The sequence below is a fragment of the Leptosomus discolor genome, chromosome 7 (assembly GCF_034619465.1).
Source record: "Leptosomus discolor isolate bLepDis1 chromosome 7, bLepDis1.hap2, whole genome shotgun sequence".
NCBI lineage: Eukaryota > Metazoa > Chordata > Aves > Leptosomiformes > Leptosomidae > Leptosomus > Leptosomus discolor.
In genome coordinates, this window is record NC_141397.1 from 64,840,533 (window position 1) to 64,892,672 (window position 52,140).

General features: G+C 47.6%; 3 protein-coding genes across 5 annotated transcripts; 2 read left to right on the forward strand and 1 right to left on the reverse strand.

Annotated features, from left to right (window-relative positions):
• Window positions 1-958: 958 nt before the first annotated feature.
• On the reverse strand, window positions 959-28,556 carry GMPS (guanosine monophosphate synthase). Its single transcript, XM_086468723.1, has 16 exons — window positions 28,530-28,556; window positions 22,547-22,728; window positions 18,895-19,009; window positions 17,129-17,226; window positions 16,023-16,126; window positions 14,198-14,391; window positions 13,715-13,880; window positions 12,055-12,206; window positions 11,230-11,403; window positions 9,546-9,651; window positions 8,399-8,514; window positions 7,287-7,412; window positions 6,717-6,832; window positions 4,885-5,015; window positions 3,135-3,307; window positions 959-1,513 (listed from the first exon to the last, which is right to left on the reverse strand). Exons 1-16 carry the CDS (start codon window positions 28,554-28,556, stop codon window positions 1,412-1,414), a joined length of 2,082 nt encoding a protein of 693 aa, XP_086324849.1. The 3' UTR covers window positions 959-1,411.
• Window positions 28,557-30,111: 1,555 nt separating this feature from the next.
• SLC33A1 (solute carrier family 33 member 1) lies at window positions 30,112-41,736 on the forward strand. 2 transcript variants are annotated; one of them, XM_009958618.2, is made up of 6 exons: window positions 30,112-30,871; window positions 34,864-35,054; window positions 35,705-35,889; window positions 36,846-36,963; window positions 38,424-38,639; window positions 40,323-41,736. In XM_009958618.2, the coding sequence occupies exons 1-6, from the start codon at window positions 30,112-30,114 to the stop codon at window positions 40,488-40,490; spliced, it is 1,638 nt and encodes a 545-aa protein (XP_009956920.2). In that variant the 3' UTR covers window positions 40,491-41,736. The 2 variants fall into 2 exon arrangements, with proteins under 2 accessions (XP_009956920.2, XP_086324127.1); XM_086468001.1 differs by lacking the exons at window positions 34,864-35,054; window positions 36,846-36,963.
• Window positions 41,737-44,825: 3,089 nt separating this feature from the next.
• MISO1 (mitochondrial inner membrane subdomain organizer 1) lies at window positions 44,826-49,453 on the forward strand. Of its 2 annotated transcripts, none has more exons than XM_086468045.1 (5): window positions 44,826-44,929; window positions 45,028-45,079; window positions 46,745-46,898; window positions 47,670-47,830; window positions 48,279-49,453. In XM_086468045.1, the coding sequence occupies exons 1-5, from the start codon at window positions 44,826-44,828 to the stop codon at window positions 48,549-48,551; spliced, it is 744 nt and encodes a 247-aa protein (XP_086324171.1). In that variant the 3' UTR covers window positions 48,552-49,453. The 2 variants fall into 2 exon arrangements, with proteins under 2 accessions (XP_086324171.1, XP_086324170.1); XM_086468044.1 differs by having other exon boundaries at window positions 44,826-44,906; window positions 45,020-45,079.
• Window positions 49,454-52,140: the final 2,687 nt, after the last annotated feature.

The following is a 52,140-nucleotide window of genomic DNA, read 5'->3' on the forward strand; positions in this document are numbered from 1 at the left end:
TGCTACCAACAGAATGCAGAACGAACACTTTCAACCATTATTCCAGTTCACAAATCTATGCAAGTGGAAATAAAAGTAGCTACAGCCACAAAATACTCCATGTTATTGAACAGTTTAAAACAAGTATTTTACCCCATAATACCACGGTAATCCTGCAGCTGAATGAAAAGCAACTGCTTAAATTAAAAAAAAAAAAAAAAAAGGGTAAGAAGGACAAGCCTGGACACACGGTTACGGTTCCACCAGGGGAGTTACCCAGCAGGCTGCTCAGGTCACAATTTAACGGCTACTTCCACAGACAGGACACGCTCAAAACTCTCGGGTGGATGGAAATAGCTTTGCCTCAACACATCAGAAAAGCAGAGGTGTCCAAAGGAACCAGCTCTCAAATTATTGCTTAACTACACAAACAGCAGAATACAAGTGACAGAAGGGGTCTATGCGGATTGGGTAAGTCACCTCCGATACCATGACTCCACGCTAACGACTATAATGACCTTAGAGATCCAGCTAAGTACAACACGTACAAAAAAATTCCTGTAAAAGCAAACGCATAGAAACCAAACTCATCAAGTACAAGGAAAGCACAGCAGCAGCAGGCTGCGAAGGGACCGTTGTGGGAGCCGGGGGAGGACAGAACCAGGGTTTGCAGATCCAGCAGCTCTGGTGCAACAGCTTTCCAAAGGGCACTCCCGTTCTTACGCTTCTCCCGGAGCCCCCCGAAGCACAGCAAGGTACTTCACCGCCCGGAACGCGCCCTCCGTGCGCAGGCTGTTACCGAGCGGTGCGAGAGGGAGCGAGGACAGAAAGACAGACAGAGGTCATCTCATCATATTTTAGCATAGCTCTTGTGGAGCTCCACGTTATTGCCATGGGCTAATACGTCAAACAATATAGAACAGGCTAAACGGTACACAACGGATACACAGGAATTCCACAACTCAACAGTACCCACTACTCCATTTGGCAAAATATTTATTTATAATAAATCCGTTCAAAAGCAGTTGGTCACAAAGAATTCATTTTACATTTTCAGGCTGTAACAATGCTTTCGGTAGAAGTAAATAAACTGTCTCTTTTTACACAGTGTACAAAAACAAAGAGACGCTGAAATGACAGGTAACAGTTACACACATGAGAACGGGAAGAATCGGTAAGACGAAGGCAAAAGCAATAGGAATCTGTCTGCGCACCGGCAGCGCCGCCGTGGTTATTTACCCGTACAAATCCTCAGCCCCACTTCGTTATTATTCCCAGCACAGCTCTTAACTGCAGGTTTATGCTCCAGGAGAGGAATCTGATGCGATGTAGCAGCTCCAGTCACTCTTTCACAGTACTGCATGTCAACACTGGGAATGGTTTCTGATATGATTTAGACTGCACACAGTACTTCAATAGAAAAAAAAGTTAATTACTCCCACTCTGTAGTTCCTGGTGGCTTTGACGTCAAGTCATACATCACCCGAGAAATGCCAGGAATCTTCTTAATCTCCGACACCATTTTTAACACAACCTATTGTGGAGGGAAAAAAATAAAAAATAAAAAAAAAATCAGATGCAAGCATGTAAAACAGACCTGATGAAAACTATCCGAGAAGAGCTCGGAAAAGGAAAACTTGGTTCACACTAATTCTGTTATACACGAGACAAAGAGCCTATAGCTATTAGCATATTGCCACCAATTAAGAAATAAAATCAACTCGAAACCTCTGCTTTCGTGATGTCTGCAGTTACGTTTGGAACTCGCCGAGTTTTGGCACTGATAATAAACCGGGTGTCAATCACAATACACTTCCCTCACAGCAGCACTCTTCAGCTTCAAAACTATTTCTTGAAAGTTCAGCAGGAACATATGCTGTTATGTGTTACTATCAATCGTTCTCAGACTTTTCTCAGGCCACCATCTCCAGCTGAACCACCACCAAACACAAAGCAACAGCCTGAGCAAAACCCTTCAAAACAAAAAAGTGAGCTCTAAAAGATAAAAAAAAAACCCAAACCCCAAACAGAAAGAGGCATCCAAAGGGAAGAGTTTCCATCAAGTTATTCTCCAGAGTTCACAATCAATTCACACTAGCAAAAGTACTCTAGGTGAGAATTTGCTGATCCTCAGAAGTTCAGCCTCCTTAAAAACCCCACCGTTCACAGCAACGCCACTGACACGGCACGCTGTTTCATCGTGCAAGCATAAATCAAACAATGCATTGCTGTCCATGGGAAAAAAAAAAAAAAACAGAAAATTTTTAATCAAATATGATTATTTTCCCCATAAACACAGGCATTTTCCACAACCTCTACTGTTCTGTTACCACAGTATCACCAGCCTTGAAGGGACCACTTTACATTTTGCAGTATGTGGGGTGTTTTGTGTGGTTGGAGTTTTTGGGGTGTTTGGTTGTTTTGTTTAGGGGGGTGTGTGTTTGTTTGGTTTTTTTTAAAACACAAACTTCAAGGTCAAATGAATCCTCATTTTATATAAGGAATAGTTCACACAGTAACTTAACCCCGAATCATTTCTTTCCAAAATAACAGGTTGCCTTGAAGTACAAGGCTTCAGTTACATACCATTACTACACAATGCCTATATGCTTTTACAGTATTTCTTTAAGAAAGTCAACCCTGTTCTTCATCTACACTGCACTCCCAGAGACACAAAGTACTCAAAACCAGACATGGATAAAGTTTCCCAGAAAAATACGCCTGAACTTGACTCCTAAATCCTTTCGGTGACCTAAACAGGGAACAGCTCGCTAAGACGTTAAACAGCAGGTTCCAGTAAATCAGAAGTGACAATCAAGGGCAACCCTGTAAGGCAGGACATTTCTAATTACTAATGCTAAAATTAATTTCAAAATCCCAGGAATGGTTGGGGTGTTTTCTTTTTTAATTGATGGTATTTTGGCTCAACTCGGCTGGAAACCTTTAAGTTTGTCATACCCATCTGCCAGCTTCTCATTTTGTCAGTTTTTTTCCCCAAACACCACCATATTCTTCCTAATGAATACTACGAAAGAGACAAAAAATGGCAATAAAATCCAAGTCCAGGCAAGCAACCAAGAGAGAGGGAAGAAAGTCAACGCGAGTCATCTACAACGCTAGTTCACGTGGAAAAGAAACTTGAAAACCCGCATTACCTCTTCTGGAACCTCATTACCAGGAGTTGCTGCGATACCAGTCATAAAATCACTTGTAATAAAAGTTCGAATAACCACCGATCTTTGACAGGAAGGTTGCTTCTGTAGGGGGTCCCGATCGAAATGCAGCGGTGTCAGTATTATTGGCATCTGGCTAATTTTTCCGGCATAGCCTTCAGAAAACAGTAGTGCAAAGTGCATTAATTTGGTTGGAAGACACAAGCACGACAGAAGTGGGGCAGATTTTCCCACACGTACTTCAAACCACATACTAGGAGCTACATTTACCTCTTCGGGGAATCTTTCTGCGACTGCTACCACACCCCAGAAGATCACACTCAGTGGTGCACCCACCAAACCTACTCAAACCGCCCCTTGAAATGACCTTCAGCGTGTGCAGGCATGCAGAACAAAACCAGATAATCTCTGTTATCCCTCCGACTCACGGGGAATGCAATTTAAGATCTACTTTGCTTCCCACGTAACAGAACTGTGGGGTTTTATCTATCCCCATATCAAGCCCAATAAAAAGCCACTCACAACTATCCCTGTGTCTTTGACGTATTTAAGAGGAAGCTCTTAAGCACCCCCGTGGCTTGTGGTTGATAGGGAACTCCAGACAATCACCTCTCACTTTTGTTTTAAATATCTCCTTCCGAAAGCCAATACACAGCCCCGCTAATTACACTGTTTAATGACCCAGAAGTTGAAGATCCAGGCCCGTGGCAGCCCGCAGAGCCAGTCTGACACCGACACAGGCTCTCGCCCTCCGCTAGCACCGGTCCGAGCTGCTGGTACAATGAGTCTCCCTCACTAAACGATAACTCCAGTCTTATTTTTGGGAGCGATTCATTCACGCAAAGCCAAGCGTCACCCAAAGTTTGCGAGACACATCTACACTTTCACAAACACAACTGACAGCGTTATCCTCAGCATTTTGAGGTTAATTTTGTACAAATTATGGTTAAGACAGCCTTGCAAAATGAGGATGTATTTTCAAAGAGAGCTGTCCTTTGTGACGTGATTCCTACAAAATACGGGCAAGCCTGACGAACTGCTTCCCACACCTATCGCATCTTCAAATGTAATTAAGTAAAACCAAACCAAAACAGACTGAACCTCGGAACTACTGGATTCCCACACGCTGCCTGCCGTAGCACAGGGTACTGAATGCTCCCTGGATGTCAAGGGTTTGAAGCATCACCGTCTGCTAGCCCGAGGTGGCTGGGTTTACAAACACAGCTTTCACTTAAAGTCAAGAAACACAAAATCACCGCGTGTAGTGAGCCTCATCACCACTAGACACTTCGTATTCAGGCCCCTTTTCAACAAAACCCCCATGATTTAGACACTACAAGTTTCATTACAGGTTTATTTCCTTCAGGTAAATACTGATGACCAAGATAATTGGAAAGAGAAGTTCATTTGGCTGATTTTCCGCTGACTAACAGCGCTTTTTGCAGAAGTTTCCACCACACCTCTGAGCTTACGGGTCAGAGGCGAGCCTCAATCCCCCAAATCCCCTAAAATTAATTCTGCTGGCAGAAAGCCTAGCAATGCCTGCCCTTCAGCTACCAGCTTCTACAGCTTCCAGAAAAGGCTCCTGCCTGTCATCTCATTAATCTACCACTTTTTTGGAGATATTCGAGAAGCCTTTGCATTTCCCCAGTACCACTGTAACTACAGCCAGGTAGGTTTGCAGGGATCTTGAAACAAAAGTCTAACTCGTGGGATAAGGCGAAGCACCTACCAGACTCCCTGAGAATATTGTGAGCCTCAAAATCAGCTTGACGTAAAGTGCTGAGGACCCCTGTGGTCAGGAAAGTGGGGGTGACATCTGTAGGAGGTTCTTTGACCGGTGGACCGAACACGTACACAACTCTGGAAAACAAACAGGATGGCAGAAACCCGCATTTTGCGCACCTGGGATGGAGCAGATTCCCTAAAGGCTGCATCTTCAGCATCGCAGTGAGAAAATAAACCCAGGAAAAAGCGCGTACTACTTCATTTTGCTCCTTAGCTACTAACTAGAGCTCACCATAACCTCATGCATATATTCTATAAACATGACATGCATACAGCTTTGGAAGTCAGAAGTACTAATTTATTTTGGTTTGCTAGAGACAAGCAATAGCCCCAATATTACTTATTCAGGACAATAATCCTTTAAAAAAAAAAAACCAACAGAAATACTAACTCAGTGATTTCATAAAGGGTGTTTTTTCAATTTTTCTTTGATGTCAGTAAAAGTTAAGATTACTCTAAGAAAGCTACGTAGGAAGTGCTTACAATTTCTATCTTCTCTCCTAATACGAAACCAGCACCCAAACATACTATTAAACAGTAAACCTGATTGTTAACGGGTAGCTGTGTTTTCTGCACAGGGCACTAACACTGCAGTTTCTAAATCTACCTAAGTGCATCTGCAATAAAATATCTTCTGAATTCAAAGCAGTCACATCAGCTTCATCTTTTTAATCTCCTTCATTGTCTTTCATACATTGCAGAGCAAAAAAGCAAAGTATAACATTGTCTGACTGGCCTCATCCATGGATTTACGACAACGTATTCATGCAAGGTATTTTGAGTTTGTAGAGACAAACCAAGAATACTTGTCTAAAATCCAAAGCAGAAAAACATGCAAGTTTTGCATTCTGTATTTTTGTTTGTAATATGAAGTCTGCAGGCATAGCTGGGCAGAAGACCAACTATTTCAGTGGACTCCTCAAACTGCCAGCTTCAGTGTCCCCACAAACAGCGACGAAAGATTCTGAAACCATACCCTGCCACAGCAGAACTCCCAGAGGTGTGGTATGTTCAGGAGGGCAGTACTAAACCCAAAAGAGCTTAAGGAAGACAGCAACGCTGTGAATCCAGCACACGCAATCCTGATTTGATGCCTTCTTTTGTTCCCTCTGCATTTAGTTTAAAGGAGTATCTTGCAATTCAAGATCTTGCCTTTAAGAACAATACCGCTTTCAGTAGGTGTCACTTACCTGACAAAGTCAAGTTTTGCTACAAGCAATTATAAGCAGTTTCATCAGAAAGTCTACAGCCAGGCAAGGAGGATACGTGTTCCCCAGAGCTGATTTAATATCTAAGCAACTTCAGCTGCTAGAACAGTTATGGAATCAAGCAGCTGGAAAATGCATATTCACAAGAGAGCTCAATTAAGATTGAACTGCCCAGCTCTGGAGCTCTCCTACGTGCCATTAGAACCGTCAGTCCCATGTGAATTCCCTTATTGACACAAAGCAAAAAAAGCCACAACTGTGAGACACCACAACTCATCAGCAGGCTTGGAATCTTTCAAAAAGGATTTTGCCCAAGTTCCACTGGATGTTGTCTAATCAAGCGCTCAAAAAAAAAAAGAGGGGATAGGCTATCAACTTCTTTTTCAGGCGAGCAATCCCAGAACTAACCCTCTGCTTTGATTTACTGAGTATCTGTCACCTCTGTATGACACACCTGTCCAACACATTAGAAAATTCTACCAAAGATGAAACAGGAGAATGCTTGTGCATGCTAAACTTCCATATATCGAGTAGATCATTAGAAATAAAGACAATTCAAAACACTGACCTGTTTATGTTGTGGCACATGCGTGGTATGAGCCTGGCAAGAAACATAAGAGACTCCCAGTGTGGGGCATCTTTACTAGAGATCCCACAAACGTAGCTATACGAACGACAGTCACCCTACAAATTAAAAAGAATAAAAACTGAATGTGAACTTTGCTGCCAAAACAGCTCACAACGCTTTCCCCTTCGTCCTGCAGGTCACAGGAGCGTATTTTGTGCCAACATTCAGCAGACACTGAGCTGGTGAGATCAGTACGCTGAGAGGCACCACGTGCATGAGAACACAGAGAGGAAGACGACAGAGCTCCCACGAGCTGACGAGGGTGTATAAACGGAGAGATTCAGAGAAGGCGCCCAGAGCACAGGGACCGATTGTGCGCTGGTATTTTCTGTGCAAAGAAAGGTACTTCACAGCTACGACTGCCCAGTGAAGAAGCCTTCCAAGGGACTGGAAGTTCTTGAGTCAAGCCCTTTCTTTTCAATCTTAAAGCAGCAATTATCGCGCTTCACTGCGGCCTGCTGCACCGCTAGGCATGGGCTTTCAGGACATCCCTCAAATCAACCCGTTTACCTGCACTCCCACAGTTTTGATTGGTAACAAGAAGGCATTCAGTGAATGTAGGCTTGTAATCTGCATCAGCTTCTCCTGGTCTTCTTCAGTTGTACACGCTTTGACCCTCTGCAGCAAAGTATGGGGCTGTGCAATGACACAGAAAAATAAATTCTAGTTAAATAAAGCCCCCAAACACTCAGACCTACACAGTGCCAATCAAATCATTATTTAAGGAGCTGTTTGCTTAAATGTAGTCTACATTTACCGCTTGGAACTATTTAAGAAATATCCTTCATTTAATAACTAAGGGTTAGCAAAAGCAATTTTATGTGATTAGAGTGCGTGTATTGTAAAGCTGAAGCTCTCCAAAGCTGCAAGTGAAGCTCTTTTCCTAAGCTCATTCTCTCTTTCACAAAGCTGTAACTTTTAATTTTTGTTGTTTATTTCAGATCCAGAACAAAGCAATATCCTGTAACCCTACTCTACAATTCAATATGTTTTAAAGGAAAAGCAGATGTAAATGTGTGCCCTTTAGTATTTACCAAAAATGTTTTGGAAGCTGTTTTGAATTTACACCCTAGAGCAAGCCCCTGCTAACGACTTCTCACCTCCCTGCAGTTCAGTTCAAGTGAGCTTACAATAATCACAAAGGTCATAACAGTTATGAAATTGAGAACTTAACCATCACTGACTAAAAACTTGAGGCTTCTGTCCAGGACACCCGGCAAGCACTAGCTTCTCGCTCTTGCACTGTCATTTAGACATTCAGCGCTGTCAGGGCACGCAAACCTACAAAGTTGTAATTATTTCAGGGAGGGAAAAGGTCTTTTCCTGATACTACGTGGTTTGAAGTACATCCAGAAGCCTCAGCTGCACAAAGTTTAACTAAAACAAAATTCATTTCCTATTTGAAAGGTATATAAACTTCCATTTTCCAGAAATTGTTCAACACTTGCACCAGTCACGGCGCTAAAAGTTCTACTATACCATCCTCAACACTTTCAGGTGAGTTGTACTGGAGTGTATTATAAGAGCACAAATGAGTAGTTTCAAACTTTGAGCAACTTAAACCTCTGGCAGGCCACTACAGAACGATCATACTACTTTTATGCATATTAGAATGTTGTTACCTTCTTAACACTCGCAGAAAAATCCGCAACTATTTTCAAAATGTTGTTTGTTTCAGGAAAGTCTTTGCACACGTAAGGCTCCTCAGCACATATCACTCTGATTGCTAGACCAGGACCTGCAAGGCAAAGTTGAAAAACCATTATACTAATTAACGGGAAAGCTGACTTTCCCCTAAAACTGTGACAGCCCCTGGAACTGCAGGTCAGTCATGGGGTACAGCATGCTCTGCTACTGCACCTGTACTGCAAGTGTCTTAGCACCCTACAAGACAAAAAATATACATGCAGTTTATTCTGGAAAGTTATTTCTGTTGGGTACATTGAAGCATTCTCTACCTACACCTTAAAGGGGCTGGCTGTGCACAGCAGCGGTTCGCGGGGGGGAAGCGTGGTGGCTGGCCAGCCAAAGCCACCAGGAACCTCCTCCTCCCCTTCGCGAGGCAACTGGGACGGAAGAGTCGGTTATAACTTACAGTGGAGTCTCCACTGCTTTGAAAGACCCCTCGGGGCTATCTGGCCTTTTAGCTGCTTCATCCCAAAGCACACGGAACGTGCTCCAAGTGTCTGAGGGCAGATTCCTGCCTGTCACGCGATGCCGGGGCGTGAGCAGAGCAGCCCACGCGCTCTGCCAGGGACTACTGCACACCCTGCAGGACAATTTCGAAACACACGGACAGAAAAACATAGCCCCTTTAAAAGGACGTGGGCTTTGCTAGGTTCTACACTTGGGGTGTCTTCTGGTGGAGCACTGTTGTTATTTTCCATGCAATCACTTTCAGAACAGCAAAGGCAGGCAGGTACAGGCCATTATTTCAAGCAAGATGCATTTGAGAGCTCGGGCAGCATTCAGCTGCGCTTCACTGACAGTTCTCGCTTTGGCTTATACAACTAAAAGAAACAAATACAACTAAAAGCAAACTCAATTATAAAACTTCTCCTTTGATCAGTATACACAACAAAGCTGCTCTCAAATGTTCTTTTCCTGAAAAAAGATCCTGCTCAAGTAAAAACTAACAAATCCATCAATTTTTTCCTGTTTAGAATTTGTAGGTTCCAACATAAATTTATTCTACAAGTTAAGTATGTTCTAAACAATACCAACGTGGTCCACAGCCCCTCACTAAGTAGCACAGACCAACTCTCATACCTGGGAAGGGATGCCTCGAAACCAGCTCCTCAGGAAGACCAAGTTCTCTCCCAAGCACTCGCACTTCATCTTTGTGAAAGTCTTTCAGTGGTTCTATTACTTTACCCTTAAAAAAAAAAAAAAAGAAAAAGCACTTTATGCTCCAGCTTACGTATTCAAACAAAAAGCTTCAAATGTTTCGGTTATGGCAGTCAAATCAGCCTGCTGTTCACAGGCTGCCCACACTGGCATAACCACTGGAAAGGAAAGTACATGTGAATGTGTAAAAAGAGTTGCAGGGCAGAGGCTAAGACAAGGAAGGTTAAGTATCAACGGCTCAATCACTGCAGACACAGCTCTAGGTAAAGCCTGCTCTGACTGTCTGCAGAAATTCAGACCTTTCTTCTCTTCCCTAGACGTTCAAACCAACCTAAAAGCCTTGAAAATACTCTGTGCAGTACTACAAGTGTGAGCCCGTAACAGTTACTTTCTCTCCTATGGTTGGGCCTTGCCAATAACGGAGCACCTTCCAACGGGGTTATTAAGTGTCGTCTCCTGTGTTGATTCTTTCTTATTTTATAATACAGTTGGAGAACTCACCATCCTGATGTTGGAAAAGGCAAAACAGGGCAACCTCCTACATTTGCTTCATACGCTAACGGTTAAGAGCTCTGCACCAGAAAGGCATTCAGAAAGCTTTTCTGGGCTTTGGCCTAAACAGACTGATTGGGAGTGCAATCAAAGGGACAGGACTCGGGCTGCTTATCTTCAGACAGTTCAACCTCCCGCATCCGTATCATCTTCAGCCTCATCACCATCATCCATAGGTGTCTGTGCTGGGCCATTTCAGAAAGATTCGTGGTCTCTTAAGCTGACAGATTGTGTGCCACCAGCGTCCCGCTGGCAGGCAGCCGATCAGGTTCCTAGTAACATGATGCAGAAGCTGCATAACAGCAAGAACTCATCGCTGCAGGCACCCGAAGGAACCGTCCCTAGACTTCAGCACATTTAAATGCATTATGCTCATGCCCTCCCAAAAGAGAGGAGAATGCTACACTTGCAGTGCTGAGCGTTACTAGAGGTTCAAAAGAAGGAGAGTTTTGGTCCTCTCTCTCAACAGGGGCTTGCCACTACAGCACTGTCACCACTCTTGCCTGAATCCCTAACGTGCCAGACCTGGACCATCAGTACCTAAAGGTCACCCACTGACTAGCGTTCAGAACAAGATACCACAGAAGGAATAACTGACCTGTTGCATCATGAATTCCAGCTGAACCAGAATAAAGTTGTCTGAGAAGTCTGAAACTTGTCTCCTGCTAAAGGCATTTGGTATTGCTCTGCTTCCTTACTAGGATGCAGGTTTGGTTTGAGGGTTAAAGGGCAAGGAAACAGCTTTCAGCTTGCAGTTGAGAACACCATTGCTCACACTGAATGAATCCATGTCCAATCTGTTGACATCTTCCTCAGTATCCAATGCTGGAAATACCCTAAACAACTTTGACTACTTTGGGAATGCAGCAGCTAGAAGGAAGTGTAATAAATTGCAACATATTACAACAGAATCTAAAGGGCCTCGTCAGAAGAGGGTCCCATCAACATAGGACAGTTGTACCAGCAAAACATAGAAGAAGTTGTTCATTTTTGATACGCAGTGTCACCTCTGTGAGAACCAGAAGGATACACCAGTGTCCTCATTTCCATTTACCTCTTCTCTTAACTTTCGAATCAGCTCTGTGTCATTATGATGAGTTTTGATGACTTCAGCTTTGCCGCTTGCAACAAGGGAAGCGCTTTCAATGAGATCAGGTCTGAGGGTACCCTGAGCAAGGAAAACCTCTTCGGGTTTCAGGTTCATTTCTCCAATAACCTCATTAGCAATCTATAAGACGGAGAGAAGAAAGAAAAAGTGTTCCAGTCTACTTTGTGGTTGTCAAAGGTCCACAAGAAGATAACGGATTGCCCAACAAATGCTACCGAGCTGCAAAAGCACAAACAAACAGGACGACTAGCTATGACACCGGCCCACTGCTGAAATAGTCCTGTAATCCCATATTTTGTTGAACATAAAATGGAAAAAGCATCTTCAGACTACAGGAACATCACTGCCTGACAATGTTATACCCTCCCTGCATCACCAACACTGACTGCTGACAGATGGACAACGGTTCATCTCCAGCAAAGCAACAGGAGCATGCCCCAATCCATGCTACCCACCAGTTTGGTGAAAAAACAACATTACATGGAAGTTTATGCAACCGAAATGAATGGCCAACCAATATAGCGTATCCAAACGCGACGGTGGATCTAGTGCAATGCCTGTGAACCCTGTTGTGACTATTGATTGATTGCCAGAAATTTTGGGCTTAGGGTAACGCATCAACAGCTTCTTTCGGTCACCCGTAACTTATAAAACCACTGATGCCACCGAGTGCACAGTGCTCTAGAATGGAACAGTCTGACAGCAGAAGATTCATCTAGAAAACATACCATTAAAAACCAAACCCAACTAACGAATAATCACAAACATTACCTTAACAAAGGTGTCACCGATAATTTTTCTTTTCTCTTCAGGACTTGTAGTCATATTTAAGGTCTTGCTAATTCTTTTACGCGGAGTTCTGTCCTCATCCGAGATGGGCAGAGTTGTTGTGCCATTATAGAAGGAATGAGCTGCATTCACCACTGCACGAAATTACAGGAAGTTTTTGGCAAAGCCAGTAAAGATTTTTATGCAAGGTTCCAAAAAAGTAAGTTTCACTCTATTGCTTTAAAAAAGGAAAACAAAAATGATTCCAGTCCTTTGACTATTAACTGCATTAAACAGGGCTGCTTAAGAATTAATTGTAACAAATGCATTTTATTTCTCTTATTAACTTACACTAGAGGGCAATTTTTTTCATATCATGAGGCTAGGCAACCGTGTGAAAGTTCAGTTCTTGCCTCCCCTCTTAGATTGTAATTCACTTGCTTTATTTAAATAGTTTACAGGGTGGCATTTCCCCAAGGCCTTTCTGCAACTAAAATTAAATGATGCACTAGTTACTCATAGCACATTATGCCTCATAATTTAGAGAGAGATCAGCTAGGAGGCTCTTTGGCATCTTTTACCAGCACTGAACTCTGTGACCTACAGAAGGAGCATTTGCAGCGAAGGGATTCCCTCAATTTGTTACTCCAGCAGCCTGCCAGAGCCCAGGTTTATCGGTCTGCAGAGCGCAAGAACGAGGCACAGATTTTTCCACCAAAAGGACAAAGTAAAACCAAAAAGAGATGTGCGTACAACAGAGCTTGGCCTCTGCCGCATCAGGGTATCGCAGCCCAATCTGCAAGACGCCAACAGGCAGCTCCCTGCGCTGCTTCACGCTGCCAGGCCGGCGGAAAGCATCGCTCCCCTAGCGCCACGCTGCCCACCAGAGCACGAGAGAACCACTTGACAGCGGTACTTCGGCACAGCCCCAGGAACTCACAGCGATTACTCAGAAAATAAGTCAGCTGGGCAGCATCAAGCAGCTCTCATTGCTCGCACAACTCAAACATACATCATTTGTCTTCTCCGACCTGCTCGTACTTCAGGCACCAATAAACTCTAAACCTCCTCGGCAGGCTTCACAAGGTACCTTCCACTCTCTCATCATGTATTGCTTCTCAATAAGCTGCTCCCAAAACAACTAAAATGCACCTAGTTAGAAGCCAGGAGAGCAAAACCAAAATGCCTCGAAAAAGTCACTTCGGCTCTAACAGCATTCAATCACCCAAATGAGCTCTGCTTAAAAAGAGAGATCCAGGACAAGAAATAAAGCCCCAGCGGAGCACTGTTTACCAAGCTACTGAAGAAAACTGCCATCAAATGAGTTGTGCTGAAAAGGATTCCTCAGCCATCAGCAGAAAAGCGACTGAGGCACATATCCCCTGCTTTGCCGTGCCCCAACAGCAGATGCCGCATCCCAACAACTGAAGAGATGGGTCAGTTCACTGTATGCTCCCATCAAATAGCAGTAAGGCTTAATATTTTAGGTTTGGAATTCTGCGAACAGGCCAAGGCGGTGCCAAATTAGCAACCAGGCTTTGGCATGTGAAGTCCGAGAACGGTGAAGATCCATTCAAATGAATGAAACAAAACACTAAACGTACATTTTAGGAGACTGGCCACGTCATTAATGGTACGGGGCATATTTAACACAATTATGTACCTTTAACTTGAATCCCAAGTTTTTTGAGTGCCTCCTCCACAGACTGACTCTCTCTTTTGCGCATAAATCCATTATCTATGTGTACAGCTATGACCTGATCTCGGTTTAAAGCTCGGTTCAGGAGAGCAGTACACACTGTTGAGTCCACGCCACCACTGAGTAAAACCTAAGCAGGAGGAAAAAAAAAAAAACCCAAACAACAACAACATTTGGTCAGCTGTCTGCAGGGAAAGCATTAACAAGTAATTCAGATACAACTATGAGGATCAGAAGAGACTACTGACTTACAGTCAGTGATTTGGAAGAAAACAAGAAGTCAAACAACTTATCGACCCAATTGTGCAAACTTTCTAAAATCTGTTTAATGTATTACCCAAACGATGACAACTCTGCATTTTTCAAATTCACCTCAGTAACCGTAAGCGGCAGTGTTTCTGTCAGGCTTTTGCAAATAATTTTTCAGCTTTAATTCCACTTACTTACCAGGACTTTTGATGAGCCCACTTTCTCCTTGATATCTTGAATGCACTGAAGTTCTCTGTTTTCCACTGTAAAGGTACCACTGCACCCCGCAATATCGTAAAGAAAATTCTTCAGGATCATTTTTCCATTCACTGTGAGGCTAACTTCAGGGTGGAACTGCGCTCCATACAGTTTTTTAGATTCATTTGCTATGCCTTCATTGGTGCAAAGAAAGAGCATGAGAAAAAAAAAAAAACAACTGGAAGTGAAACACATACCCAGGGAAGCCAAGCACGCACTTTTTGAGGGATTTATTCTGCCACGTTTTGGCACAAATCGCCAATCAGAACTGAAGACCCCGGTTAAGATGAGAAACAAGGGTACTGTTACCTATCTAGAACGCACGATCCCTCCGAAACGAAGGAAAACACTCAGACATCCTAGGAAAACCACCGTGGCACAGAAAATCAATTACATTTTTCCTCGCCACGTGGTACCTTACTCGACGCTGCACCCCCGGCACGCTGACACAGCCGCACCTGCGTTCCAAGGGCTGCGCTGGTCAAGCGGTGCAAGTGTCCCTCCCGGGGTACGTCCGCGAGCACCACCGCGCTCTAACAGCCTCCGCAGGGTCACTTGGAGGAAGATCGCAATACGGCACCTTGCACCCACTAAGCGTTGGTCAGACTGGGATTAAAAAACCAGTAGGGATACTGCCTAATCCCGCTGATCCGCGCCAAGCCCACGGGTTCGCTGTATCACCGTCCTTCCTTTCACGGCTGGAAGCCTGGCCACCACCTCACCAGCATTTCTTCGCTTGCCCAGGCACAAGGAGCCAGAGGCTTTTGTAAGAGCCCACGGGAAGCGGCACAGGGAAGGCCCAGCTCTGTTCCCAACGCCTCCACGAAGCGCAGGGAAGGACCCCGGAGCTGCGGTGCAGCCTGCACGCTGGGTGCAGCAAACTTCACACAGCAAAACCATCTACAGAGCGAGCTGGGCAGGCCTGAGCTCTAGATCGCTTGCTGCGAAGGCAAGCCAGAATATAACGGATGCTCTGTCTATTTTGGAAAGAATCTTTCTGTAACAAGCCATCTTTAATCTTGTAGAAGGTCAGTTTTTCTCAAAGTAGTTACCTGTCTGATTTCAGAGCAGTATCTTAAGCTTTTTTTTTTTTTTAAATGAAAGGTTTAAAATAAACCAGTTGAGTATTTTGAGATCTTACTCAGTGGCTCAGCAAACTTAAGACCTCTCCAGGTCTCCCACCTCCTAGGAAAGAGACTCAACGAGGCTGTTTGGCGTTCAATAACTCAAGTACCTTTCAAAAACCAAATTCTAAGGTCCTACATTTTTCTGTCTGTAGTGTCTGAAACACTGCTTTCAGTACCATTACTTTTGCTCAGTTTAACATTCATGTAATAATATTAAATATGTAACAAGTTAATCAAGCCTTAATAATTAAGCAGTGTTTGACTTGTACGATTACAGTGCAAAACCCAAACACCACTTCTGCTGCACACTACAGGACACGTCCTCCTCTCCCCCGCCTTGTGGGCACACGATATTCTATTTCAAAGAGAAACAACACAGGCATACTGTAAAACAACGAGAGCCATAAAAATAAAGTTAAACTTTCCTTAAACCACCCATTTAAAAACAGGACCATGCATTTTCGTGTCTGTTTGTTTCTTTATTATCAGGACAGCACAACATGCAAGCAAACACGTACCAGAAAGTGCTAAAAACAATTCACTTATTTGGCAATTAAATTTGGTTCTAACTACTGTCTGCCACACTCCTGCCTTTAATGAATACTCTCAAAAAGACAGTTTCAGTATAAAATAGATACCTGCTATAATGTTCCCGGACTGCGCAACCACTTTGAATCCATCAGCTACTTTATCCACACTATCTCCGTGAGTGAGGAGCACAAGCTCTTCCTTCTGAAGGCCCCTAAACAAACATTAAAAACTAGAATCAATTGAAAAAAAAGAACAAAGATCTAACTACCTGCATTTCCAGGAGAACCCCTTAGGGATCCCGATAAAGAACATCTCGATTGACCAGGTCCATTGGTCAAGATTTCCTTCCCAGAAACTGTCATCTACAGCCCCGAGATGCCTCTGTTGGAAGCTGCAGAAGTTGTACATCCTTCATGCAAGAGGGAATTATTTAAAGTCAGAAGGGTTTGTGGGCTTTTTATAAACAGGTCAAGATCGAAGTATCCCCTCTTTGACATGTAGACCTATCTAGAGTCAATCAGGATACTTGGAGTCCTGCTTTTTATTTCAATAAAGTGAAGTCTTCTCGCTCAAAGCTAAGTGTTTTGAGGACAGTTTGGGCACCTCAGACTTTATGCAGGGTGTAAAGTTCTGCAGTAGCCCTACAAGGGAAAGTTAATAAAATTGGAACACTGGGTATAAGTAAACTGTTAGAATTATTACAAGGGACTCGAGGGGCATTGACAAACTACCAAGAAATCTAATTCTGGTTTTATAAAACATCACAAAGCAATTTTAAAGGAAAGCAGAAAATGAATGGTTTCAGATTTTTCTATTACCTTTCGAAAATTGGATGGGTGACAACCAATACAAGAGTAATGCATTGCACAGCAGAAGGATATAAGAGCTTAACAGAGATTCTCATGGTGTGGTACATTTTATGGTGTCTCGGATGAAACATTCTACTTCAAAATAACAGGTTTACACAATATTCCAAGCAAATATATGTGCATTCCTAGAGTCAGTTGAGAAGTCACGCTTTTAAGTTAAGTATTTGTTTAAATGAGTAACTTGTTTACTCATGAACACAGCTGTACAAGTGTTAGTAGAAATTATCAGATGAACACGGGTGCAATCTCACTCTTTTATTTAAAATAAGCTTCCTCTCATCCAGACAGCAATTTCCAGACCGCTGTTTCCAATATTGTTCTGATAACTTAAAATGTCTGTGTACCTGAACAGCGAACACGTGTTATCCAGAGTAATGCTGAACACACCATCTTCTCTAACACTCTTCTTGTGCACCGTACCTCCAAACACCTTATTCATCATCTGTCAAAACAAAAACACTATATGAAAAAGCACCAATCTAGCACCACTTTAAACCTCAGCCTGCCTATGACTGACAACAGCTCTAGCCCTCCGATACACACCAACCTAGTTTTTCACGATGATACCAATCTAACATGTTGTTTTGCAAAACGGTAAGAACTCTCTTCAGAATTAATCATTATTCTGTATTGGGCTTGTTCCCTTCTGCCGGCCTTCTGTCAGCAGAGCTGGGGACCGCTGCCCCCCGCAGCGGGCAGCCGCAACAGCGGGCAACAGGCGGAGATTCACAAAACTGTGCATATTCAACAGCGTGCACCCACTTGCACTGATAAATGGCTGCTCTGCAAACCAGCTGAGTATCCGAGGCCAGTTATCATAAGAACAGTTAAGCTGCTGAACAGAAATCTGATTTATCTATTCTTTAGTTAAGGGCCGTCCAACAGGCTTAAGCTTCTCAAAAGCTGGCTCCTCAGCTCTGAAGCAGCAGTCAAAAAGTTGAGCCCTTAGTGCTATTTTTGTGACTCTTAATAATCCCTGCTGTACAATTCTCAACTACGTTCGTTCTTTGAGGAGCACAAGCTCTTCCTTCTGAAGGCCCCTAAACAAACATTAAAAACTAGAATCAATTGAAAAAAAAGAACAAAGACCTAACTACCTGCATTTCCAGGACAATTCTCAACTACGTTCGTTCTTTTCAAAACCTCACCTTGTCGTTTGCAGCTGGATATCTGCGTTTTAGATTTCAGAAGTCTCAAAGTTTTTTTCCTTGCAACTGGCCACTTCAAAAACATTTTCAGAATTTTACCTTCCAACTACTTTACTTTTCAGATCTAAGGCTTCATTTTAGACCTAGTTTGATATTATACTTAGTACACTTGACTCATTTCAATCTTTTCTGATGAAGCAGTAGCGCGTTAATACACACACTCGATTAATTTCCATAATGTCAGACTTGAGGAACTCCCCTGCTTGAGGCTAGCTAACGTGGTTTTCAATTTGCTTAGCATTTTAGGGCGTATTTTAATAAAACACACGTTTCCCTTTGGAACAGGGAGTGCCAACATTGCTTCCGTAACTACCAGCCTTTCTAAAGGAGTTTTTCCAGCCATGACTCAGCACCTCTGAAGGCCTAGTAAATCACTAGCCCTGGAAAAAAAAAACCAAGATACAGAACCCGAAGTCATGCATCTAATCCATCCCCTGTCTCCTTGGAAGTTTGCTGCTTCACTCAGCTCGGATCTACGAGATCACTGCAGGATCACCACTCAGTCCCAAGGTAAGTGCGTGCTGCGGGGGGCGGTTTAAGCCCTCTTAAGAACTATGCTAGAAACACCCAGTGCTTGAAAACCAAAGGGAAAAACCATTTCACTTGTTTACGTGAGGGGCACATTCCCCAATACTAACCAGGCAGAATTAGTTAATGACCACCAGGTTACACTTATTGTGACAAAACAAGCAAAGAGAAACCATTTACGCTATTGATACGGCAGAGCCAAGGGAAGAATCCACAGTATGCTCAGTTTACCAATTAGCACTTTAAAAATATCTTTCACAAGCCTGGCACACTGCTTCTATTTGCAAAGCAGGTCCTTTAGCAGTTCATCTTCAGTTAGTATCAGAAATGAGACCTAGAAGACGGCTGTAGACAAACATATCTCTCGGCAGCACCTGCATGCCGTAGCAGATTCCAAGAACTGGTTTTCCTATTGTAAATATCGCTGGGTCGAACCATGGTGCATCTTCTGCATACACAGAGTTTGGTCCTCCAGATATAATGATAGCTCTGCAGACAAGAGATAAAGAAAACATTAACTCAAACGTATTGTTTACTTCAAAACCTCTCTATTTGCTTTAAACATTGACATTGTCTCACAATACTCTTAGAATGCTATATACTCTAACATAAATTTTAACAGATACCCTAACATATAGCTTAACTTTGCCACGCTACAGCTGTCAAAACCAGGGGCTTACCAGAGAAGTATTTTCACCAGTTTAAACAAAGTCAAATATAAACCACCTTAAAAAGCGACTGTATTTTAAATTCCTCACAGCCAAGTGTCAACTACAAGAGAAGCAAGATGGCTAAGACCAGATGCAGAGTATCAGCATTAAGATCCATGTACCTCATGACGTCTCTGCCAACTGGAAAGGAGTTGCGTTCAAAAAACAGACTCCCAAATTTCTAGACCCACTGAGAAAACGTCCCTTACTCCACTCTGATTACAAAGTGAGACAGCACCAGCAGCAGGCTGTGAATTAAAAGTCCAATACATGCAAGCATGTATGGTTTGAAGTTAATACTTCACATTATAATAGAGAACTAAATCTTTTCAAAGGGGAAGAGAGACCTCTGCCAAGCACAATGGTTTGCAAGATCCTGAACTGGAGGAGCACCAGCCAGTTGGGCAACGCTTTTAGCCTCGGCCCAGGGTCAAACACGGGTGTGCCAGACCTTGGACTCGCGTACTGTTTATTTCGCAGAGAACATCAAATCCATTCTTCGGAGCGAGAAACGCAAAACAGGAAGGGAGAGAAGTGGCACACATGGCATTAAACGCATCCAACAAAGCTTTCTTCCTGCATTGTTTAGAGTGTTCACCATGCAAGTAGGGACAAAACAGAATTTTTCTGGTTTTAAGCAGCAGAAACGGGCAGGACGCTTACAACATCTGTACCACCAGCACCAACACTCGTGCAGTAACAAGCCCCACGCACCAAATGCCACCCCCCAACTGCAGTCACGCAGGGCACCCGCTCCCACCAACGCATGGCTGGGTCTCCCCTGCAGCCCACCTCCCTCCACCTCCCCCAGCCCGGGCTCCTCACTGCAACGCAGGGGACGGGACCGGCTGGTCGGGGCATCCCCGGGAGCCAGAGCACAGCGCCTTGCGAGGTGGACGAGGCAGCATTTATTTCTTTGTACGTCGGGATCTACAAGTGAGCTTTGGAGTAAGCACACAGCTGGCACAGGCGCAGTTTCACGCTGAACAGCCCTGACAGCTAGTGCCTGCTGTACATGTACGGGCATTTCTGCTCAAGTCGGAGACACGGTGAATTTCCCAAACTCAGGCACTGCTAGAAAGAGACTGAAAAACTCTTAATGTCTTGTGGTGTTGCTGCTTCGAGTAATTCCACGTACAGAAGCACTTGCTTAAGTGCCATATGTACAGAACACTACTTAACACCATTCAAAGGAAATATAGCCTCACTTACAAATTGAACATTTGTGTAAGTCAAAAGAGTTACGCACTGTCCTATCCAAAAAGTAGAGTCTTAAAAATCTGCTTTTTTCCATATCAATTAAAATCCCACAGAATACAGAAAGATCATCCAATGTGCCCAAGTCCTAAAGAAAAAAATTATGCGCTGAGGATGAGAGAGGAACTTGCACCTTCTCAACTGTCCAGGGGAAATTACAACTAGCATGGGATGTAGATTTTGAAAGTTTTACTGCAACACCACATCATTTCTCACATGCCTTCTCGCATTGGTATGACTATACCCTTTTCTGGTTTACCTTAAACCACTTCCACAACAACCTGACCCAGCTTTGGAAAGCCTGTTCGCAATGGATTAAAGGTACACCAGGAACCACGTAAAAATACCGAGAGTAAAACGGACACCCCGACCTCAAGGCCCACGGCAGAGCTCCGACAGCGCCAGAATCCAGACTAACACCAGCGGAGCCCGTGACTGTGGCACCTCCTCGGCCCAGGACTTTGTGGAAACAGTTAGAGGAAACCTGTCACTAGAGACTGTTCCAAAACCAAGAGAACTGAAGGGCTGGCTTTTTAAACACGACATGTAAATAGATTTAGCAAAACGTTCAGCCTCGCTGCCTGTCTCAAACCTTGGCACAGACCAAAGCACAGCTCCTCAGCCCACTCGGTGCACGAGCTGCAACCTGGAAACCTGACTGTTTCCATGCCACATGGAATACCTATAATACATATCAAAATCTTGCAGTGAAACCACAAGCTCGTTTTTACAGCGGTCACTGAATAAAGGCACCCAATGGCTGGCAGCAGCACTCGTTTAGCTTTCCTCAGTGCAAACGACCGGCTGGACCGTGGACACAACGCTTATTGACCCGTCTGGCTAACCAATAACCCAAAACCACCATCTTAACCCCGAGAAGTGACCTTTTGAACAAAGAGGTTTTGCCACATTTTAGAGAGTAATTACTTGGAATGACAAGCCCAGCAGGACTCTGAAGAACCTTCAGCTGCGAAAAGAAAGGGGGAAAAGGTCTTCCCACCACAAACCTGCATCAGTGCAGCGCAGGTCTGAGACAAAACATCACTAGTACTATGACTCACACCTCAAATCCAACACACGGGAGATGCAGGAATTGGTTTTAAACCAGTAATTAGGCATGTCCATCTATTAAAGACTTGATTGTGAAAGAATTATAAACAAGATCTGACAGGAGAAGGTATTTTTCAGAACATTTCTGAAAGAGAAATTCTTCACACAACAGCTACCTGATAGATCCAGCAGTTCCTGGGTTTTCTGTTCTCTGCATTTTTAGAAGAGATCAATAAGTTCCTATTTGACTTAATAAAATATCCTGTTTACCGGTTCACTAATTACCATTGATTAGAAAAATGCAATTCTGCAGCAAAGCAGTGTCTTATCTGTCATCGGGCACAACTGAGAAGCACACAGGCACTGTATTTCTGGATTTGTACCAAACTGACAAATAAAGTCTCTGATGGTTTGCAGACTTCAGGGTATTTATTTTCCACACACACAAGACAGGCATACCCTGCTAAGCCCAATAAAACAAGAAAAAGAAACGCACGTACAAAGCACTAAATAACTGTGAGACCTTTTCTTACTGCAAACAACGAGTAGTAGTTTTGGTTTTCCTTTTAGTTGCTTCCCAGAAACAGTTTGGCATGACTTACCACAGTATCTTCAGTACCCAAGTTAGTTATTTTTTTTTTTTTTTAATTAAACTAAGAAAATAATTTTTAGAAACTCACAAGACTTGCTTTCTTGATTAACAGCTACCTAGTTTAACAGGTAAAACAGCAAGATCATCTAAATTTTTGCAGATACACGTTTAAAATGCAGCCTCTTAAATCACACTTACAAATGCAAATGATTAAAGTGACATTAAGGCATTAAGAAGCAAATAGACAAAATTTGTATTGCTGCACAAGCGCCCCCAGCAGAACTCAGGTGTTTCCGAGGACCAGCTAAAGATGCAAGCGGTAACATCACTGCACATAAACCCCAGGCAATTACCCCCGCTGCCAACATCAGATCCCGTCAGACCCAACGGAGAGCGGCGCCGCCGGGAACGACCTACCGAAACCCTTGTTCTCGGATGGCAAAGGCTGGCGTTTCCAACGGGAAGATCTCGGACTGGACGAACAGCTCGCGCACCCGACGGTCTATGACCTTCCCGTACTGCGCTCCAGCATCGAGGATGACGACGGCTCCCTCGTAGTGGTGCTGCCCATCCTTGAGCTCTCCTCCGGCGTTCTCCGGCTGCGAACATCACCCACGTCAGCGCTTTACAGTGACACATCGCAGACCTTACGCCAGATCTCTGAAACAGCTAACATCTGCAAAGCTGGCTAAGGCCGCCTCTCTGTTAATTTATGATTAACACGATAAAGATAGCAGAGAAACTTCTACATGAAAAAATCCTCAGGTTTCTAAGGACCAGTAGGTGCCCCGGCAGGGTAAAGGGGCTATGCATTAACACCGCACATCCCTCCCAAGCAGCCACACAAACATGACATCCCCACCCCCATGACATCCCCACCCCCAAAATCAAACATGGCACAAGTCAGGGGGAAAAGAGAAATGCTAATAAGCTAATGAAGGCAGAGCTTTCTGTAAATTAGAAGTCATACGCCCTGTTCACCGCTCCAGCCGCTCCAGCTTTTTCCGTTTTACAGCTCCATATAAAACCCAGCACACCCTACGATAATTAAGAGCATGTGCCTTTTCTCAAGCAAAACAGGACAGTACAAATTCAGAAGAAAAATGTCTTTCCCCCATCACACTGCCTCATACGCTGAACTTTCACTTGACATTACCTCCTGGAGAGAATAAAAAGGAGAAATCGAGAACAAATGTCTCTGCTAAATAACTAAAAACAAAACAAAAAAAAAACAAAATACTTTTGAATACAGCATTCAAGCAGATTGCACATCGGAACAAAGCCATGGTTCTCTTTGACCCTGTCATATTTGAATTGGTTGGGCAACACCAGCTAAATCTGAAAGAGGGCTAGGAAACACAAGGACAAGTTTCTTCTTTATTTTTTAAAAAAGAAACTGTGAAAAGAGGCAGCCATTCCATGGAAGTGTCCTTATCGGAGGATCTTCAAGGAAGAATGTGAACGCAACCGCACTGTAAGACACCAAGAAATTAATGCAGAAAAAAACATGCTGCTTAAAAGAAATCACTTACTTTGGGGGTGTTTTCCCCTTAACTTAAAGCTTACACCGTTTCCTTGCCAATGCAGTTTGATGAAGGAAAAACTGGGGAAGGTTTTACTTTGGCAAACGCTGCCTCAAAACACATCCTGAAGCTTACAACCACTTCAGGTTTTAATTACAGCATGTTGAAGGTGCTCTGCGTGTTTGTACCAGGCGACACATCCTTCGACCCAGGGCTCACCAGCCAGTTCCCACCACCGCTGCTCAGGCTCTGAAGGAAGGTGGGGCAGCCTGCAGCACGCCACAGTATTTCCACACAGGTCAGATAATCACCCCCACATCAACCACAGTTCATCCTGGAGGAGAGCATCATCCTGCTGGGGCACGTTCTCCCCACCAAATACACAGCAAAGGCTGCCTTCGAGCCTTCTTCCTCAGCTACCAAGAGACACCTCAGGTAACGGTCTTCAAATTAGTCAACGAAGGCAAGGACACTGGAAACTCCCAAAGCTTACTAGCTGGAAAAGGTTCTATCTAAATTAAAGGGCATAAGCAGAAAACACAGTGCCAAATCCCTCAAAAGCCTAAATCCAGGTTAGAGTCAGTTACTTAATTCCTTTCCTTCAGCTGGCAGCCAAATGCGCCTGACGAGGAGCTCTTAATGACTTTTTAGTCTTGGGTTACACAACAAAAAGGGCACGTGTTGGAGGAAAGCAGACTCCAGCAGCAAACACCCCTTCAAACCCCCTGGTCAGATGGAGAGAGGTCACCAGAACTGTCTTCCCTTCCAGCAGAAGGGCGGGAATCACTTTTAGAGTAATTCTGGGCATTTTCACCCAGCAATTTCTAAGTTAGCAGTTCTTCAACGAAGACCAACATCCTTATTCTTTCCTGATCCCACCTTGTGGCAAACGCTATTCCTTGCAGTGCTATTCCTTATTAAAAGCCTTTTAATTGTTTTGGAGCACGTGCTGTAGCTTGTTCCATGAAGGGACAGAGCTCTGCAGCCCTCATCGCTTAGCGTCCGAGATCGTCCACCTCCACCAGGGCGGGACGTGAGCAGTCCCCTCCAGACCCCCGGGCAAGCCACGGGTGCATAGCCAGCCCCTGCGTGGATGGGTCCCAGCCACCAGCAGTGCCGCCCACACATCCTACCCCAGCGTTTCCCAACCTGCAGACCACCCCTAAGAACCTACAGAATGAGCAAGAAAGCGGTCCAACTCTGGGAAGGCAGCTTGTACACTTTACAGCAAAAAAAAAAAAACAAAAACAAAAAAAAACCCCTAAACCCGAGTTATTGTCGGCATCGGCTCAGCTGGACCGATAGCCAAGCGTTTACATCTGTAGCTTGTAAATCAATCTCGTTCTCAGCGCCCTACCCTGAAGGCACCGAGCTGCTTTGAGCAGCCGGGTGTAGCTCGCTGGGCCCCAGCACCAGCTCTGGGGGAGACGCGCACGTGAAAACAAAAAGAGCTCGAGGTTACACTGGGAGTAGTTTGAGAAACATCGCGTGAGGCGGCCTAAGCAGGTCTGTATCTCAAACGAACCGGCTCCCTCCTTCGTTCTCCTCAGCAAAGGCAGGGCAGCGACACGTACCCCTCCATCACGAGGACGAACCAGGCAGAACATCGCAGTCACCCAGGCGCGGGCACCCAGCTCCCGAGCTGGCACACCCCTTCCCCGAGCCGTCCCTGCTTCTTCACTCTTGCAAAGCAGAGCATCGTTTTGCACAACGATCGGAGGAACATTTTCACGCCCAACTGCATCAGCATTAGAGTTACTTCTTAATCGCTTACACAGCCCTGAAAAATGGCTGTTTCAGGCTTCAAGTAACAGCTCATTGCCTCAGTTTTGCTGGGAGTCCATCAATGCCCTCCCAAAATCCCAAAAGCCAGCATTTAATAACAGCTCAGAAGGTTTTTCCTCAGATGATCCTAAGGGCATTTGGGCTAAAATCCAGTAAAAGCACTGCATCCATCGAGTAACATGGATCTCCTTACGGGGCACATGCAAGATGCGCAAGGCAACATGCACCTCCCCAAAAAAACCAGAAAATTATTCAACTGGTGGCCTAATAACTCACTGCTCCCTGAGACATGGGCTTAGAGTAAACTACAGGCTGAAATAACGTTCTCCCAGTGCTACACGGGACACTGCCCGCTGTCCTTTTCTCCCGTAGGCAACCTTGCAGCAAGCCCCATCCCGAGAGCTAACCCAGGCGACTCGCCACAGGGACTGCGTCAGAGGAGGTTCTGTACTTCACTTTTGAGCTAAAGTTCAACTGTAAGGAGGTTCAGCTCTGAAGGGAGCCCAACAGAAATGCTAACATAAATCACAAGGAAAAAGAGGAAGGAGAAAGGCGGTAAGTCACTAGAGGATCTGGCTTGCTTTATTTAAAGGCACAGCTCCAAGGCTAAAGATTCTGAACCCAAATTTAACAAGGGAAACTTCATTTAATAACATAAAAAAAAGGAACAGATGCTGTCAGAGTGCAGCCAACATGGCAGATTAGCTCACACGTTTGTATACCATACGCATGCCAGGAGAAAGATGAAGAGGGTGAGGATTCTCCAGTTTCTAATAAAAGCTCTTTTGCCCCTCAGGAGGGGTATAACTAGAGTTCCTTGTCTTCCCTTGGTCTATTTTCACAAAACCCTGGAGCAGTTGGTATTTTTGAGAATGTCTGCTGAAGCTGGTTTGACAGCCACCCAGGGCGGTTCAGGCGCTGGGGCAGAGCGGACAGAGGCACCGTTCTGACACCCTGAGACCGGGACTAAAACCAGCGTGGAACTTGTGTACGTCAAGAGAAAAATGAGGTCAAAAAGTCTACATGCAGCTAATTTAAATCACAAGTCACCCTTAAAACCACATCATATGTGAAGGATTCCTACTGTTCTCTACAGCTGATGAAGCAAATAAAGCCATGACACTACAAAAAAGCTGTATGATCTCCAGACTGCTGTTTGCCCGCTGTTTCACAGACCCGAGACCTGGAACCCAGGTCCGAGCGCCACCTCAACTGTACTGCCACCTCCGACTGCGCTGCCACGGCAAGGGTCAGCCTCGATCCATCATTTCAGCTCTACCACTTGGTAACACCAGAAGCAAAAAAGCTTCCATCATGGCTGGGGCTTTTTTGTGTTAAAAAAAAAAAAAGTTATGAGTTGTATAACGAGCTGTGGTAGGAGACCTGCCAGCAGGCTTGCATTAGCTAAGGACACGGCACATCTCATTCCTCAGTGTACCTACCTAGAGCTTTAAACTAAATTTGTGGGTTCCTAACAGCCCACTTCTGCAGAATCAGTGAATTTTTCAGCATTTCACACACCCACATGCTCGCAGGATTTTCATTAATGCAGTTTATAAAACACATCAGCATACAGAACAGTCACACTCTGGAGTACCGAGAAGGACCTGGCAGAGCCCAGTCTGCAGCAGCGGCCCCTCTGTCCAAGCTCTCAGCCCCGAACTTTTACCCACACTAATAACATAGGACAAGCCTAAACCAGGAGCCTTGATCTGGCACTTTCAAGCCAGCACAGGTTTTACAAGAGTTTAATTGTTTCCCTGTGGCATTAAAATGAAGCAGGTATAAGAACACTTACTCATATTTTTTTCAAAGTATAACAGGAAAGTAACTCCTTAAAACTCAGGCAATCCCCGAGACTGATACAAGAGCCCACACCGTTATATCTCAGACAAACTTTAATTTATGTAAGTCACATGCGGATTTCCAATGGCTGCTGGGACCTGGCCCCCTGCGGAAACCGCTCTCGTTAGCTCTCGGTGCCCGCTTCCTGCGAGAGCGTGGTTCATGGGAGACAAGCTTTGCCTCACATAGCCAGCTCTGGGTGCCACCACCCTCGAAAGTGGAGCCCTCAAGAGCAGCCCCAGCCAGGAAAGGAGACTGTGGCACTGGTCAGGGAAAGGCATGTCAAAAAACTTCAGTAGGGACCAACTGAGCACTTAAAAAACCCCCTCAGAGTCACCCTTTGCAAACTGGATGAGAAGTCTTGAACAAGGCTTCTATCCTACCACAGAAGCGGCTTGAGACAACTCGCAGGGGTTTGGTTCAGAAGTTGCATTGCCAAGAACAAACTTCAGCTTCGCAGAGGCACACGAGTCATTTTGCCACCCCGGTGGCACAAGACCTACACCGACACACGTCTCTCTCTTTTTGCCCCCGTCGCTGCCAACGGGACGCGGGGCGATGCGGAGGGAGCAGCGCGACCCCGGGGGTCAGCAGGACGGAGAGAGGGGACCCTGCGGGAGGGCTGCTGGGGACAAGCCCGCCGTTCAGCAAAGCGACTCTTCTCTCGACTTGGCCGAACAAGTGACCGCTCGCCCTGGGACGCGATGCCCCAACAGCCGGGCTGGCTGCCTAGGGACGGTGCTGGCCATACCCCCCCCCCCCCCCCCCTTCGGCAATCCCGCCGGAGGGGCCACAGGCTGCCTTGGGCGGGCTCGGCCGCGCTGTGAGCCAACGCGTCGAAAAAAATCCTATTCAAACCCAGATGGTGAAATTAATTCAATTTTCCCAGAGCAACCGCTGTCGTGACCGAGCGGGGCGGGGGGGGGGGAAGGGCCGCGGGCAGCCGCCCGCGCAGGCAGGCACCGGCCCCCCGCGCTCCCCACGGCCGCCCAGCCCCGCTCCCCGGCCTGCTCCGCGCCGCAGGGCCGCCCGCAGCCCCCGGGAGGCGGCAGCGGCGGGGGAAGGCCAGGCCCCGCCGCGCCATGTGCCCGCCGGGCCGAGGCGGCCGCCAAGCCAAGCCAAGCCAAGCCAAGCCAGGCCGGGCCGGGCCCGGCGGCACAAAGCGCCCGTCAGGCCCGGGCGGGCGGCGGGCAGAGTCCCGGCCCGGGCGGGAGGGTTGGTGGAGGGGGAAGCCCGGCGGCACTGACCTTGGCGTCTCCGTTGCAGAGGGCCATGGGGGCTGCCGGGACGCGGTGCCGCCTCCGACCGGTGGGAAGCGGCGGGCAGGCGGCCCCGAGGCGGGGAAGGGGGGGGGGGGAAGGGGGGAGAAAGGACCGTGAGGAACCGCCGCCGCGCCGAGATGAGCTAATGCCGCCCGGCTGCGCCTCCGCCGCGGGGAGGAGGAGCCGCCCCGGCCCGGCCCCGCTCCGGCGGAAGGGGCGGAGCGCGGGGCCGGGCCCGGCTAGGGGTTTTGGGGTCAGAAACCGGGATTTTAGGGCGGCAGGGGTGTAACGCCAGGAGGCCCGCAGCGCTCCTGGGTCCCAGGCACACCGCGCACATCCACTGCAGCTTTTGCGGGGTTCGGGCTCCCGGGGCTCATCTCGGTCCGGTTGAAAGGGGGGGGGGGGGGGGGGGGGAGGTGGAAATCGAAACTTTACAGTCGGTGTTTTTCCGTGCGTCAGCTCTGCGCGGTGTAAAGCGCGTCTTCTACTTCGGCTCGGGCGGAATTTCTTAAAAAGGCACCGAGGAAGAAGATGGAGCCGCCCCCGTAACGGGCCCAAAGCGTTTTGGAAGCGCTTCTCTGCGCTTCAGCCTTCCCCAAGAGAGGGAAAGTGCGAGGCTCCATCGGAAATGAGAGCAGTGCCTGGTTCCGCTGTCCGGGGCCGGGCGGTTTTGTCCTCAGGATAGCATCAGTGTGCGATTTTTGGTCTAAAAGCCTTAGTTACGCTATGACCGTGATGGGTCTTTCAAGAATTTAAAAAAAAAAAAAAAAAAAGGAAAAATACTTCAAGCATTAAAATGAGACACACAAAATGTGTTTCTGATGGTCTAATCATCGTGTAGCTGCGTAAGTAATGGGCAACAAAAAATGAAGGGGGGGAAAGTGGCATTCGTTTATCTTGGTTCTTACTGATTTTTGTTTCTGCTAGTAAAGGAGAGCCAAAGAGCAAAAAAAAAGGAACTTTATTATTCATCCACTGTTTACTGGTGCTGTTTACCAGCCCGTGGCGGGCGCACGCTCGCTGCAGGTCCGAAAGCACCGGGGGGTTTGGTTGTGCGTTGCGTAGGACCCCGGCACCCAGCGCCCCGAGCACCGGCCGCTGCCCGAGCCGGGGCGGCTCAGGGGACCCCGGCAGCTCCCCTCTCCACCCCAAGAGGCAGCTGCTTCGCCATCCCCCCGCTGTCCCACCGCGACCGTGGGCCGTGCTCACTGACCAGCCCTCAAACCACCTCCCGCAGCACCCCAGGGGTGGTGGGTACTACAGTCCCGGCCCCCCGCTCAGCATCCCCAACCTCCCGCTTCCCGCCCGCGGCGGGACCGAGGGAGACGGGACGATCCCTCAGGGTTAAGCGGCCGCGGGGGCGGGGCGGCGCCCTGACGTATGTGCGGCGCACCAATGAGGCGCAGCCACGCCTGCCGCGCGCGCGCGCGTGCCCGGAAGGGGCGGGCTGGCGGCGGCGGTTGGCGGCGGCCGCCGGAGCCGGTGAGGGAAGTCTCCTCAGCGGCGGCGTCCGGTCCCGCCTCGGCCCGTGGGGACGCAGCACGGCCCCCGGGCCGCCGGCGGAGATATGTCGCCCGCCATCGCGGCTAAGGAGGGCGGCCGGCAGCGGCGGGCCGGGAGCCACCAGCACTGCCTGGACGTGAGGAGCGAGGCGCCGCCCGCCCTGGAGCTCTGCGGGGACGGGCTGCCGGGCGGGGAGGCCGAGGCGCTGCTGCCGCCGCCGCCGGAGCCGGGCTTGCGAGGGGCGCGGGGGTGCCGGGCGGAGCTGGGCAGCATCCTGCTGCTGCTGGTGCTGTACGTGCTGCAGGGCATCCCGCTGGGCCTGGCGGGCAGCGTCCCCCTCATCCTGCAGAGCAAGAGCGTCAGCTACACCGACCAGGCCTTCTTCAGCTTCGTCTTCTGGCCCTTCAGCCTCAAGCTGCTCTGGGCCCCCTTGGTGGACGCCGTCTACCTGCGGGGCTTCGGCCGCCGCAAGTCCTGGCTGGTGCCCACGCAGTACGTTCTGGGGCTCTTCATGATCTACATGTCCACCCAGGTGGACGTGCTGCTGGGCGACAGGAAGGGCCGGGGCCCCGACGTGGTGGCCCTCACCGTGACTTTCTTCCTCTTCGAGTTCTTGGCGGCGACGCAGGACATTGCGGTGGACGGCTGGGCCCTCACCATGTTGTCCAGGGAGAACGTGGGCTACGCCTCTACCTGCAACTCCGTGGGCCAGACGGCCGGCTACTTCCTGGGCAACGTCCTCTTCCTAGCCCTCGAGTCGGCCTCCTTCTGCAACAAGTACCTGCGGTTCCAGCCCCAGCCCCAGGGGATTGTTACCCTCTCAGGTACTACCTGGGTACCACTGGCTTGTGCGTGCTGCTGCTGGGATGGGGATGAGGATGCTTCTTCCCTGAGCCCGGACCAAAGCTCCGTTCAGAGTGTTTGGCACTGCGGGCCAAGCAGGTTTGGTTTGTCCCCAGCCCATGAGAAAGCACGGCCTGCCTGGAGGGAGGCTGACGGAGTCCACTGCTACATGCACTGAACTTCCCGGCTTCTCTGGGCTTAAGAGTGTGGGAAACCTGCCTTGTCATTATCTTGGCTGGCCTCTGCACTTTGGAGAGCATTTCCCTGCCCCTCCCCCAGTTTAATGACCATGATTATTGTTTAAAAAAAGCAAACAAACCAAAGGCTTTGCCTCTTTTTAACTAGGCCTTTTAAGAACATCTCCTTCTGGGAGGAAGGAAAGGGGGAATGAAAAAAAAAAAATTGACTCTTCCAAGATGGCATTGTTCATAGAAGCAGAAGCGACACGTGTTCAGGGATGACCACGTAGCCAATTTCTGAAGGAAGGCCTATTTCAGTAGATTAAGGAGGATATTGTTTCCTTTTAATGAATTAAATAGAGTCTGGCAATCCAGCCATAACTAGCTGTTATCGTAGGGATGTCTTCTGTTTGGTGGTTTTTGGGTTATTTGGGTTTTTTTTTCAGAAAGGTTGTATGTGGTGGTTGATGTTAGGTGCATTGCCTAGAACATGCTTAAAATGTGCATGTTTTGATTCAAAGGTTGAGTCTAGCTCAGCTTATGGGAGGGCAGGAAAAACTGGCACCACTTCTGGTTGCGGTCTCAAAGTGACCGTGGCCAGCAAGGAAGAGTAGATTCTCATGGGTTTAGTTTCTTCTCCCTCTGCCTATATCATGTAAGAGAAAAGGTATGCCAAAATGGAGTTGAATTGTTGCCTTTAGGATAGTTTTTCTTTCTGTCCTGTACCTACCTTCTTGCTAAATCAGGATTATCAGTTTCCAAGACCGCTGTACATACTTTGTCTATGCAGCTATTACAATCCCTAACTAGTCTTCCTCTTCCCTGCCTGTTGATAACCCTAGGGCTGGTCAATATGGCAACAAGCATGGCCTAGTTCTCAAAGTAACCCTGCTGGCTTATTGTTTTCCGTTGTTTTCCCTTCCTGGGTGGTTTGCCAGTGCTGGCATGTCTCTTCCCTCTTGCTGCAGCGGCAGACTGACGTCTGTTACTGCTGATGCAACTTGCAAAGCACAGGTGTGGTTAAGAGAGCTTGGTTTGTCTATGCTTCCCTCCGCTGTCCAGGGTTTTTGCTATTTTGTGTTTTTCTCGGTACTGTTTGTATCGGTGGATTTGCTGCTATCACAAGAGCGTTGTCTTTGGGCGGAAAAAAAAATTATCTCCAAATCAGAAGACACCAAAGCAATCTGTTTAACTTGACCTGGAGTACTAACCTGGGTGGAGTAAGAAAAGCAAATAACTCTGACACTAGGGTTGCAGGATCTGCTTTTTTGGGTGGTATAACTGGCTGCAAGAAATGTCTGTTCCCTTGTTCGTGTGGCCGTGCCACCGTTGCTGTGTCCACGTTTCTCCTGAAGCAGCTGCAGGGCAGCAGGACCGAAAACCAGCTGAAACGAGGAGAGCGGCCCTCTGGTCCCAGCAGTGGTGGTAATGGGGCTGGTGCTGAGCCGGGTTGGGCAGTTAAAGCAGCAGCAAGCTTTACCGCTTGAAAAGTGAGTGGTTTTGTGCCAGTTCAGCTCTGACCGCCTTTGGCGTGGGCCCAGTGCCCGCGCTTGGGCAAGAACAAGTCAACGCTTCGTGATCCCAAGTCAGCCCCGAGCTGGCGAGAAGCGACAGCATTAGTCGTTCCCGTTAACTGCGGGAGACGACACGAAGCAACGTCAAACCGTCGATCAAAACCGTGTTGGGTCGCTTCGGGCTGAGGTTCTAGGGAAGAACATGAGAAATCCCTTTCGTTGGGCCGATGGTTCGTGCTGGCGTGTCCGCAAGGTCAGCGCTTTGCTGCTCAAGCGCCTTTGAGGGAGGAGGGCTGGGGGGAAGCTCGGTGGCTGGGCTTGTGGATCCCTGCCCGGTTTGCCACGCGGGCACACGAAGGGCTCTTCCAGCGTAACCGAAGGGAGGTGAAGTGCCAGCGTAGGGAGAAGGTGCCTCTTGAGGGCGCCCAGGCTTACCTGGGGCAGGGACTGCGGAGCGCCCTTGTTCCGGGGAGGAGAGGTGGAGCTGGAGAGTGACGCGGAGCTGTTGTGAGGAAGCACCTGTACTCCCCGCACACCTTGTTGGGGGTTGTTCTCCAGCCTGGTCCGGCCCTGGCCTAGTTCAAAAGTTTGCTTTGCCACAACACGGTGGTTTGGTTTGGTCATAGCGGTGCAGAGGCGAAACAGGGATGGGGGAGGCAGCAGTGGTGGCACCAGCAACTCTGTGCTAGAAATTCCTTGTGTAAACTGTAGTTCTTTTGCTTGTTGCCTGTCAGTGGACTTTGCTGCCTTTGAAAGGAAGCGTACCGTATTTTTGTGTAAGCTGCCTACAACCACAAAACCATTTTTTTTCAATCTGGACTGTTATATAGGTTATATAGGGCTTTTTTTTTTTTTTTTCCCTCTGTTTTGTATCGTTTCGTTGCCGACCCGGCCGTGGCACTGCTGCGCTGCAGCTGGAGGGCTGAGCTGCTCAGGCGCGTCCCTGCGATGATGCTCCAAGGGATTTCTGTTCCCGTCCTCGCACTGCGGGTCTTGCCCTGCGGTGATAATGCTTGGTGCTGTTACTAGAGCGCCGCTCCTCTGTGTCTGTTGTAGACAGTAGCCGTGATTAACGTGACTCTGAAAATTCCTCTTAAAAATATATGTTCAGGGTACCTTTTTTTGACAGAGGAAAGAGCAATCTGACAGCATTGGTTATGAGGTGGTCTCTACCTTAGAAAAGGGAAAAGTAGCTGGTGTGGAAGCAGTAGAAAATGGTTTGAAACGCCTTTTTTTCTGTTTCCCTGATGGCAGGCCGTGCCTAAAGTAGTCCTTCTGTGTTTTCTTCCATGCGTGTTGTGCTTGTTCCCTTCCTGTGCATAAGAAGCAGCTAATAATTGACTAAACCTTTGCACTGTCTTTGCCCTTTCACCAGCCCTCGCTGCTTGCTTTCAAGTCACCATGAGGCTTCTGGAGTTGCTCGTGACCAGGAAGATAAAAGGCTACTTCTGTCTTACCCTCTGCATGTTACTGAGTTCTTTCTTGCCTCTTTCATAAAGGTAGAGGATAGGATTATTTTAGATTAATCCATTCACTAACTCAAAAAGTACTCGCCATAAAATATTGGTGTGTTTTTACTATTGCCGCCTTCAAATCCACAATTTGGCAAAACTTGTATCTGCTTAAAACAGAGCACGTAAAAGTTAGCCAGTGTCCCATCACTTAAAACAGCCATATTTGGGTGACTCTTTACGACTGCGTAAGAACTTCCACCAGGCCATCTTTACGCTCGTAAGTATAAATCTTTGTTTCCTTCAGATGGTAGATAGATGTGATAGAGTGAGGCACAGAGCAGTTACGTGACTACACAGTAAATCAAGTGGAGAGCTGGGAATGACTTCTTCCCCTGAAGTTTTTTTTCCCCATCTTGTACTTATTGGATGTGGTTTTTCCTCCGTATATGCGTAATCTTTCAAAATTTTCATTTTTGCTTCTGTTTCTTCTCCAAGATGCCCATTGTGGTGGTAATACCCAGAACACCGGGGAAGTGACCCGGTTTGCTGCTGCTCGTCTGTCTCAGATCTCAGCAAACACGTGGCTGTAGAGCGAGGGGCCGGGAAGAGCCATGTCAGCTGCTGTTTGTAGCTGTGTTTGTGGTTTGCTTTCGTTGCTTGTTTGTAGGAGGGTCAATGGGTAACGTTTTTATTCAGTTTTTTATTACTAGGTTGATATTTTTGCAAAATAACTGCATTTTAGGTACTCAGTGAATTGTTAATGACATGTTGATGATGGCTGCTGGAAAGATTTTTTTGTTTTGTTTTATTTTATTTTCCCCTCCAGATTTCCTGTTTTTCTGGGGAGCTGTCTTTTTAATTACCACGACACTGGTTGCCCTTTTGAAGAAGGAAAACAAGGAGCTAACACCAACAAAAGAAGAAACAAAAGGCATCACTGACACATACAGGCTGCTGTTCTCGATAATCAAGATGCCGGCAGTTCTTACGTTCTGTGTCTTGATTCTCACAGCAAAAGTGAGTAAATACGTGTGTGAATTGTTAGGTGCTGATGACATCGGAGCCTGAAAGGTTGTGGAGTCCCTGTGATGTAACTGATTTCTTGGGTTTGCTAGTGGCTGTCAGCAGAGCTCTGAATTTTCACATGAAACTTGAAACAGAATTGCTGATGCCCTCATGCTAAGCAGGGTTGTACAGAGGAAGACATTTGTTAGAGCTTCTGTGCTTGCACGAGCATTAAAGAGAAGTTTGATTGCAGTCTAGCATTAAACTAATTTGGTTTTAAACGTTTTTAAACAGTTAGGCTGTGCGCGTAGCCTGCAGTTAAGAGGACGGAAAATGTTTCTTTTAACCTAAATACTATTCCCAGGATCTGCAGCTCCGGACACGTGTGGGTTTCCGTGGCTGCTTGTGGGCCATCGTGCATCCCAAGAGCAGTTTGGGCACAGGCATGGATGTCATTGCTGCGTTTGATGTTCTTGGTGTGACTTTGGCACTGGTGACAGTAAGAGTAGGAGGTGTCTCAGAACTTACTGGGAAATCAAAGCAGAGACACAAGTGACTGGCATTCTACCATATTTCTCCATTTCCTTAATACTGAGTGAACTGGGTTTCCAGCCGAGCTATCCCTGCTTTCCTCAGCTTATTTTCTCTGCCTTATGTTGCAGGTTGGGTTTTCAGCAGCCGACGCTGTAACAGGACTCAAACTGGTGGAAGAGGGAGTCCCGAAAGAGCACTTAGCTCTGCTCGCTGTTCCAATGGTCCCTCTGCAGATAATACTGCCCCTGATTATCAGCAAATACACAGCAGGCCCCCAGCCACTGAACACCTTCTACAAAGCCATGCCTTTCAGGTAAACCCAACCAAACCTCGGTTTAGAGAAACGCAGTGATTTCCGGACTGCAGTCAAGCGTAGGATGTCTTGTGTCACCCCCTGACTTCCAGACACGAGAAGGTGTGTCAGGATTCTCGTCGTAACTCGGACTCTCGGGCTGGTGCCTTGGAGGTGGTTTGTTTAGTACCACCCGTGAGAAGGCAAAGCCTGGGGTGGTTTCGAGAGGCATATAGGGCAGCGCTCCCCCGCCTCCGTTCAGTGTCGGTAGCCCCCTGCTCGTGAGTCGCTCTGGCCAGACCCGGGACCGGGTCCGTAGCGCTGCCTGCGCGCGTCCCGGTGGCGGAAGGCACCAACAAGTCGTCCAGGGCGTCTGCTGGCCGTGCTTCGCTGGGGCAGCCGAGAGGAGAGGACGCTGAGGGAGGCCGATGCAGACCGGGAGACGTTTCACTTCTGCGTTAGGTGTTTTACAGAGGAGTTTGCTTATGGAATTTTAAAAGCCATGAATCCAGCGAATTACCTGACGCTGTCGCTCAGTAAGTCACGTAACGTGGCTGTAGCAGGTAGCCGGTGCTTTAACATGTTCGTAGGCAACTGTGTATGTTTTTGCCAAGAAAAAAAAAAGAGAGAGAGGGAAGAGCGTAGGTCTTGCTCTGGCTGAATTTGGTTGGATATCTTGTGCGTGGCTTTCTACAAAAATCAACTTGTGTGGGAAGGGGCAGGGAAGAAAGCTGGTGTAGGAGATCTGGCAGGGAACTATGTTTATAGGGAAGACAGAATTGTTTAAGTATAAAAAGTTTACAATTTCAGTGCTTGTCAAATATCTAATTCTATCTAATGTAGGAATAGTTGTAACTATTTAGATAGAAACTATTTCCATGTATTCTGTATGTATAAATGTTCGATAGTTGCTCCGTATCAAGGCAACTCATGGGAAGAATTACTCAAGTTATGAGTTATCTTTCTTGTTCCTCCAGATTACTGCTTGGTCTGGAATTTGCTTTTTTGGTATGGTGGACTCCTAAAGTAAAATACGAAGGAGGATTTCCTGCTTACTACTATGCTGTGGTATTGTTGAGTTACGCTTTGCACCAGGTAACGTGCACTGTGTGGGGGAAGGGAGAGGGGTGGGGGCAGGAGGGCGTTTGATGTCAGTCAGCGAGAGGACTGTGCGTGCCGTTACCTGCTTTTGCCCCGAGTTACACTAGAATTCCTCCAGGTCTGACCTTTACGTTTGACACTGGCCAATGTTATTTCTCCCTCTTTCACGCCCTCCACCGGACATCGTCTGTGGAGTTACTTTCAGTTGAACACATCTGCTTTTGTTTCCCAGATCTTTTTTTTTTTTTTTTTTTAGCCCCAAACCCAGAAGCTCAAAAGCATGGGGGAGCTGGAGAAATCCCAGCATTCTGAGTCCCACAGACGTGATGATGATGATGGTGTGTTGTGGTTTAACGCCAGCCAACAACTAAGCGCCATGCAGCTGCTTGCTCACTCCTCCCCCCCTCCCAGTGGGATGGGGAGGAGAATCGAAAAACGAAAAAAAAGGAAAACTTGTGGGTTGAGATAAGAATGGTTTAATAACTAAACTAAAATATAATATAATAATAATAAAACAATATGATAGTAATAATAATAATTATAATGAAAAGGAATATGGCACAAAAGAGCGAGAGAACTAAAACCCAAGACCAGACAAGTGATGCACGCTGCGGCTGCTCACCACCCGCTCACCGACGGCCGAGCAGCGATCCTCCCCTCCCGGCCAGCTCCCCCCACCTTATGGACTGGGCATGACGTTCTGCGGTGTGGAGTATCCCTCTGGCTAGTTGGGGTCAGCTGTCCTGGCCACGCTCCCTGCCGGCTCCTTGTGCACCTGCTTGCTGGCAGAGCATGGGAAACTGAACAATCCTTCGCGTAGGGCGAGCGCTGCGTGGCACAACTGGGACACCGGTGTGTTACCAACGTTATTCCCACACTGAGTCCAGAACACAGCACTGTACAGCCTCTAGGAAGAAAATTAACTCTATCCCAGGCGAAACCAGGACATGGTGCTTATTGTGCAGATCCATAAAGTTATGTGGTCCTGGTCCTAGAAGAATTAACTTCATTGATTTTGGAGGAACGTCATAATGGATCTGATCCAAAGGCCTGGAAAACAAACACCTGATCCAAACTGGGCTTTGGGTCAGAACTGAAATGTGTGCAGTGCCTTGAGGGTTGATTTTAAATGCAGAAGTGTTACTGGAGATGCTATTTTAGCTGGCCTTATTATACTTCGGTTTGATAACCGGAGTTGTTTGGTGCGTGTGAGGCTGGGTCCGTTTCAGCGTGGCTTGAGACAAGTGGCAAGGCTGCTTCTTGGAACTAGCAGAGACACAGACTGCAGAAGTACTTTCTCTCTTGTGTAATTTTAAGCTGTTGGGATTATTTTTCAGTCAATGTTGCGAACTGCCAGTAATCTCTTGGAACAGCTTTTACGTTAGGGCTTCTCGGTGGCATTGTCTGTGACTGGGGAGCCCTGACTGTCCCGTGCGTTTCTCCCCTCTGCCTAGATCACGCTGTATAGCATGTATGTTGCAATCATGGCTTTCAACGCCAAAGTCAGCGATCCGCTGATCGGAGGAACCTACATGACCCTCCTAAATACCGTCTCGAATCTGGGAGGGAACTGGCCTTCCACCGTCGCGCTCTGGCTTGTGGACCCACTCACGGTGAAAGAGTGTGCAGGGGCCCAGGAACAGGCCTGTGGGACTACAGCTGCAGCAGAAGTAAGTTTGAGGGGCTGTGAAGGTCTCTGTTCGGTTGTTTCTTGATGAAATTGCTTCTCCTAGTATTTTTTCGCCTTTGAAAACCTTTGTGGTACCTAGCTGGTGCTTAAAGATGCCCACTGGTGGAGCTGCTTTTCCTGGCTGATAGCAGGGTCTGTTTCTGTCCGCACACTCTCAGTAACGAGCCTCTTGCCACAGATGGGCAGTTGCAGAGTAGTTGTCCGTTCCTTTCAGGGCTGGGAGGAAGAGCTGGTGGTAGAAGCACTAGCTTGGTGCCCCGTTCTCTGTGGTATAAGGAGGCTGAAGTTACATTCTCGAGAGAAAACCTTGCCAAGTTCAGAGCAGCTGGGCGCTCTGTGCTGGGCAGGCCGTCCGTCCCCCAGGTCCCTTAAGTTTTGGGGTAGGTTTTTGTTCCTTCTGTCTTTCTGGAGGCTTCCTATCTGGATACCTTGGTACCTTCTCCCGTGGTGTTACTTTGCTCTCTGAGCTTCGCTTTCCACGTGAGACTGAGCGGGATGGCTGGCTGCCTTCCCAGTTCTGGGGAGCCCTGTGGAAGAGAACAAAGAACGCGCTGTGCTACTGTACGCACAGACCAGACGGCAGGACGCGAAACTGCCCGGAAAGCAAGGTTTCAAATTCACCTCCGCATAAGCAAATGAGAAATTTTAACGTGACTGTTTAGAAGGGTGGAAATGTTTTGGGGGGTTTTTTGTTGGGTTGTTTTTTTCTGCACTCGTGACTGAGTTTTATTTCGCTCTGGAGCGCCAGGACTCTTTGGGGTGTGGAGGGTCTGTAAATAAAGCGTCCTAGGAGTCAAACGGGACTTCTTTGAACGGGAGCTGCAGTTTTTACTAGTTGCAGCAGGGCAACTGCTTCTGCAGCGTGTGCTTTTTCAGCGTGTGTCTCATCGGCTTGCCGCTAATTAGGTTCCCTGGGCCTCTACTGCACTGAAGTCCTTCCTCCCTCACCTCGCTCCTCTGATCTTTTTTCACACCCTCCCCGTTGGTAAAGTTCCACCTCCAGCACCACTCCCTTCTTGTTCCTAATCTGATCCTGATGTGTCTCAGAATATCGAAAATGCTGGCAGAACCTCACCGCAGAGGACTGGATTATCTTGGGATAATCGTAGCAGCATTGAAAGCTGAACAATGGCAGGAGCGCTCACGCGCTATAATGCTTATCCGTTAAATGCTGGAGGTTTTGTCTTCCAGTTCTGCAATTAAAAAACATCCTGGGCTTGTTTTTCCCAGGAATACACAGCATTTTGTACTGTCCATTTGCAGATTCAGTGTGGCGGGATGCAAGGGTGTAATTTCTAAAGAAGGTTAGGGGAAAAAAAAAAAAAAAAAACCAACAAAATCTTCCTTCATGGGATTAAGAACAGTGATTGCACCTCCAGGCCAGCGTGAAACTGGCCAGCTGTCTCTGTTTTCTAGAGTTAGCCCCTTGGGCCGACGTGCTCCATTTCCAAATGTTTTATAACAGTTTTGTTCCTTTCCGTGCTGATGGTAAGCTCAAAAGCCTTTCTCCGTAAGAAACAAGGAAGAGTAAGCAAATATATATTTAGTCATGACCAAGAGCAAGTGAAAAACAGTGCATACCTCATGCCTGCTTTCTACAGGTCCGTGTTTCTGTATCTCCCAGAGAATACGTAACGCAGCAACTGCTGCTTCTCTGTTTCAGCTCTGCACAAAAGCTGGTGGTTCCTGTGTCACTGCCTTGGACGGTTACTACGTGGAGTCCGTCATCTGTGTCATTCTGGGCTTCGGCTGGTGGTTCCTGCTTGGGCCAAAATTTAAGAAGCTGCAGGACGAAGGACAGTCTTCGTGGAAGTGCAAGAGGACCAATTGATGCAGTTTAAATATTGGCTGGACTCGCAAGGTCGTTTTAGTTTTATTACAAAGACATATCCCATAAGCAATGAGCAGGAATATAGGTCTTTTTAAATGCCACGTCGCTGACAAAATGGGTGGCTGAGACAGTGGTATGTTTGTATGTGATACCACTTGCCCTCCCGAGATGAAAGTGTAAGTTCAGAAAGTGATGGTTAAAAACTGGCACCTATGTACTCCATACATAGCCCCGAGCTCCAGCCTCAGAGTGGCGGCTGCCGGTGTCACCAGCCCCTGCGTGTCCGCACAGCAGCTCTGGACAAGGTGATCGTGCCGCGTCTGCCTAAGCAGCAGCGCTGTCCGCTGGGTTCCAGCCCTTTGTTGTCAAACAGAAAGGATCTGACGCGGGGAGCTGGCCCGGGGGGGGATGGCAGAGGCATTCTGACTCGTAGCTTGAGCCCATTGTACTGTGGAGTTCCTTGTGGGAAGAGAGACGTAAAATGTCTCTGGGCTTGGTTTCTTCTCACTTTCTGAACTGTAGCCACACCTCAAAGGATGAAATGTTTCAGAGATTCTTTTAAATGTATTTTCTGGCTTTTATAAGCTTTAAAGATTCATAAGAAAATATTTTTATAAACAAATCGCTTTTGTTTAATTTATTTCTGCTGTTTCAAAGCATTTTGATTTACATTCAAGGTACTTCCTTGACAAAAAATTGCTGTAAGGTGGGACTTAAGAATAACGCACAATACTCCAGGCCTTGAGTCCTGCCGATGTAAACTGGACAGTGTAGCAGCTAGCACACAGGGTCCCGAAGGAGAGGGCGTGCAGGCCTTCAGAAAGCGGTTGTTATTTCGAGGGACTGAAATGATAGCGTGGTTCCTCTATGTCACTAAAATTCAAACTTTCCATTTCAAAATCAGTGTAAAAAATGTGACTGTTCCCAGCTAGGGGTAAGAAAAGATGACCAGTGCCTTTGAAAGCGATTCGGCGGTGATAAACTTGCCAAATTCCCAGCGAGCTGCTGGTGTACGACTTGCTGTCAGGCGAATCAAACAAGCCGAGTCCTGTGGTAGAGCTGCTGCAGGAATCTATTACTGATGCTGTGGGGTGGAAACGTTCCCGTTGCATTTCTCAAAAATGACTCCCCTCCTGAGTGCCTTAGTGACGTACAGCCAGCGTGCTGTACGCCTAGAGAGAGGGCACTTGGACATTGTTGGATGTATATGGTACATCACTATTAAAAAGGAAAACTATTAAAAATACCTGTGAAAGGTACGTGATTTTCTTTTCCGTTCTGTGTTTCTTGTCAATATTTGAAGTATTGCATCCTGAGCCGGGTGTTCCAGACTCCAGAGGGGGTTGTGGATCTGCCGTTACTGTATGTTTTGGGGAGAAAAGCAAATCGATACCAGCTTTTGACTGAGCGGAGGGGACAGACAGGTGTGTACAGAGCATCTCCATGACAGGAGGGGGAAGAAGGTGTCCAGAAGAGGACAGTGTGACCCAGTGCTTCCTTGGGCACTGAAGCCTGTTCCTCCCTCTCTTCCCCTCTCCCTTCCCAGTGACACCCTGAGCTGGATGTCTGCCCCAGCTGGGACCTGCGCTCCGGCCGCAGACCATTCTCACAGCTTGTTTCGAGTACAGCAGAATCAGCCAAGCTAAACAAAAACCCATTGTTTTTACTCCCCAAACTAAAAGTCTTCCAATTTCTGCATAAGCACAGAACGAGTAAGAACAGGTCAGAGATCTGTAGTGGGGGGCGGGTGCATCTTCCAGGCCTAGCCAGATCATCTCCACTGTGTTACCTCAGTATGAGGCACGTCAGCTCGGTGTCTGTGCTGCAACGATGGGCCACCTGCTTTAATCGCATCCCTAGAGGGGTATTTAACTTTTCTGACTCTGAGGAAAAACTTCTCAAGTGCAGAATATGGGAAATTCAGTTCGTAGGGGTTTTAGAGTTGGCTTTTACTTTGCAATTTTGTTCTGCTATTTCTGAAGGTGCCAGTGAAACTTGTCATTAATACAGATGTGTTCAGGTTTGCTTATCAGTACGTGAGACGATCTTGCCTGCATCAAAATCAAACATAAACTCCAAATCAGTAGTAATATATATAAAATGTGACCTAAATTAAGTGACTGTCGCCTCTTTCAAACTGGAGAAACAATGATGGATTAGGTTTTTTAATCTGTGTTGTCATTTTGTAACACAAGTCAGACAGGTCACCCCTATACCAGCTGGTGAGCTGGGTGCTGAAAAGAACCAGTAAACTTTTGGTCTTGATACTTTTTTTCTCCCAATCCTATTTTAAAGTGAAGTATTTTTTTTTCTTTTGAAAGATTAGCATTATTGTAGACTTAAACATCTTGAACTTAAAAAGACAAGAAGAAAGAAGCAACCCAACCTCTTCCTTGAGAGTCTGTTGTGAAAATGGGAACTGGAGAAGGCAGGTGGTACCAGGTACTGCTACAGATCCCTTAGTTACTGCAGGGGCTTTGTGGCCTGCGCGGGCCTGGGAGGTCAGGTGTCTGTTGTCTCTAACAACAAGGAAATGGCAGAAATTGGATTTTTGTAGGTAAAGGGTTTGTCCTGGTTTAAATTCCTGAGCAGGATCATTGAGAAGTGAAACAGGTCCCAGGGGAGAGGGCGGAGTGGGAAGGGTCGGTGTGGCAGGATTCCGGGAGGAGAGGTGGAGCACAGCTCTGCCCTTCAGTGCCCTGATGGGGACTTACCACGCAGGAATGTCATCATCACCTGCGCTCGCCAGCATAATTTGTTGTTGTTTCCCAAGACTTCTTGAAGAGGCAAATGCCGGCGCTCCTAAATTCAATTCTGAGATTCCAGTGCCCAGAAAGAGGGAGCGTGAGGCAAAGCTTAAGGCCTGACAAGCTGCGTGAAACGGGACTGCACACCCAGCCCCTGCGGCACGGCCGGGGACTGAACGTGCCAGTCCTGCGTCCCCTCAGCTCTGGGGCTGGCAGCGCGCCATCCGTCGCAACGACCCACGGTTCTTCTTCCAAAATACCAACCCTACGTTCCGTCTTTGTTACGGACACTGAAGAAGCTGCCAGTGGTGATTGTCAACAGTTCGTCGTTTTCTGACAAGCTGTTCCGTTTCACTGTCTTCTGGGTGTTCTCAGTGTAGTTTCACATGACAACAAATGCTGTTCTAAACTGGCTGATGACGGGAGGTGTTCAGATTATTTTTGACCTGATAAAATAGGGAAGAGAGGAGAGTTCTCTCTCCGAGTAAGTACTGTCAAGTCCGCTGTGGGAAAGCAGAGCATCTCCTCGCAGCAGCGAATGGAGCGTCTGAGTTTTTGCAGGCAGCAATATTGTCTGTGAAAACCTCCCCCCCTAAGACAATGCTATTTATTTGCCATTTTACCCAATATACAATTGTAGCAAAGTCAGCAGCACGCTTCCAAACTGCTGTTTGGCTACAGGTTACAGTTGTGCTAAAAACAAGGGTTTGCACTATTTCTCTATTTATTACTTAATCTTAAAATGTTCACACTTAGTAAATAAAGTAAAACTAACAACTATACCGCTTTCTTTGAAAAAAATTACAGGGGTAATATTTATTTACTTACATTACAGCTGGTAACTCAAGAATTGTTTCAGTTTGAACCTTAGATTAAAAGTTTTGATTCAAGTATGGGGTTTGCCGCCTTGGATTATAAATTCCCAACTAAATCTGTGCTTTTCCTTAAATCCTGAGTTGTGACCGTTACCAGTATCGTCTCATGTACTGCCTGTTCGTGTGGAAACCTAGAGCCGGGTTGAAATGGAAGGCTCGTGTAAACATAAATCCAGTTCTATATCATTGTCCGATAATGTTCTTACAATGCATGCGTTTCTTCTAAAGACCGTATAGGTGCGTTGCACGGGTGGGATTTGATTCGGCTGCGGGAAACAGTTGGCTTGAGCCATTTGGTGATGAACGGCGAATATTTGTTAGTTTCGAACCGAGGCGGGGAAAAGAATAAACAATAACGACGACTACAGGAGTGTTCCAACGTTGTTTTTTTTCCTCTTAACATAGTGCCCCGAGGCGGAGCAGGGCCCAGGGGCGGTGTATCGCGGGCCTGAAGGGTCACGGTCATCGCCCGTGCGGCTTAAAGGCAAAGCAGGCCGAGAGCCCGGCTCTGAAGCTGCCCGAGGGTGGGGGCGTTACCGCGCCGCCTCGCAACGTGTATTACAGCCCTAAAACCCGCTCCCCACCGCGGCCCAGCCGCCCCGGCCCCCCGGTCCCGCCCCGGCCCCCCGGTCCCGCCCCGGCTCCCCGGTCCCGCCCCGCGCTCCAGGCCGGCGGGCGGCGCTGCGGGCCCGCCGGGGAGGCAGCGGGCGGCCATGGCGGAGCGGCGGAGCGGGGCGGCCGAGGGCCTGGCCCGCCTCTCCGAGTGGGGGGACGCTCACCTCAGCCTCCTGCGGGTAACGGGGGCGGCGGGGGGCGGGTGAGGGGCCGGGGGCTGCGCTGCGGGGCCCGGCCCGGCCCGGCCCGGCCCGGCCCGGCCCAGCTGAGCGCCGCTCTCCTCTGCCCGCAGAACCTGAGCACCGGGCTGGCGGTGGCCGGGCTGGTGGTGCTGGCCCGGAGCGTCCGCATGGTGAGTGCGGCGGGGGCGGGGGGCCCTGGGGGGCGACGGGGGCCGGGGGCCCTGAGGGGCGGCGGGCGGAGGCGCAGCAGCGCCCGGCGGGTTTCCCGCGTGTCCCCGCAGGCGGCACGTCCGCGGCCAGACCCGAGGCCCCTTCCTCGCCCCCTTGTTTGTTTTCTGACTCGCAGGCCCGATGCGCGGCCCCGCCGACAGATAAGCAGGCCCTTCGGCTCCGCCGGGGGGCCCAGCCTGCCTCGTACCCCCAGTCCAGCCAAAGCTGACATGGAGGTGCTTTCCTCGCATCGTTTCTCCGTAGTTCCGTGCAGAGAAATGCTTTTGGAGTAGTTGCTAACATGACCCTGAACCTTCCCTCGCCGCCTGAAGCGATCGGTTCCCAACGGGTGCTATCGCTTGCCCAGGCAAAGCCACGTCTCCGCAGAAGGGAGCAACCCCTTCTCCCGTCTTCTTCCAGCTGTTTAAAACGTAATGGTTACCCTCATCTTCCCTCTGCACAATCCCAAATGCAGTTGGCTATGGGAGAGCATTTCTATTAAGTTTTTACTTCAAAATCTTACCAGAAAGCCTGAACTACAAACATTGCCAGAATTATTCTTTTTCTCTTTGTTTTGTTTGGGGTTTTGTTTGTTTGTTTTTAAACCAAGGCTTTGTGAATGTGTTAACAAGGCTGTCGGAGCTTCCACTACAAATGAAATCAGACTTGAACAACTTCTGTTCATAAAAGCCTTCGGGCTTTCTGCCTGCAAGGTCCTGAATTTCTGTATTCCTAGTGGGAGACCTGACGGACCGCAAAGGGGAAGGTTTACTGGATAAATAACACAGAGTAGGAAGACCTTTCCGTTTAGTCGTGGTTTTTTGGTTTCTTTCTTTCCCCCAAGGGCTGGTGTGTCACAGCAGCTGTAGGTCAGCAGGTCGGTGCTCTTCACAGCCGTGTAGAAGTAGGTCGGTGTTGTACTAAAGGCTCCTTACAGCGAGCCCTCGGTGTCTCACATTGTGGGTGTTAGGCCATCCCTGGTGCTCGTCCTTCTCCCTCCACCCCTAAACCAGTGGCTGCTCCATTCCTGCGCTGCTGGCCAAGGCTTTGCTGCTAAGCTGAGTTTGCCTGTGTGGGCACGTCACTGTCCCTTTGAATGCTCCCGTGAATCGGTGGCTGTGGTATCAAATTTAGTCATCCTGTGATCCGTTTGAAGGGTGCACCTGCCTGTGTCCCTCCCCTCTTTTACTCCCTTATCAAAGTCTGCGTCGTCTCTGGCCTCCCTGCTCCGCTGTTGTTTTCAGCGTGTCTTTGAACACATCTGGGCTTCCTCTCACCCCTCTTCTGGCACCGTTCAGGCCACTTCTAAAACACTTTTCGTGGTGAATCAAGTGAACCGCCATATGCACTGAGCAAAAAATGCCAGTTTCTGTTCTTCCTCTAAACCTTGCTCCCAAGCCCACCCCTAATGTTGCAAGTCCTGTAAAACGGGGAATGTCCCCAAGCATCTGGAAAGGCTGGCACATCATGGCATCTGATTACTCTTAAATATATATATATACTTGCCCATGGTGTCTAATAATAGATCTGTAACTTGCCAAACTATTTTAAGAAGAAGTTGGATTTAATGTGATTGTAACTGCTCTACTTGTTTTTAAAAAAACCTGTGCTCTTTCCATCAACAGACAACAAAGTTTACAAGTGCTTTGGATATACCTGTGGAGTTTATTGAAAAGAACGTGAAATTGCGGGGAAGATTACAACACATAACTGAGAAGGGCCTGGAAGTTGAACACGTTCCCATTAGCATTCCTTTCATTACATCGATACAGAGAAAATGTAAGTAAAAAACGCGAAGAGCAAGGGTAGGAGTGAAGTGGTGGTGTTAGTGCGGCTACACAGCGGACGGGCAGGGGCAGGCGTGAGAGGAGGGGTTAAGGTCCGGTTCTGGCTCTGCCTTTTGGTCCTTCTGTGCTTCACAGGTGGGAAACGGGAATCAAAGGCAGCGAGAAGCCCTGTAAAAAGAGCTCGCCAAGCCCGTGTTTGTGTTAATTAGTCACTATCGTGGTATTTTTCCGGCAGCCAAAGCTGGCACAGGGGCAGCTCGTTCGCTCGCATAGCTCCTGGCGAGGAGACGCTGTTGGGACCACGCTGTTCGTCACGGGTGAAGACTGGCAGCTGCGTGCACGAGCCCCTTCTCGGGGACGGTTTTCCTGTGACTTGGCAGAAGCTGTCCCGCCAGCCTGCCAGTCCCGCGCTCGCTGGGCGAACTCCTGCAGGCGCTGATGCTTCCTGCCGGCTGTTTCTGCCCCTTCAGGTGACATCGTAGTGACTGGTGATGGAAGCAGTTGTTTCTAGTTGTATGCAAAATAAAACAAACGAGCCTAAAGCGCTTACGCAACCTGGAATTGCGTTTTGTAACTGAAGGAGAGACGAGACCAGATTCTTGTTTGTGAATAAGTAGTGCTTTGGGGAACTGAAGTGGATTATTTTTCTTTTTTTTAAGTCCATGGGGATAAATTCGTTACCCACAGCTGAGGGTCTGTGCAAAGCCTGAAATTCCCTTTGGCTGCTGCGTTCAGGAGCAACGATCTCTCTTTCCATAATCAGGGCAATCCAAAGGTCTTCTGCTGGTGAGGCTCGCTGGGGTGGAGGTGGCTCCGAGCGGCATGGCCTGGTTACGGCAAGAGTTGAAACCCAAACAGATGGTATGGTTCCAGCTTCTCGGGAGGGAGGACTTGGCACTCGAGTGCCTTGTTTTGGTAAATAAGGTAAATATGGGGGCCAAAATCGACTTTTATCTGCTGTTTTGGGTTTGACTGTGGTTATGCAGTTCGGTTCTCTCAGTACGTTTAAGGGATGTTGCTATTTTTAATTTATCTCTCTTGAGATGAAATTCAAATGTTGTATCTGCGAATCTGATTTCAAGACCAGTGTTTTTGCAGACTGATGCATGACACGAGTGAGTTTCTCTGTCAGATAGTGCTGGGCTCTGTCCTGCAGTTCTGAGTTGCCCCATGTTTCCTCCATCAAACGTAGGTGTCTTGTGTTAATCTTAGGTTTTAACAGTCAGCTGGGTTCCTCTTGACTTTTAACTCTTTCTGCCAGAGAGGAGGTTTAGCCAGAAGTAAAGCTTGTATCTCGGAGGGAGTTCACACCAAAAAAAATAGCTAAAACTGTTTTAAAGGCAAATATCCTATTTAGTGTGCCTTTTTATAGGGTCGATTTCTCAGCGTGTGCTTAAATGAAGAGATCTTGAGACAAGGGCTTGGCAGAACAGCACGGATCGAAGGACTGCCCCATGATTCCCGCCTGTACTGGAAGCTTCACAAGAGACTCCTTCAAGCAGAGTTAAAGGCCTTGAAGAAAAGTAAAGGTATATGGAAAGAAGAAAGCTACTCTGAAAGAATTAGGGATCGTATAAGCAGCAACAAGTTTGTACAGACACTGAGACAATTTGTGAGCTGGTTACGAACCTCTGTTAAAAGGTAAAAAGGGAGGCTGGTCTGGAGGAATGCCGGTTGCCTATGTTACATGCTCTGTGTCAAGTAGAAGTTTGTGGTAATAAATCAGTGCCGTAATGTTGAGGGTCCCTGTCTTGAACAGAAAACCCGTGAAGTTTCCTAATGCTGTGTTATAATCCACGTGGGACTGACCTTCAATAGTAGCCTGCAAGCCACAAACTCAAATGTTCTGAAGCTGAACTTTTCCACAGTAATGTCCTAAGTTAGTTGTCCGGTTTTCCACCTACGCAGCGGCGTTAACCAGCTGGTGAGAGCAGTCGGCCGCGCGGCTGGTGAGAGGGGCAGCGTGGTAGTTCCCAGCGCGTGGCCTTGAATGCTGCCTCGTTACAGCTCATGGCTAGGGAGCCCACATTGGGTGGAAAACTCCGTTTCGGGCCTTTCCAGAGCTTGTGGGGTGTGTTTACCCACAAGCATTTTGTCTGAATTTTTTTCTTACACTGCTTTCATGTATAATTTGTGTTTTAAAAATCTTTCATCTTGAATAATGGGTTGCATTGTTACCCATGTAAGAGGTAATTTGTTATGGCTGATCTTAAAAAGCTGATAAGGTCATAACTAAAGTTTCTTGGGAAAAAACAAATCACTTGGTATTATCAAAGAATATGAATTGATACGTCAGTAATCCAAATTTTCGGAAAACAACACTCACTTGAAGAGGAAAAACCTATGCTGTTTTTTCTGATGGTTCTATAAATATCTAAAATTAGGTTAAAATGAAACTTCAACGTGAAATTTGGAAAGGTGGACCATCCTGTGCCAAGAACTTAAATTCTCGTTCTTGTTTTATTTTTGAAACATGTGTTAAGTATATGAGAGTGTATTATTATTTATTTTGTAAATATTCTCAGAATAAAGATCGAATTTATGCTCTTTGTTACATGTTTTATATTCCAAGCACTTGACCTCTGTTTAGCCTCCCACAGTCCCAGTATTCATTTAAAGTGAAGTGTTTTACAGATTTTCTTTCTTCCTGGGTGATTCCTTGCCAATCAAGTACTAGGGAGAAGAGTGTGGTACAAAAAAATGTTAATAGGTGAGCATTGCTTGTCTGACGGTTAGTTGCTATGTCGTCATGTCCTCTGCTGACCTCAGGGCAGAGTTGTGAGTCCTGAGATCGTAAAAAAAACCCAACAAACAACAAAAAAGGCAGCTTTTCCTGGGGTAAGAGTAGATGGCAGTGCTTCTTTGCTGCTTTCGTTCCTGGCTCCTCTCAAGGGTGAGGCAGCTTTTCGCAAGGCACGGCGAGCAGCAGCGCAGATCTCCGTCTTGGGAACCGATGTGGAGGAGAGGGGAGGCAGAGGCAGACCTCGGCGGGAGCTGGAAGCCAGGTACCAGTGCCTGTTTAAAAAGAAATGTTAAAAGTGAGGCATCTGGTTTTATCCAGTGAAGGGCTGGGCCGAGCACTGCTGCGGTACTTGGACGTAGAAGTCACACGGGTGGTCAGGGATGGGGTATCGGACGTAGCATCCTCTGAGGCCAAACTCAACGCTGACTTTTAACCCCAACCTACAAATTCAGTCTCGGCGATACTCCACTTTCATGGGGGTTTATAGGTGTTTATTCCTACACCTGGTGAGCAGAAAGAGCTTTTCCAAACTGAGCGTAATGGTACAGTTAGGAGGGGTTTTTTTTGCTGTAATAATTAAATACAGTTCTACTTGGACTTGGCACTTCTGTTTTGTAAATGAGTCCTGGGAGGTTTTATCACAAAAATCCACTGTAAAGCTGGGAGAAAAATCTCAGGAAAACCACATGTTGCATTTTTAGCAAGCAGAGGTGAGGCGTGGGTGAATATGAACTAAGTTTCCTCCCTCCCAGTCCTGCCTCTTACCCTTTTTTACCTTTGTAAGTTCAGAGAAGCCCTAGAGATTTTTCTAAATTACAGCAAATCGCTATATCCTTTCCGATGGGTTGTGGCTTATGAAGAATTTTTAAAAGGCAGCAATACAGCTGTTGTATCACTTACGTTGAGGAAGCCTCCCCTTAGCCTGAACTAAATTTTTGAAGTTCCCTTCCTTGTACTCACGGTGGTGAGTTCGTCTAACAAGTAATTTCAAAAGGAACTATGGAGAGGGATGCCTAAATCTTTGAATACAGGCCTCTGATCTCTCTTCATGTTTGCTGCACAAGACAAGAAGCTTTGATGAGGTGCTGTTAACACAGCTCTCGGTCAGGGGGGCAGCTTCGTGCACGGGATCAGTGCTGTAACGGACAAGGCAAATTCTCGCAGAGAGTAACCGAGCGGTGCGGCATTTGGGATTGCCGTGACAAATGATTTCAGGAGAGTCAACCCCTGTAATTGTTTGTTAATGCTGTTTTCCTTATCGTCCAGGGCTTATCTGTTTGAAAAGAGCCAACAACGCACCCTCCCCCCTCAAAAAGGGCGCAACTCTCTTGTTCAAAGCTGTGCTTTCCATCTGTGCAAGGCTTGAGAGGTTGCAGATCTTGTCTCTGTGGGAGGCCTGTCTATTGAAAAACCGGTAACAGGAGTAGAAACAAATAGCTCTGCAGAACAGAGTTGAGGAACCGGCTGGGAGGTCAGGGGAGAAAAAAAACTTTTCTCCATTGTATGAGAACACCCCACGCTGCCTCTGAGGAGCACTATCCCGTTCCTTTAGCTGCAGCACCAATGTGCACAAGAGTATTTCCAAGCAGAGGATGCAGTTCTTGTGTGGTTGGAAATAAGGACAAGAATTAAATGGTTCAGCTCTTGTGCCTTAGTCCTGTCTGAATACGCTGTGAGCAACAAAACATCTTTAAAAGATCATAGGCAGTGAAAGGAGATGCCTCCAAATGGCTCACTAGGAAAAATATCTTGAGCGCTGCACAGGCTTTTTATTGCTGGTGTGGGATGTGAGGCAAATGGTTGTCATAAACATTACCAGCCTTCCGCAGAGCCCACCCAAAAGTGGTGGACACGGTGCTGTTAGTGTCCTTTCCTGACAGACTAATGAGGAAGCGAGGCCTCACCGCCACACAGCGATGGGCGCCTGGGGTGGCTTCCCCCTGCCAAGGTCCCTGGGACAGGGGAGATGGCAGAGCCACCCTCCCCAGGTTACATCCCTCGCTCACTCTGATATCCCTCTCTTTTCCCAGTCTGTCAGGGCTCATGCCTGCTGTTTTCCTACAAAACACTCCTCGGTTGCCCAGGGGACTGTCAGATAAAGAAAGTTTTATCAGGTATAGAAAGTTATGGAGGTGCTGGTCGACAGGCGGCTGAACGTGAGCCAGCAGTGTGCCCAGGTGGCCAAGAAGGCCAACAGCATCCTGGCTTGAATCAGAAATAGTGTGGCCAGCAGGAGCAGGGAGGCGACCGTGCCCCTGTACCCAGCACGGGTGAGGCCGCCCCTCGAGTGCTGGGTGCAGTTTTGGGCCCCTCCCTGCCAGAAGGACACTGAGGTGCTGGAGCGTGTCCAGAGAAGGGCAGCGAAGCTGGGGAAGGGTCTGGAGAGCAGGTCTGTGAGGAGCGGGTGAGGGAGCTGGGGGTGTTCAGCCTGGAGAAGAGGAGGCTGAGGGGAGACCTCATCGCTCTCTGCAGCTGCCTGAGAGGAGGCTGT

Excerpts from the sequence above, each read along its gene's own strand:
- MISO1 (XM_086468045.1), top strand. The coding sequence starts at position 44,826 with ATGGCGGAGCGGCGGAGCGGGGCGGCCGAGGGCCTGGCCCGCCTCTCC. Across the intron at positions 45,080-46,744 it reads TGGCCCGGAGCGTCCGCATG|ACAACAAAGTTTACAAGTGC; the intron begins GTGAGTGCGGCG and ends TTCCATCAACAG. Across the intron at positions 47,831-48,278 it reads GCCTTGTTTTGGTAAATAAG|GGTCGATTTCTCAGCGTGTG; the intron begins GTAAATATGGGG and ends GCCTTTTTATAG.
- SLC33A1 (XM_009958618.2), top strand. The coding sequence starts at position 30,112 with ATGTCGCCCGCCATCGCGGCTAAGGAGGGCGGCCGGCAGCGGCGGGCC. Across the intron at positions 35,055-35,704 it reads TCTTGATTCTCACAGCAAAA|GTTGGGTTTTCAGCAGCCGA; the intron begins GTGAGTAAATAC and ends CTTATGTTGCAG. Across the intron at positions 36,964-38,423 it reads TGAGTTACGCTTTGCACCAG|ATCACGCTGTATAGCATGTA; the intron begins GTAACGTGCACT and ends CCCTCTGCCTAG.
- GMPS (XM_086468723.1), bottom strand. The coding sequence starts at position 28,556 with ATGGCCCTCTGCAACGGAGACGCCAAG. Across the intron at positions 22,729-28,529 it reads TCTGCAACGGAGACGCCAAG|CCGGAGAACGCCGGAGGAGA; the intron begins GTCAGTGCCGCC and ends TGATGTTCGCAG. Across the intron at positions 6,833-7,286 it reads TCAAAACTGTGGGAGTGCAG|GGTGACTGTCGTTCGTATAG; the intron begins GTAAACGGGTTG and ends TTTAATTTGTAG.